Genomic DNA, 72089 nt, shown 5'->3' on the forward strand with positions numbered 1-72089 from the left:
GGGAAATCACCCCCATCTTACCCAGCTAACCCCGCCTCCACCTCATCACTAGCCCAAACTCAGGATAATCCTACCACTGAACTATCCCCGAGTTTCCCCATCTACCAGCATTACCGAGGCACCACCTCTCATACACCGCAGTCTCCACCTCCTAAACTAGTTCCATACCCTCCTCCACCAGTAACTCCTGTCTTCGTGGCACCTCCCACAGCTACATTCCACAAATCTCCTAGTGAGCCTATATTCCAGGCCCAGGACAACCAATACTACCCCCCGGAGCCCACTTTCAAAGCCTCCGAAATCCATTCATTTACTCCCCGTTTTGACCTCCCAACCGAAATTGACAAGCCAGTCAAAAATGCTGAACAAGAAGAGATGTTCAGGAAGGTCAAAAGCTTAGAACAATCGTTGCGAGACATGCAAGGATTAGGAGGGCAGGTCAGTGTGGCCTACAAGGATTTGTGTTTGTTCCCAAATGTACAATTACCAGTTGGTTTCACGATGCCCAAGTTTGACCTATACAACGGGCACGGCGATCCAGTAGCCCACTTGAGGGGTTTCTGCAGCAAGATGCGAGGAGCTAGGGGAAGAGATGAATTATTAATGGCTTACTTCAGCCAAAGTTTGAGCGGATCAGCTCTAGAGTGGTATACCCGCCAGGACCATGGGAGATGGTATACCTGGGATGACCTGGCACAAGCATTTGCTTGTCACTTCCAATATAATCTGGAAATCATCCCAGATCGACTATCCCTGACAAAATTTGAGAAAAAGCACAATGAAAGCTTTAGAGAGTATGGTTTACGGTGGAGGGAACAGGCAGCAAGGGTAGATCCTCCTATGAAGGAAAGTGAAATGGTAGACTACTTCCTACAAGCCTTGGATCCAACTTACTATGCCCATTTGGTTTCAGCGATAGGAAAATCATTCAACGAAGTAGTGAAGATGGGAGGTATGGTGGAAGAAGGCTTCAATACGAATAAAATCATGAGTTATTCGGCTATTAAGGCAACTACTCAAGCTATTCAAGGCGGAGTAGGAGGGATTGGAAAGAAGAAAAGGGAGGAGGCGGCACTGGTTGATTCAGGAACTTGGTCGGGATCCAGAGGTTCCCCTCATTACTACAATCAACATTGATCCCACCAATCAACTTACCACCACAATTCACCCCAACACTACTATCACCCGTCGGAACCTCATTTTTCCGTTAACCATGCACAAGCATACAATCAGCCACCTACCCACTCTAATTGGCGTGCTCCTGTCATACCAAGTACCTATCTTTATCCGCGAACCTACCCCGGACCAGGTTTCAGACCTAATCAAGTATTCAGGGGTGAAAGGGGGCAGAAAAAGAAAACTCCATTGGGGAATCCTACACTAGTCTGTTCCATAGGTTGAGACAGCTAGATATGCTAAGGCCAATACAATCCAAGCTACCCAATCCTCCTCCAAAGAATCTGGACTACACCGTTAGCTGTGAGTATTGTTCTGGTACACCAGGCCATGATACAGAAAAGTGCTGGCATTTAAAGAATGCAATACAAGAGCTGATTGATACTGATAAAATTGAAGTTCAAACCCCCGAAGCTCCCAATATCAACAGAAATCCAATGCCAGCCCATCAGGAGTCCAATATGATAGAAATAGTATGGGCTGATAGGGAAACAAAGAAGCCGTCACAAACCGTCATGATGATTAGGTCTCATGAAGCCAATCCAGATGAGCAGTAAACATAGGAGAAGTCGGTACTTAAGTAGAACAAAAATGGTGATGAACCATCTGTGGTAGTTGAGAAGGGATCTTCGAGCAAAGTTGCCACGAAGCAAGAAGGATCAAAAGTGATTGTACCAGGGGTTTCCAGCAAACCCATTGTAGTCATGGAAGGAGCTCGTGTAGATCGGGTTATTATCAAGCCTGTAACCCAGTTACTAGTGATCAATAACAAGGCCATTCCATGGAACTATGAACAGGTGACGGTAATGTATAAAGGAAAAGAAGTCAAGGAAGAAGTCTGTGAGGTGCAAGGCTTAACTCGCTCGGGAAGATGTTTTACTCCTGAGGAATTAAAAAAACTAAAAATAATCCAACACCAATAAAGAAAGCTGTGACAGAAGAAGAAGCGGAAGAATTCTTGAGAAAGATGAAGCTCCATGACTATTCTGTTGTGGAACAATTGAAAAAGACGCCTGCTCAAATTTCATTATTGCCATTACTGATTCATTCGGACGAGCACCGTCAAGCTTTAATGAAGATCATGAATGAGGCACACGTTCCTGATAAGATCTCCGTGAATCACTTGGAAAAAATAGCCAACAAAATCTTTGAGGCAAACAGAATCACATTTTCTGATGATGAATTGCCTGTGCAAGGTACTGAGCACAACAGAGCTCTTTACCTCACCCTGAAATGTGAAAGCTCCGTAGTGACCGGGGTGTTGGTTGACAACGGGTCAAGCGCGAACATCTGCCCTCTCTCCACTCTAAGCAAGTTGAAAATCAAATAGGAGAGGATCCAGAAGAATAGTATTTGCGTACGGGGGTTTGACGGTGGAAGCAGAGTTTCATTTGGCGACATAGTGCTGGAGCTGACAATAGGGCCAGTTGAATTCACGATGGAGTTTCAAGTGTTGGATATAGCTGTTTCCTATAATTTGTTGTTGGGTCGACCATGGATCCATGCTGCTAAAGCAGTCCCGTCAACACTACACCAGGTGGTCAAGTTTGAATGGGATAAACAGGAAATAGTTGTGCATGGGGAAGACAGTTTAAATGCTCACAGCGGAGCCATTGTACCGGTCGAGGGAATAGAAAATGACCAGGGACCATGGGTTTACCAGGTTTCCGACACAATGTTGGTAGAGAAAATTCCAGAGGGGAAATACATTCCGAATCCAAAGATAACCTCTGCATCAGTCATGGTAGCCTATGAAATGTTAAAGAATGGTTTTTTAACCGGCAAAGGTTTGGGCTCATCTTTGCAAGGCATTACATAACCAGTATCTCTCCCCGAGAACTGGGGAACTTTTGGTTTGGGATTCATACCCACTGTCACCGACGTGAGAAAAGCCAAGAAGCCAAAACAGAAGGCATGGGTCCTTCCAAAGCCAGTCCCACATCTATCAAAATCTTTTGTCAAGTCCGGTACCAGAAATCACCCAATAACAACAATTCCTAAATCCATGATTAATCCTGAGGAGGAATTAATTGAAAGATTCGAAAAGCTGTTTGACGATGTAAATATGGTGGAAAGCGGTGAAGGTTCTAGCAACACAAAAGTTCAATTCGTTGGGCCAGAGACAAAGCTTAATAATTGGAAAGCCACTCCTCTCCCCATTCGAAAGGAGTCTTGGTAGTTTATTTTGATTTTTCTTCAGTTTGTTTGGGTTACCTCAGGGTTGTAATCCCAATGTTTATCTTACAGTTTGTTTGAAGTGTGCAAACCTTGTTATCTTTCATCATCCAATGAAATACAGTTTCCTTTTCATTATCATTCCTGATAGTTTTCTTTTCTTTTTCTTATTTTTCTGTACAGTTCTTTTTACGCTAGCTCTAGTGATATGGCATGCATAAGGAATCCTCAGCCCAGTCTTAAAAATCAATCTGGTTCCGAAATAATAATTCAAGAAGTATATTGTGATTATGAATCAGAATATGATGAGGATGAGGCTTTCGAAGAGATTAGTAAAGAGTTAATTCATTTTGAAGAAAAACCCAAACCTAATCTGAGTGATACCGAAGACACCAATCTAGGAGACACAAATAATATCCGAGAAACTAAAATAAGTGTCCACCTCGAACCAAAGATCCGAGAAGAGTTAATTAAAGCACTCATAGAATTCAAAGATGTTTTTGCATGGTCGTATGACGACATGCCAGGCTTGAGCACTGATTTAGTGGTTCACAAATTTCCCACTGATCCAATGGTGCCTCCTGTCAAGCAAAAGCTGAGGAAGTTCAAGACTGATATGAGTGTGAAAATTAAAGAAGAAATCACCAATCAGTTGGACGCAAAAGTCATTCGGGCCACTCGATATCCTGTTTGGTTGGCTAATGTCGTTCCTATGCCAAAGAAAGACGGCAAGATTAGAGTATGCGTCGATTACCGCAATCTCAACAAAGCAAGTCCGAAGGATAACTTCCCATTACCCAATATCCATATTTTGATCGATAATTGTGCCAAGCATGAGATAGGATCTTTTGTGGATTGTTATGTCGGGTATCATCAAATTCTGATGGATGAAGAAGATGCAGAAAAGACGGCACTCATAACCCCATGGGGAACTTATTGCTACCGGGTAATGCCATTTGGTTTGAAGAACGCCGGGGCAACTTACATGAGAGAAATGACCACGGTGTTTCATGATATGATACATAAGGAGATTGAGGTATACGTGGATGATGTGATCATAAAATCAAAGCATCAGGCCGACCACGTTGGGGATTTGAGGAAATTCCTCTTGAGACTTCGCAGGTACAACCTCAAGCTTAACCCTGCCAAGTGCGCATTTGGTGTTCCATCTGGAAAGCTGTTGGGATTCATAGTCAGTCGGCGAGGCATCGAGCTAGATCCATCCAAGAATTGCCACCTCCAAGGAACAAAACTGAAGTAATGAGTTTGTTAGGGAGGTTGAATTACATCAGCAGGTTTATTGCTCAGCTCACGACAACCTGTGAGCCTATTTTCAAATTGTTGAAGAAGGATGTTGCGGTCAAATGGACCGATGAGTGTCAAGAAGCATTTGATAAGGTAAAAGGATACTTGTCAAACCCACCCGTGCTTGTTCTGCAAGAGCCAGGAAGACCTTTGATTCTTTACTTGACAGTCTTGGAAAATTCATTTGGTTGTGTATTGGGGCAACATGACCTCACCGGCAGAAAAGAACATGCCATCTACTACCTTAGCAAGAAGTTCACAGCTTATGAGGTTAAGTACACTCATCTGGAAAGGACATGTTGCGCCCTAACTTGGGTAGCTCAGAAATTGAAACACTATTTGTCATCCTACACTACTTACCTCATTTCGCGGCTGGATCCGTTGAAATATATTTTTCAAAAGCCTATGCCAACGGGAAGACTTGCAAAGTGGCAGATATTTCTCACAGAATTTGACATCATCTATGTGACTCGGACTGCAATGAAAGCCCAAGCATTGGCCGATCATTTAGCCGAAAACCCGGTCGATGAGGAGTACGAGCCATTGAGAACCTATTTTCCCGATGAAGAAATAATGCATATCGGTGAGATGGAGCAAATTGAAAAACCTGGCTGGAAGCTTTTCTTTGATGGGGCTGCTAACATGAAAGGAGTCGGGATAGGAGCTGTAATTATTTCTGAAACCGGGCATCACTATCCTGTTACGGCTCAACTTCAATTTTATTGCACCAATAATATGGCTGAGTATGAAGCCTGTATTTTGGGGTTAAGACTAGCCGCAGACATGGGCATCCAGGAAATCTTGGTCTTGGGAGATTCGGATCTTCTGGTACATCAAATTCAAGGAGAATGGGAAACACGAGACTTGAAGCTCATACCATACCGACAATGTTTACATGATCTTTGTTAGCGATTTTGATCAGTGGAGTTCCGGCATATTCCAAGGATCCATAATGAGGTTGCCGATGCATTGGCTACCCTGGCATCAATGTTGCACATCCGGACAAAGCTTATGTGGATCCACTACATATTCAAATCCACGATCAGCACGCTTACTGCAATATGGTTGAAGAAGAATTTGATGGTGAACCATGGTTCCACGACATCAAGGAGTATATCAGAATGGGGATATATCCAGCACAAGCCACAGGGGATCAAAAGAGAACCATTAGGCGATTGGCAAATGGATTTTTCTTAAGTGGAGGAGTTTTGTATAAAAGAACACCAAACCTTGGATTATTAAGATGCATAGATGCTAGACAAGCTACGGCTGTCATGTCTGAAGTACATTCGGGAGTTTGCAGACCCCACATGAGCGGATATGTGTTGGCAAAGAAAAATCTCCGAGCTGGTTACTATTGTTTTACCATGGAGCGAGATTGTATTAGTTTTGTGCGCAAATGTCATCAATGCCAGATACACGGGGATTTGATTCATTCTCCGCCATCCGAGTTGCACACAATGTCAGCACCATGGCCCTTCGTCGCTTGGGGCATGGATGTTATTGGACCAATTGAGCCGGCAGAATCCAATGGGCACAGGTTCATTCTGGTAGCCATTGATTATTTCACCAAATTGGTTGAGGCCAAAACATTCAAATCAGTGACCAAGAAAGCTGTGGTCGATATTGTTCACTCAAATATCATATGTCGATTGGGAATCCCAAATATGATCATCACAGATAACGGTGCTAATCTTAACAGTAACTTAATGAGGGAAGTATGTCAACAATTTAAGATTATACATCGCAATTCTACCCCATATCGGCCCAAGGCGAATGGAGCAGTCGAAGCAGCCAACAAAAACATAAAGAATATACTTCGGAAAATGGTAGAAGGTTCAAGACAATGGCACAAAAAATTACCATTTGCGTTGTTGGGGTATCGCACTACTATTCGCACTTCGGTAGGAGCAACTCCTTATTTGTTGGTGTACGGCACTGAGGCAGTAATTCCTGCAGAAGTTGAAATTCCTTCCCTTCGGATCGTCGCCGAAGCTAAGATTGATGATGATGAATGGGTCAAAACCCGTTTGGAACAGTTAAACTTGATTGATGAAAAACAATTGGCAGCAGTATGTCATGGCCAATTGTATCAAAGAAGAATAGCAAGAGCATACAACAAAAAGGTGTGTCCCCGAAAGTTTGAAGTGGTTCAACATGTGCTAAACTGTATTCTTCCACATCAGGTTGAAGCAAAGGGCAAGTTTGCCACAAATTGGCAAGGACCGTTCATTGTGACCAGAGTATTGTCCAATGGTGCATTATGTTTAATAGATATTGAAGGAAAATGCATAGACATGGCTATCAATTCTGATGTGGTAAAGAGATATTATGCATGATTTTTCTCTGGTGTAATTATTGAATGTTTGTATTTGGCATTATTTCGAAGATTGGAATGACAAAGGCAATTCATTCTGCTATCTAAACACTGTACCCTTTGTTCCCCCTTTGAGCCACATTCCTACCCTCGTTTGGAATCAATGAAAAAAAAATTTATCATTATTATTGGAGTGAACTACGTTTGACCTGATTCCTCAAAGAGGATACGTAGGCGCCTCACGGCTCGGTCATAGGGTGCATAATATGCATAATGTGCATAAAAGGAAACATCAAGAGACCCCAAATCAAGAAACTGGGGCAGGAATTGTATTGGCAATAAGAAAAATGATTCCAAGAGTTGTAATTTTTAAACCCATATCAAAATTATTTAACTTTTGATACCCTTTCATTCCAACCACATACCAAAAGACCTTTCGATCAATCTTAGAAAAATGCCGAGTCAAGCAAATGGAGATGGTTCACAACACTCTGGTCCAAACAAGAAAAAGCGATGAAAATGAGAGAGTCTTATAGGTGAAAACCCGCACGGGCACCATGAGACGACAGAAAGCTGAGAGAAAGTAAAATGAGAGAGTCTTATTGGTGAAAACCTTCGCAGGCACCATAAGGCGAAAAGGAATTAAGAAATAAATAAATGAGGAAGGTTTGTCGGTGAAAACTCTTTAAGATACTGCAAGTCGGACAAGGTCTGTAAATTGGCAAGAAGTAAAATTGGGTTGTGGAAATTTTGGGAAAGCAAAGTGAAACAATTGAAAAGGAGATTGGTTAAAAAGACTGGGCTGATTAATCCAAAATGCATACCCTGATCATTGGTGCCAGTAACTCCCATCAGATAAGTTCCTTATTCCTTCTTCAACAGTCATCCAAATTTGGATTCTCCTTTTCATTCTTAATTGTCAAAATCGTCATGTTTCGTCACTAATAATCTTACTCTTCTAAAGCTTTTGAGGTAAGTTTCATTCTAAACAAATAAAAAGGAATATAAAGGTATACTACCAAGATTCAAGATTGCATAATGCAAAATACGGCCACGATAGGCGGGAAGTAATATGATGAAAATAAGATATGGATGTGAGAAAAGTTGAATAAGAAAAGTGGTTCAGTAATGTCAGGAGAGACATATGATTACAATTGAAAGGGTTTGAAGTGAAAACAACAGTTGGGGATCCTACGGTTAAGGATCAATTACAAGGATAAAACAGTCTTTTCAGCCACTCCAAGGCAGTAAAACAGGACAAATAAAAACCCCACCCTCAGCAAGAATGCCACAACTAACCACAATGCCTTAAACTAACAAAATTTTATTTAAGTTGAAACAGGGACAAAAACAATATTTGTTTCAGAAAACACCCGGTGAGGGGAGAAGTCAGGCGTCCACCTGGAGAACAAGGAAGAGAAATGGAAGTATTAGCAGTCAGGCGTCCACCTGGAGAACAAGGAAGAGCAACGGAAGTGTTAGAAGTCAGGCGTCCACCTGGAGAACAAGGAAGAGCAATGGAAGTATTAGCAGTCAGGCGTCCACCTGGAGAACAAGGAAGAGCAATGGAAGTATTAGCAGTCAGGCGTCCACCTGGAGAACAAGGAAGAGCAACGGAAGTGTTAGAAGTCAGGCATCCACCTGGAGAACAAGGAAGAGCAATAGAAGTATTAGCAGTCAGGCGTCCACCTGGAGAACAAGGAAGAGCAATGGAAGTATTAGCAGTCAGGCGTCCACCTGGAGAACAAGGAAGAGCAATGGAAGTATTAGCGGTCAGGCGTCCACCTGGAGAACAAGGAAGAGCAATGGAAGTGTTAGAAGTCAGGCGTCCACCTGGAGAACAAGGAAGAGCAATGGAAGTATTAGAAATCAGGCGTCCACCTGGAGAACAAGGAAGAGCAATGGAAGTATTAGCAGTTAGGCGTCCACCTAGAGAACAAGGAAGAACAGTTGAAGTATTAACAGTCAGGCGTCCACCTGGAGAACAAGGAAGAACAATGGAAGTATTAGCAATCAGGCGTCCACCTGGAGAACAAGGAAGAACAGTTGAAATATTGGCAATCAGGCGTCCACCTGGAGAACAAGGAAGAACAGTTGAAGTAATCGAGGTCAGGAGCCCCCCTAAAGAACAGAATGGCAATTTATTTTTGACATTGCTGGTTGAAGTCAAGAGCCCGCCCATATAATAGAGGAGTACACTTAGAGTCAATAAAGCAGAGGAATCCAACCGAATCCCCAGCAGGAAACAACAAGAATCCCAAACAGAGAAAGGAAGTACAAGACACAATGAAAAAACAATGCGAAAAGAAAAAAAAACAGTTCGAGATCGGTGGTCAAAGGAGAATACGAGACAAATCAGAAGCAAAGGATACCAAAGAGTCACCAAGACATCAAAGCAACAAGAAACGCAAGGGCATGATCTAGATAAGATTTTGTAATTCATATATCATGGTCTAGTCTAGCTTTTTGTTTTCTTTAGGCAGGGTGTAATAAGGAGGTCAGCAGGCAGTAGCAACAACAAGCAATAGCAGTAACAGCAAAAAAGCAATCCCATGGTATTCCCAGATACCAAAACTTCCCAAACTACATTGACCTGATTCCCTTTTAGCCAGGGATATGTAGGAAACCTTTGAAGCAAGGTTCGGTCAAATCTTTCAAAAACGCTTCCCACGGAGTATTCAAACAGGCAAAAATCGCTCGTATCCGCTCACTTTATCTTTGCACGAAAACTCTTCGAATTTTCGGACAAAGAGGGGCAGCTGTGAGCACGTGATTTTTGCCTCACAAGAATTACTCCAAAAGAAATCACAAATAATTTTTCTTTGTATGCAATTTTGAATTTTTCGTGGCATTTTATTTGTGCATGATTATTTTATTTTTAATAGGGAAAATATAGAAAAATAGTAATATAGGTACATGTGCAGTTAGGAATTAATGTTGCATTTTTATAATTAATTAATCCTAGGTTTTTATAAAAGGATAGGATAGAATAAAAAATAATATATTTAGGAATTAAATAAACCATAGTTGGTTTTAAAAGAAGGAAAAATCACAAAAAATATGCATATGTGTTTCTTGCCATTGTGTTAATTTTATTTAATTTTTTTAATTTGAGCATTAATTATTATGGGTGTTAAATAATATGTGTTTAATTTTACTTTATTTTATTTATTTTTTAAAAAAAAGAAAAATAGGAAATGAGTCATAAATCAGACCTGGACCGAAATCCAGGCCCAAACCAAATTAACCCCCTCACAGCCCAATCCAAAAGACCCCAGGTCCGGTCCGTCTCAAAGATCCCCCAAACGATGTCGTTTTGGGAAACTTTGATAAGGGCCGTTGATTTCGAATTGATCAACGGACCAAAAACATTACCTTTTACCCGACCCGTTCCCGTCAGAGACCGATCCGGTCATAAAGAAAATGAAACGATGTCGTTTCACTTAAGTAAGCGATCCCAGCCGTAAATCTCATTTGATCTAACGGCCAGGATCCATTGGTTACCCCAGTATATAAGCCTAAAAGTTTCACCCCACACCCCCAGGCCAGACCCCCCCTCTCCTCTATTCTTCCCCGAGTTTTCAGAGACCAGACCTCAAGCCACCTCCCTCACGGCGGCGAACGGTGGCCATACTTCTCCATTTTCACACCTTAAACTCACTTCGACTTCCCGATCCTAAATCCATGAACCTTATCCTCCAAATATCAGCCAACGTCTTCGAATCTTCGATCGAAGATGCAGTCCGAAACCCTAGTTCATCTGACGACCACCAAACTCACACCTTTTAACCTATGGACCTCTCTCACCACTAGAGCCTCATGGGTTTCCTTCGAATCGACCTGGAACCCCTCGAATATCGAATCAAAGCCAAGAACCCTAGCACCGCCATGAGATTCCCTGGTGGCTGCGCCATTCCAATCAGTTCCAAACTAACACCATTTGACCACCTGAACCACCCCATTCCCACTATCCTAACAGTTTGCCTCGAATCAGTACCAAAGGGTTGGACTTTCGATCAGAAAAATCGACTAAGAAACCCTAATTCGGGGGTTATGGAAAAATTAGAAGAAATTAAGGTCGTAATCGACCTTAGTCGAAAGTTCTCAGATGAGAACATTCGATTAAGGTTCATTTCGATCTTAAAAGCGAAAATGGGAGTTTGAATACAAGTTAAGGACACCAGGTTTTGAGTTTTCGTTCATCCGGTGAGTTTTGTTTTATTATTTTTTGTCTATTTAAGTTTGCGTATTCAGTGTTGTTTCGATTATTGCTTTCCTTTGTTATTGTCTTTTATTTTGTTCAAAATGATCATTTTTTTATATATCAAGGTTGCTCTACATTATGTGTTAGTTTTACATCTGCAAATTCAATACCACACCTCTTTCATTTTCAATTTATTGAAGTTTAAGGCGTTCCCTGTGTAGTTATCTTTTCATTTCAAGCTAGTTCCCCGTGTACTATCTCACTTCAGCCATTTTTCTTGGTTTCAATGACTGTTCGATTTAGTTTAGGATGTGAGTATGCACTGTCATTGAAGTTTGATGTGCAGTATTAATGTGATTGTTGGTTCAACTTTAGCTTCACTATTTTGTCAAGTTCTGTGTGGTGTTAATGTGATGTTTTGGTTTAAATTCAGTTTGGTTTCGTTTAGTGTATTGAAATTGTTCCTTTATTTTGCTTTAGTCAGTCTGTTCCCTGAATTCTTCATCTATATTGTAATACTGTTTGATCCAATGTAAGGTCAGAGTTATCTGATAGGATTAATGGTTTGAATCATAATGTTTCTTGTTGAATACTAGGGCCTGATGTGGATATGACATTGGTTTAAATTCAGTTTTACAAGTGTTAATTGATATTATTGGGTTAGAAGGTTGCATTTTAGTTAAAATTCAGTCCAGAACTTAAGAGAATTGGTTATAGCTGCAGTTTAAGGGTTTTTCAGGGGCAATTTGGGAATGAAACAGTTGGGATAATACTTTAGTGTTAGTGCTTTGTTAAATAGGGTATTAATTAATGCAATAATGGGAAACCAAAGGAAGTGGAGGGGATGAAATTAAACGAAAGTGCTGATTAACTGGAAAAAGCAGTTTTAGTGGCAGATTTTAAGGGAAAAATCTGTCTTAGATAACAAAGGGGGTCCGGGCAGCATTAGAAGAGGGTAACTTGTATAAAGAGGGGGTGTTGGGACTGATTTTACGGGAGAGAGATACACAGAGGGAAACAGAGAGAGAGATATACATACAAAAAGGATCTAAAAAGAGCTGAAATCAGTAGAGAGGGCAGAACATATAGAGAACAGATAGAGAGCTGAAAGAACAGAGAAAAAAAAAGAGAGGGAAGGGAAGAGATCTGAAAAAGAACAGATAGAGAGAGAGAGAGAGAGCTGAAAAATCAGTAGAGAAAACAAGAAAAGATAGACAGAGAAAAGAAACAGAAAAAAAAAACAGAAAAGGAGAGCACACACACACACACAAAATCTGAAACAGATAGAGAAGAAAGAAAGAAAATCAGAAACATAGTTTTCCTTGAATCTGTCCGGGTTTGTTTGTTGATATTGTTTGGCTTAAGTCTGAAATTTCCTAAGATTCCTGCTACTGTGCGTCTGGTCTTCACGGGTCTTGCTGTTTGTTGCTCAAATCTGTTGAATCATTGGTATATTCTGCTGGTTTTGTTGTTGCTGCTACTGCTGAACTTTACCTCTTTTACCCTCATTTCCAGGTACATATCTGTAGACTCATATCATGAAAAGCTTCAACATTGCAAGTAAATGAAGTTTGAAATTACAATTATGTCTTCTACTCACTTAAATCTATTAGTTTAAGTTTCAGTTTTGTTTTAGTTGGTTAATATAGTATTATACTTGACATGATAAACTATTAGCCAATTGACCTTTTGAAGTAGTAAATTCTACGATAATCTTATTTATTTTGAAGTTTAGTGATGACATTTATTGTTTGAATTGTCGAGATAGGGAACATGGCAGAAAGCTGGCCATTAATTAAATCTTGTGATATTGTTGGCTAAGTATAGAATAGTATGGAAATATCAAGAAACTACATTACTAGCCTATCTTGTCAAATATCCAATTTTTGTTTAAAGCTAGATGATGTTAGTTGTATTTTGTTCGTATATGGCGTAATAACGGTTATGTGTATAACCATAGGTGAAAGGTGAATTGATATAATCCGTTACGTTTACGATGATGGAATATTACGAATGGTTCAGATGTACAACTACGTTACATATAATGTCATTTTATTAAATCGATTTGTAGATTAGTTTTTTTTAATAACAAATGGCCCATTTACTTTAGGAATGCGATCAATTCATTTCTTAAAAATAGTATATAAAATAATGTCAAAAATTTTATAAAGTGTAGATTTAGTATTAGTAAATAGCTTGTATAAGACGAGATAAAGAAAACGGGTTTAATTTTATCTATCCCAAATTCAATCATTGTAAGCAAATTAACCAAATAATTTGACCTTTGAACTAAAAACTAGTTGTGTAAAAGGTCGGATTTATAAATACTAAAATGCAACATTTAAGTCAAAGATATACAAAAATAGAGTTCTCTCTAAATATAACAATGAAAATTCTTCGAAAACTGTTAGTTTGTTTATCAAATTAATTCTTTTCCTAGTTTTGCACGCAATTTGCTTTTTGGGTATACGAATATTGTATTCACGATAAAAATGGTAGTTTTAGTTATACGTTGTTTGTTTTTTTCATATCATTAATTCTTTAAATTTGAGTAATTTTGAGGTATATAATTCATACGTGTAAAATATAACTTGCGGTCAACACCTAATAAATTTTGAATTCTTTTCAAGAAATTTGGAGGCGTCCAAATCAGTGATTTCCCATGACTTTCATATTTAAAAATAGAGGGATATAATAAACATTTGTAAAAAATTTATATTACCATCAAGAATATTTTGTGAAATTAGGGATACGTTCGCGTGACCTAATTACATTTTCTAAAGGCAGTTCGGATTATGCGTTCGCGCAACTTTGAGCCAAATTTTTAATAAAAGGAGATTCGTCGGAGGATATTAAATTAATTTTGTATAACCCGAGATGTGCAGTTCACTATTTAATCATACAAGAGTGACGAATGTTCTTAATTTTATTTTAAGCACAATTTCGAACATCAAATTTTTATAATAAAAAATATAAAAATATTATCAATCTTATTGTGTACACGTATGCGTGACACGATTCTTTACATTTGTAAAAAATATATAATACGAATATACGTACGCGTGATTCGTTTCAAGAAAGATCTTTAATTATAAATAATCTAAACAAAAGTGGTAACAAAATCATGCAATAAGAAAAAAAATGAATTTAGTAAGTCAAGATAATCAAGCCAAGTATAAAAATGGTTAAGCGACCGTGCTAGAACCACGGAATTCGAGAATGCCTAACACCTTCTCCCGAATTAATAGAATTCCTTACTCAGATTTCTGGTTCGCAGAATGACAAACAGAGTCATATTCTCCTCGATTCAGGATTAAAACTGGTGACTTGGGACGCCATAAAATTCCCAGGTGGCGACTCTGAAATAAATAAACAAATCCCGTTTCGACTGTCCTTTAATTGGAGAAAACTCCTTTCACCCTCGCGGGGGCGGAAGAAGGAGGTGTGACAATAACGATAGTGTCATTTCTCTTATTGTAGACTAAGAAGTGATGAAATTTGCATAGATTGAGGTTGGGAAGTATATACAAGGTATGTGATGCTATCCCAATTTATTGGGAATTACGTGGTGATATACCCACCAAATTGAAGATCTATCAGTCTAGTTTCAAACTCATTAAACCGTTCCTCCATACAATCTCGGAGTAGAGAGATATTCGTGTTTTCGCGAGACTACACCAAGCACCTGTCTATGGGGCCCACATAGGCGGTTTAAGACATGGATATATATAAAAGAGGCCTCAACCCCGTTTTAATTCATTGTTTTTAGTGTATTCAGACCTTAGAACCCTAAAAATATCGTCTCAAGTTTCTCTCATGATCAAAGACCCAAACAAAGGGCAAACAACACAAATCAAGTGTCGGGAATCCCGTGGCGCTAGTAAGTTTCTTGTTCTTCTTGTTGTTGATCATTTTTGTGTTTTTCCAGCTGGTGTGGGAGGTTGTTTTAAGTGTTTTATGTTCTTTAAATACTCCCTCAAGTTTTAATATCAACCCTAGGTGATTTCAAGTCTTCTAAAGTGATTCTAGTACCAAAAACCCCTAATTGATTGCTAGTTTCACTTCCTTGTTCTTGTGGCAGCATTGGAGGGATATTTCGAGGAAAATTAAGGTAAAATTGGAGTTGTTATTTCTTTTAGAGGTAAGTAACCTCTTACTCTATATGTATTTAGGATTATCCAAGTTGTGGCTAAGTCGTTGAAGCTAGAACTTGTGAAATATATATCGAAAGGCTTTGTAGTAGTGTTGTTGGTTGGTGGACTATTTTGGGAGGCTCAATATGATTATTATTGATCTTGTTTGGGATGTTTGGTGATTGTTTTGACTTGTGGAAATTCATATAAATAGGGGAGGTGCTGTCAATTTCCTCGTAAAATAGGTTGTGGTCGATACATAATAGTTACGATGCCTAATTGATAACAATAATGTAATTTCTCTTATTGTAGACTAAGGAGTCATGAAATTTGCATAGCTTGAGGTTGGGCAGTTTATACAAGGTATGTGAGGCTATCCCTTTCCCTCTTTTGCACGACACTAATTGTACATAATGTAATGAAATGAGCTTCCAAGTATACTCTACTCTTAGAAGCTAGCAGTACTTATATTGTTTCCCTTATTATGGAGCGATTGATGTTGATGTTGCTTCTCTTATTCTTATGTATCAATGTTGTTGGTACTTCCTGATTCTTATAAGATTCATGATGAAGAGTTATTCCTAATAACGTGTATAGAGGATATCGACCTTACGTCACTCTGAAAGGTTTATAATGTGATTCCATGAGTCGAGCATGCATTATATATATGTATCTATTTTACTCTACTGAGTTGTGCTATATTCGGCCGGGTACGGCACATATTGTGCAACCACTGATCAGTTGGGTTTTACCGAGCTTCACGTGGCCGGGTACGATTCTACCGAGCCTTGTGATGGCCGGGTACATTTTTACTGAGCCTATTATGGTCGGGTACGATATGATGATAATGATGCCCACAGAGGTGTATGTTTTAAAAGTTTATGTATATATATTTTTGTATCATGCATTTCATGTCAGTAGCCCTCAGAGGTACCAAGATGTTATAGGTTGTACATTCTCTATCCCTTCTTACATTATTGTTCGTACTTATGGTTCCCAGCCTTACATACTCAGTACTTTATTCGTACTACATCCTTTTTATTTGTGGATGCTGCATGTCGTGCAGCAGGTCCTGATGGATGGGTAGATGCATCCCCCTACCATAGTAGGCTTCCCAGTTCAGCGGTTATTGGCGAAATCCCTTCCCCGCACTTGCCGTGGTCTTGGTATGCATTTTTGTTATAGACATCATGGGTATGTCGGGGCCCTATTTCGGCAATGTTGTAGCACTTATGTTCCTTTAGAGGCTCATAGATAGATGTCAACTCATGTATAGTTTGGTATGCCTTGTCGGCTGATTTTTGTTGTATAGTCTTTCACGGCATCGTGGTAGCTTGTACCTTATATATAGTTTCTTAACTTCCTGGTCATCCCATGTTATGTATGTTCATGTCATTATCTTTCATTGTTGGTTGTTTATGATCCATGTCTACCATTTATATTGATCTTGTCGGCCCTTAAATATAATAAGGAAGGTTAGATAAAATGTACGTTGGTGCTCGGCAAATATGGCCCGGGTGCTAGTCATGACCCTCCACTTTGGGTCATGAAAAACTTGGTATTAGAGCAAGTCTGTCCTGGGGGTTTTTTATGAGCCGTGTCTAGTAGAGTCTTGATTATGGATGTGTAGCGCGCCACATTTATAATCATGAGGCTACATGATATCTAGGGTTGTTACCTTATTCTTGAATCTAGATCGTGTGTAGAGTTGAGTCGTAAGTGTTGGTCTCTAATATTCAACTTGTTTTCTTTCAGTGATGCCTTCGACTTTGAAGCAAATGATTAGTAGACAGCTTGATACAACTGCGGGAGAGGGTACCAGTCAGGTGCCCCAAGCCAGAGCAAGCCAAAGTGAGGCTCAGAGTGGGATGCTATCCCATACCTCATCTACTCCGTCTCCTCTAGAGGATATTAGGAGACACCCAGCACTACCAGTTCCTCAATCTGGAACTACAAACCAGGATATGTGGAGTGCGGTGCAGTTGTTGACTAGCTTGGTAGCTTCTCATGCTCAGAGGCAGAATACCTGTGTTGTTGATAAACCGGTTAGTATGAGAGTTCGTGATTTTATTAATCTATTCCCTTTAGTATTTACCGGATCAGACCCCAGGAGGACCCGCAGACTTCTATTGATTAGGTTCATTGTACATTGCGTGTTATGCATGCTAGTGATACAGAGGAAGTAGAGTTGGCTTCTTATTGGTTACGAGATTTAGCAGTTTTCTGGTACGATAGTTAGGAGAGATCTAGGGGTCTGAATGCTCCTCCAATTGTGTGGAAGGAATTTTTTGAGGCCTTTCTTCGTCACTACTTTCCAGTTGAGATACGACGAGCTAGAGCTGATAAGTTCTTAAACCTTTGATAGGGGACTATGAGTGTGCGAGAGTATAGTATGCAGTTTGATTATTTAGCAAGGTATGATCTGTATATGTTGGCCGAGATGAGCAATAGAGTGCATCTGTTCGTGAACAGGTTGGGACAACATCTGATAAATGAGTGAACGACAACCTTCTTGGTGGAGGGCATGAATATTTCCCGTATTCAGGCTTATGCCCAGACCCTAGAGGATCGTAAGCACCTGTAAAGGGTAGATAGGGAGAAGGATAGGGGCTAGCATAAGAGGGATATATTTGCAGGGTATTTTAATGACTTTAGAGGCAGTGTTAGGCCCCAGTCTTCGAGGAGTTCGGCGCTACCTATAGCTAGCGCTTCTCCATAGTTTTAGAGTCCTCGATATGATCGATTTACCTATTCTGGTCCATGTAAGAGTTCGAGAGCATCGTGCTTGCAATATCACAGGGAAACTAGTCAGACGAGACCCCCAACACCACATTGTGATCAGTGCAGCAAGGCCCATTTTGGACTATGTCGTTGAGGTTTTGATGCGTGCTATTCTTGCAGATAAACTAGACATATGATGCTGGATTGTCCTAGTAGAGGAGGTGGTGGTCTGGATTAGCCGACTGGATCTATGTCTAGTTCTTCCTCATAATTTCAATCTCCAACACAAGGTTTTCAGCAGTCGGCAGGTCGTGGTAGAGGTAGAGGTGCAGTGCCGAGTTCAAATGGTGCTCAAAATTGAACCTATGCTCTAGTAGGCTGACAGGATCTCGAGTCGTCTCCGAATGTTGTTATAGGTATATTGTTTGTGTTTTATTACGATGTATATACGTTGATTTATCCATTATCTACATTATCATATATTACACCCTTTATGGCTAATAAGTTTGGCATTGAACCTGAATTGATAATTAAACCACTTGCGGTATCTACTCCGATAGGAGATTCTGTAATTGCTAGAAGGGTATATAGAGGTTGCACAGTGATGATTTGTAGTCGTCAAACCTCGGCAAATTTATTTGAGTTAGAAATGGTTGATTTCGATGTGATAATAGGAATGGACTGGTTGGCCTCATGCTATGCAAATATTGACTATCGTACGAAGATGGTTAGGTTTCAATTTCTTGGTGAACCCATCATTGAATGGAAGGGGAACATTACTACACCGAAAGGTAGGTTTATTTCCTATATTAAGGCAAGGAAGATAATTCAAAAGGTTATAATTATCATCTCGTTCGCCTTAGGGGTGCGGAGGCGAAGCAGCCTACTCTACAATCAATCCTTGTGGTCAATGAATTTCTAGATGAACTCTCAGGCCTTCCTTCTGAAAGGGAGATTGACTTTAGCATTGATGTGTTGCCTGACACTCAACCCATATCTATTTCTCCACACAGAATGGCCTCGTCAGAGTTGCGAGAGTTGAAGGCGTAGTTGAAAGACTTGCTGGATAAGGGCTTTATTAGGCCTAGCATTTCACCTTGGGGTGCGCCAGTTCTGTTCGTGCGGAAGAAAAACGGGTAGTTAAGGATGTGTATCGATTATCGACAGTTGAATATGTTTACTATAAAGAACAAGTATCCACTTCCAAGGATTGACGACCTGTTTGACCAACTCCAGGGTGCCAAGTATTTCTCCAAGATTGACTTACGTTCAGGGTATCATCAGGTGAGGGTTAAGGAGAAGGATATTCCAAAGATGACCTTTCAGACAAGATATGGGCACTTTGAGTTCTTGGTGATGTCGTTCGAGCTAACAAATGCCCCATCAACTTTTATGTATCTTATGAATACTGTATTCAGGCCCTATCTTGATGTGTTCATGATCGTATTCATTGATGACATTCTGGTGTATTCTCGTTCAGAGGTAGAACATGCGAGCCACTTGCGGATAGTATTATAGATGCTTTAGAATCGTAAGATATATGCTAATCTCTCCAAATGTGAATTTTGGCTGAACTCAGTAGCATTCCTTGGCCATGTGATATCTAAAGAGGGTATTAGTGTCAACACTCAGAAGATCGATGTAGTAAACAATTGGCCAAGACCTACAATACTATCAGAAGTCAGCAGCTTCCTGGGGCTAGCAGGATATTATAGGCAATTTGTAGAAGGGTTTTCCTCTATATCAGCACCATTGACTAAGTTAACATAGAAAGCTACTAAGTTCTAGTGGTATGACACTTGTGAACGAAGTTTTCAGGAGCTAAAGAATCGATTGACATCCGTGCCAGTGCTCACTCTCCTGAAAGGAACAGAAGGTTATGTGGTATATTGTGATGTCTCAGGTATAGGTTTAGGGTGCGTATTGATGCAATGTCGGAAGGTGATTGCTTATGCATCAAGACAATTGAAAAAGCATGAAAAGAATTACCCGACCCATGATTTGGAATTGGCTCTAGTAATATATGCTTTGATGATATGGTGGCACTACTTATACGGCATCTATGTTTACATCTACACAGATCACAAGAGTTTACAATACATCTTCAAGCAGAAGGAGTTGAATTTGAGGCAACTTAGATGACTTCAATTACTGAAAGATTACAATGTCAAGATATTGTACCATCCCAGTAAAGCCAATGTTGTGGCAGACGCTCTCAGTCATAAGTCAATGGGAAGCTTAGTACGGATTAAGGCAGGTAGACAGGGGTTGACTAAACAACTTCATCAGCTAGCCAATATGAGAATCAGATTGTTAGACTCTGATGACGGAGGTGTTACTGTACAAAATACATCTGAATCATCTTTGGTAACCGAGGTAAAATCACGGGAATATGAAGATCCTATCTTAGTATGATTGAGAGAGAGCATTCAATAGTGTAAAATTATGACTTTTGAGATCGGTGGAGATGGGGCCCTGAGATACCAGGACCGATTATGTGTGCCTAATGTGGTAGGGTTGCGAGAGAAGATTATGAATGAGATTCATCAATCCTGATATTCCATCCATCCCGGCTCGACAAAGATATATCATCATTTCAAGGAGCAGTATTGGTGGGATAACATGAGGAAGTCTATTGCAGAATTTGTAGTCCAGGGTCCTAATTGTCAACAAGTAAAGATCGAATATCAAAAACCCAAGGGATTGCTTCAAAATATAGAGATTCCGACTTGGAAATGGGAGGTGATTAATATGAACTTCATTATTGGATTAACTCGCTCTTATCATAAGTTTGACTCCATCTGGGTGATAGTTGATAGACTTACAAAAATGTGCCCATTTTATGACAGTTAAGACAACTTACACGGCTGAAGGTTATGTGATGTTGTATATCAAGGAGATTTTTAGGCTCCATGGTGTGCCGGTATCTATTATACCAGACAGAGGAGCTCAATTTGTGGCTAACCTTTAGAGGTCTTTTCAGAAGGGTTTAGGCACACAAGTGAATCTCAGCACTGCATTCCATTTGTAAATTGAAAAATGGGCTGAACGTACCATTCAGACACTTGAAGATATGCTACGAGCATGTGTTCTAGATTTCAAGGGGAGTTGGGATGATCATCCACCTCTCATAGAATTTTCCTACAATAATAGCTACCATTCTAGTATTAAAATGGCTCTGTACGAGGCACTGTACACAAGAAGATGCAGATCACTAGTTGGATGGTTTGAAGTTGGTGAAACAGAATTATATAGCCCAGATTTGATTCACCAAGCCATTGAGAAGGTGAAAGTGATACACAAATGACTGAGGACGCCGCAAAGCAGGCAAAAGTTTTATTCTGGTATACGACGTTGTGATATGGAGTTTGAGGTTGGTGATTGGGTTTTCCTGAGGATCTTGCTGATGAAGGGTGTTATGCGTTTTTGGAAGAAGGGTAAGCTGAGTCTGCGGTATATCGGTCCATATAAAATTCTTCAACGAATTGGACAGGTTGCGTATGAGTTAGAATTGCTATCCGAATTGGAACTTGTCCACCCAGTATCCCATGTATCTATGTTTAGGAAATGTATAGGAGACCCTTCTCGATTTGTCCCTATCAAAGATGTACAAGTTACAGAGGATCTATCATATGAATAAGTGACAGTGGCTATATTAGATCGACAAGTTCGCAAGTTAAGAATAATAGATGTAGCTTTCGTCAAAGTATTGTGGAGGAAAAAAAATATGGAAGAAATGACATGGGAAGCAGAAGAGGAGATACTGTCTGAATACCCTTACCTATTCCAGAATGAAGATAACGAGGATTCTATTGAATGAAGGACGCATTAGAAGGTGAAACAACTCTATGAGGTAAGCAATAGCTTGAGAATACTCTTATTTAATACAAAATTGTGATATGAAGATAATGTACATATCCATAATGCTTTGTGTAGACTTGTGAGAAAATACGTTGGGTTTAACTGCTTGCGAGTTTGGCTAGTGTCCATTTCATAGGAGAAACTTGGCCAGAAATTTCCGTTGAAATCCACGATGAGTTAGACTCCCCATAAACCCTTACATTTAAGGACGAATGTTCCTAAGGGGGGGACGGTGTTACAACCCATATTCACGAATGTTAGTTCATATCATAAGTTAGTCAACATAAATCCGAGAAGAGATTATCTTTAAAGTGATAAGAAGTTAATCCTATTGGTCTTAAAAGATACAAAGGTGTACAACGGGGGTTAACAAGTATTAGAAGTTAAACCAATCAAGGATGTTGTAACCCGTATTTTTGGGTAAACCAACAAGTGCTTAATATACTCAAGAGGTCATGTTTTAAGGTATTTGAATCATATAATATCCGTATCATAAGTCTTGAAGTCAAACGAGCTATGAAACAAAAGTCGACAAAAGTTGTCGCAACTTACGTTCATAATTTTACTTAAACTTTAGGTCAAATGTTACTACTCTTTTATCCCAATTTACTGGGAATTACATGGTGATATACCCACCAAATTGAAGATCTATGAGTCTAGTTTCAAAATCATTAAACCATTCCTCCATACAATCTCGTAGTAGGGAGTTATTCGCGTTTTCGCGACACTACGCCAAGCACCTGTCTATGGGGCCCACATAGGCGGTTTAAGACATATGGATATATATAAAAGAGGCCTCAACCCCGTTTTAATTCATTGTTTTTAGTGTATTCAGACCTTATAACCCTAAAAATATCCTCTCAAGTTTCTCTCATGATCAAAGACCCAAACAAAGGGCAAACAACACAAATCAAGTGTCGGGAATCCCGTGGCGCTAGTAAGTTTCTTGTTCTTCTTGTTGTTGATCATTTTTGTGTTTTTCCAGCTAGTGTGGGAGGTTGTTTTAAGTGTTTTATGTTCTTTAAATACTCCCTCAAGTTTTAATATCAACCCTAGGTGATTTCAAGTCTTCTAAAGTGATTCCAGTACCGAAAACCCCTAATTGATTGCTAGTTTCACTTCCTTGTTCTTGTGGCAGCATTGGAGGGATATTTCGAGGAAAATTAAGGTATAATTGGAGTTGTTATTTATTTTTAGAGGTAAGTAACCTCTTACTCTATATGTATTTAGGATTATACAAGTTGTGGCTAAGTCGTTGAAGCTAGAACTTGTGAAATATATATATCGAAAGGCTTTGTAGTAGTGTTGTTGGTTGGTGGACTATTTTGGGAGGCTCAATATGATTATTATTGATCTTGTTTGGGATGTTTGGTGATTGTTTTGACTTGAGGGAATTCATATAAATAGGGGAGGTGCTGTCAATTTCCTCGTAAAATAGGTTGTGGTCGATACATAATAGTTACGATGCCTAAATGATAACAATAATGTAATTTCTCTTATTGTAGACTAAGGAGTCATGAAATTTGCATAGCTTGAGGTTGGGCAGTATATACAAGGTATGTGAGGCTATCCCTTTCCCTCTTTTGCACGACACTAATTGTACATAATGTAATGAAATGAGCTTCCAAGATACTCTACTCTTAGAAGCTAGTAGTACTTACATTGTTTTCCCTCTTATGGAACGATTGATGTTAATGTTGCTTCTCTTATTCTTATGTTATCAATGTTGTTGGTACTTCCTGATTCTTATAAGGTTCATAGTGAAGAGTTAGTCCTAATAACGTGTACAGAGGATACCGACCTTACGTCACTCCAAAAGGTTTAGAATGTGATTCCATGAGTCGAGCATGCATTATATATATGTATCTATTTTACTCTACCGAGCCACGCTATAGTTGGCCGGGTACGACACCTATTGTGCAACCACTGATTAGTTGGGTTTTACTGAGCTCCACGTGGCCGGGTACGATTCTACCGAGCCTTATGATGGTCGGGTAGAATTTTATGATGATGATGATGCCTACAGAGGTGTATGTTTTAAAAGTCTATGTATACTTATTTCTGTATCATGCATTGCATGTCAGTAGCCCTCAGAGGTACCTAGACGTTACAGGTTGTACATTCTCTATCCCTGCTTACATTACTATTCGTACTTATGGTTCCCTGCCTTACATACTCGATACTTTATTCATACTGACATCTCTTTTATTTTTGGACACTGCATGTCGTGCTGTAGGTCTTGATAGATGGGTAGACGCAGCTCCCCCGCCACAGTAGGCTGCCTAGTTCAGCGGTTATTAGCGAGATCCTTCTCTGGACTTACCGTGGTCTTGGTATGCATTTTTGTTATAGACATCATGGGTATGTCGGGGCCCTATTTCGGCAATGTTGCAGCACTTATGTTCCTTTAGAGGTTCATAGACAGATGTCGACTGGAGGTGGACTCACACTTGATAAACCTTGGTTGTGGACCAGTCTAGCATAATCACTAATGCTCTCCGTTGGACGAGAGCTACGTTTCCGAACTGGTCTGCACCAAAGGGCTGATTCTGAGCCATTTTTCGAGCCATCTCCTCCTCGTAAGCAATTTGTTCATCTCTAAGTGTTGCTTCTTCAACATCTCTTGCAGCTTTCTCTCCGAGTTGGGCTGCCTCTATCGCATCCAAATCAACATTATCATCATCTCCCTCCATCTTTTCTTTGGTTGAGGATTGCCCAACCGTTTATGTATTCTCGGGAAGATTTTTTTCCTTCCTCTCCTTAGCTTCCTTAGGTCTAACTTTAGTCGATACTTCTAAGGTTCAAGTGAATCTATTCACTCTATTATTAGTTCAAACATTCACTAGAAACTTTTCTCTCAATTATGATTCAACCTCACAATATAAACTAAGTTAATGCTTAGTGAAGATATGTAAGAATTCGTAGTGTATTATTCTTTAGGTGAACCTCTTTCGATTATCCTCCTAACTAGGTCTAAACAATAATTCAACTAACCTCTTTCGATTACTCGGAAGAATCAATGAATTCAACCAACAAAATAATGCAACAACATCACAAGTTATGCCTCTTTGATTACATAAATATGTGAATATCTATGCAACAATTAAAACACACAAAACGATTCAATACATAAAAATTAAAGTTAATATTCACAAACAATTCTCAAAATACCAAATCCATCATCCCTAATGACGAATTACTCAATGTATATAGAGAAATTCATCACAATTAAGTTTAAGTCAAAGGAAAACATAAAACATCCAAACCCTTGTCTTTATTGAGGATGAATGATGAAATCCTTGTGCTCTTGCTTCTCCCAACTCTCCTTAGCTTACTTAGGTCTAAACTATGTCAAAAATCCTCAAAATACTGTTTTTCTATGTACATATACCATGTAGGGTTGGGCCCAAACATATACACCTTCTCCTACGTAAAAATGGACGCTTTTTCCAGACAGGACATGCGTGTCCGCGCATCTGGAAGTGTGCTCCCGCACTTGGCCACACACGTTTCACATTGTTCTGCCCTATATGCACGGCTAGTGCACGAACGCTCACTTGCCAAGCACTTTTAACTATTTTTTATTGGGAATTTGAAAAACATTAAAACATCAAAATTGTATCCCTTTGAAAAATCATTCCAACAATGTATTGTAGAGGCCAAACGGAGTTCTTAGGTAACTGTTATGTGCATTTTACTGGACACAGTGTAGTATGCCTGCTCGATTCTTCATTCGTTCTTAACTATCATCCGTTGATCCTCGAACATGATCCCGGCTTAATTCCCTGGGATTTTGCTCAAACTTAAAAGATTTAAATCACTTGAATTTATTTCATAACATCTACATAGCTCGAAATCACTTATACAAGGCATAAAACACACAATTAGTGAAAAACACTAGCGTTTAAAGCTCAAACTCAACTAAAGTGCAGTAAATTGGAATGTAATAATCGACTAAAACATGAGATTATAGCCTACCATCAGCTACAAATGAATGGAGCCGTAGAATCCACTAACAAGAACATCAAGATGATATTGAGGGAAATGGTAGACAATTACAAACAATGACACGAGAAGCTACCATTTGCTTTACTCGGGTATCGTACCATAGTTCGTACATCAACTGCGGAAACTCCCTATATACTGGTCTACGGTACTAAAGTTATTATCCCCGTAGAAGTGGAAATCACTTCCTTAAGAATCGTATAGGAAGCCGAGCTTAGGGACGCATAATGGCTACGGAGCCGGTATGAACAACTAGCTCTCATTGATGGAAAAAGAATGAATGCAGTATGTCACGGTCAACTCTACTGGAATAGAATGGCATGAGATTTCAATAAAAAGGTCAGGTCGAGGCAATGCACACCGGGGAAATTGGTGCTGAAGCGGATCTTCCCATATCAGGATGAAGCAAAGAGGAAATTCTCATCCAACTAGCAAGGCCCTTACATGGTTCACCGGGTATTAATTTGAGGAGCTTATACTTGCAGAGATGGATGGAGAGATTTGGACAAAACCCATCAATTCGGACGCACTCAAGAGATACTATGTTTAAGATTATGTTTACACTTTTTATTTGATGCAACTGAACTATTCTTTCCCTGATTCCCATTTAAGAGGGGATACGTAGGCAGCCTTGTGGGTTTGGTCACATCATAATAAAATCTTCATTTTTCCTATGGTCAGAAATTGGGGAAAGGTCTCGAGTTTGCCCGATCTCATCACGTTTGGAATTGCCAAGGAATGTGTTTCCAGATGTATGCATTTGAACTAGAGCAGAATTTTGAGGAGGATCCTCAATATTCCGAGGCAAGGAGGTTGCAATGTCTTGAAATGTGTCACAGTTACAAGTTCTTCAAAATTATTTGATCTCATGCACTGTCACATATTTCAAATAACTACATTTCTACAAATTTTATATCAAATGCATGCATGTTTTTTGAAAATTTTGTTTCTATGGCAGCCAGATGTTACCTAGGGTGACTCAAGTAGGGCCTTAAGACAAGAGTAAAGGCAAATCAAGGAATCGAGAGAACGAACCCACCTTTCCCCCACAAGACTCACGATTTTTCTTTGGATGCAGGTACAATGAACATAATAGGAACATCCACAAATACATACACACAACAGGATCACTATCTGCATAATGACAAAAGTCGCCAAACCCAAGCACATCAAGCTAAGAAATGCTTTATCCTCTTGCATTTAGTCATTGCTTTTCCTACATAGGGCTAAGCACTACCCTCATCATTGCATAAGGCTAAGCATTTCCTTCCTTCGCAAGAGACTATACATTGTCTCTATTCCTTGCATAAGGCTAAGCATTGTCTTCCTTTGCATGAGACTAAGCATTGTCTCTATTCCTTGCATAGGGATAAACACTGCCCTCACCTTGCATAGGGCTAAGCAATGCCTCTATTATTGCATAAGGCTAACAGTGCCTTTCCTTGCATGTGGCTAAGCACTACCTCCATTATTACATAAGGCTAAGCATTGCCTTTCCTGCATGAGACAAAACAATGTCTTCACTCCTTGCATAGGGCTAAACACTACCCTCACCATTGCATAAGGCTAAGCATTGTCTTTCCTCGCATAAGGATAAGAACTAACTCCATTATTGCACTACCTCCATTATTGCATGAGGCTAAGTATTACCTTCCCTTGCATGAGACTAAACACTGTCTCTGCTACAATGCATAAGACTAAGCACTGTCTCCCTTCTTCGCATAGCTCTAAACACGCCTTCATTTCATACAAGACTAATCTTTGTCTTGTCTCATCCTCGCATATGACTAAGCACCACAAGTTTCCTTCATCAAATGATCGATATCGCAACATCTTTGCATTTCATGGGCTGAAACATCACCACATTTTTGAAGGCGTCATAGTCTGAAGGCACAATCCTCATAGCCTGAAAACACCATTCCATGGCCTGAGGATCTCTTGAAACTGCACATCATTATTCAAAGGCGTCATGGTCTAGAGGCGTCATCCCCATATCCCAAGGAAACCATTTCATGGCCTGCGAATCCCTTATCATGCGCTTCATGGCCTAGGACGTCATGATCTAAGGACATCATCCCCATCATCTGAAGACAACCTTCATGGTCCGAATGGAATTTACCTCATGTTTAAATTTTCACAATAACCCATGTATATTCATGTGCATCGTGTTTTAAGTTTTGCAGGTAAATCGGTAGGTAACCGTTTTACAAGCAGAAGCAATTTTTGCTCCGATTTCCGTTCACAACGTTCTCATCCCTGACTATCTCAAACGTAATTGATCGCCCTTTTGTCCCATAAATATTCCTTATATATCCATAACACTCAAAAAATGCATCTGTAGCTCCACTTATAATTATCCGTTACCCACGACAATATCGCATCCAGAAGATCCTTTTTGAAACATACGACCACTCTTTTAACAACTCCATCGATTTCATTCGCTGTTGGATCTAGAACTAGACACGGCCTGATTTCCGTAACACCAGGGATATGTAGCCAACTCAAGAACTAGGGTTCGGCCCCCATTTTTTCAAACCACATCATTCCTCACTCAATTCGGAAAAATTTTGTCATCATTTTCTTTACCCAACAACTCTTTCATCATTCCCAAGTATAAAGGGGCAGTTGTTGATACCTAATTTTGCCTTCAGATTTTTCAAGTTAGTATATATACTTTTAAAATATCATTTTTGCATCATTACTTAATTCACAAGAATTATACAAGTATTTTCTATAATTTTTCATAATCTTTAGAGGTTTAAAATTAATTTCTCTGCATTTAAATTACTTGATTATTTATTAATTACCCTTTCAAATTATGTTTTGATGACTTACTCATTTGTTATTTAAACCTACATACATGTTCTACTTCATTTCACATAATTATATTTGTATTTTTAAGCTATTTACCTAATTTTGTAATAATAGCCTATATTCTACAAATAATTGTATTTAGTATATTATTGATGCCAAAGTGGCATTTTATATTTTTATAAAGTTGAGTTATTATTTTCAAATATTTTGTACAGCATAAATATTCTTTTTACCATTTATTAGATGTTTTAATAAGTTATTTTTAATTAATTTTAAAGAGTTTCAAGAACTGGCTCAAAACAGGCAATTTTTTCGGACAAATTCAAGGCACAAAACATTAAGCCCACCTCATCTAACCTCTCAGCATCACAAACCAAACTCCCCTTCACATTGCCCGGTCACGACCCATCAAATAACTCGCCCCGTTTCCCCTTCGATTTTGGCAGTTGATTTTCAATGATCAACAGCCCATAATAAACCCTTCCTTTCTCCTTATATCCCCATAACCCAAACCTTAACCCTATTTTCAATTATTTGTCGCCTCAAAACATCTCAACCCCTTTACTCTTGTGAGAAACCCTAATGGTCGCCTCTTGATTTCTCTCCGATTGCAAACCAAAAATGGAATCAATCCATGATTCACTTATGAACAATCGTCCTCAATCTTCGAGACATAGACGATATTTCGTCTATGTACAGTCGCCACTGGGTTATATGGGTCCGATTTACCAAGATCATCAGCCAATCTATGTTTTTTCGTCGAACTAAGGTTTGAAATTCAATTTTTTTCTTTACAGGTTCTATTATCGATTGCATATGATTTTCTTTCCTTATTTTTTGTTGATGAATTGTTTTCCATGTTTCCTTGCCTAATTCTACCACTTTATAAACCCCTCCCCAATTTACCCTTTAGGAAGGACTCTAATCACTGAACAACTGCTGTTAATATCTCACTTTCACCTTCTATATTATTTTTGCTCTCTCTTGATTGTGGCCGGTTGAAAGCCAAAGCCAGTGGAATTTTCTCTATTAACCTCCCTAGTACGAGCACTGCTCGAGGCTCACTGAAGCTCCTGTGAACTTTGATGCACTAGGATTTAGGGTTCTCACTGTTGTCTTTCTTTTGCCATCACTACTGAGATTCTGTGTTACTCACTCTTTTGCTTGTTTATCTTCGCAATTGGTTAGCATTCTTGACTCTTACAACCTTAATTATTACTCCTCTACTTGTTCAAGTAAGTGTATTCTGTGTAAAAACACTTTTTGAACTTTTCGACAAGCGCGCCTTAAGCTTCTTTATTATTGGCAAACTCCCAATATTGTATTTTTATATACTTTCTGTAATTTTATTGTCTCAATGATGTTCTACAGTTTTATGTTCTCTAGTATCGAAATTGATAGGTTTAAACATGTGTAGTATATCTTCACTCTATGTAATTGATTCAAATGGTTTCTTTCCTTCTTAAGTTCTATCTCATTGGGCATGCTCATGTTAGCCCTGATGTCGTGTCTTTTGCCTATTCATATTTATGCCTTGGATTTCTGGGACTCTTTGTAGAAATTGCTTGCCCATACTTTGATTTAATCCTTTATGTGTAACATGTTGTTTCATGCAGACTGATCCTTGACTGTCCCATGTTATAGCATTGTCTTTTGCGATTTGTAACTGTAATAATTGTGTTCCTTGACTTTTCAATCCTGCACTCTAAGCATTTGCTTCTAGGATAAACACCATTTTGTAGATTTTATCTCATGTTGGGTTGGCTGACATGAATCCTAATCTCTGCTTGTCCTGCTAGCCTGTAATTTAAATGTGAATTCTTTTGAATCTTTGTGCTATAATTCACATCCATCAGGTTAAGTTTCGTGATCAACTAAGTCATAGGTTTGCCAAATTGTTCCTACTAGCATGTTGTTATGCTGTTTGCAACCAAATTCTCCCAAGGTTCTCATGTTAAAATCTTCTTATAGAGAGTGCACTCTACCTTCTTCTTGTTTATGATTCCGTTAAACTATCATCTAAAGGTCTTTGGGTTGTTTTTAGTTCCTGCTTTTACTTTGAAACTCTTTGAAATGGTTTATTGTCCTATGATGGTCAATCTTATCACTATCAAACTCTGTTCCCGAAATTACAATATAGGCTTGCCTTATATGTGTCTTGTGTGCCTTTTTATTTAGCATGATCTTATTTATATGTCTTGGCTAGAACTGTTGATGGTTACAGCTATAAAAACCAAGTGTTTAACTTGTTCTATGAGTATTGTGCCACCTGCCTAGCTAGGTTTAGCATCCATTTGGGTAAAAATGTGTTGTTGGACCTTGGCATCGGATTCAGGCGCACTCTATTTGCCCTGTGAGCCTGTGGTTTAGGCTTGGTGTTTGCTTGGAGAGTAAGACTTTTTGAAAGCCTGGAATATACCTGGGTTACTTTTGTTTTGGGCCTGTAATTGCTTTAGTGGGCTTGTTTCAGCCCGTATTTTATCATTTTTCAAGTTTGTATTATTTTATTCTTGGGCTTGTAATAAACAAACAGTTGGGGTAATAGTGAAATTAGGGGAAACGAGTACATATAGGGTCTACGTTGTCTATTTGATATATTGTCCAACATACATTATATGTTATTTAGTTTCATGTGTAGAAAGCATGCCTATAGGAATCATGCACACACTTCACTTCATTTGTCAAATATGTTACACTTGTTTCCATGTCTACCATTCAATACTCTTAGATAACATATTTATAGGGTGCAACAATGCAATACTTTTACTTATCTAAATACCATACTACAGGATCTTAACTTATTACTCAACTACTTCATGTTGTTTTTGTACTGATTCATTTAGACATCATGCCTATAGGATGTATTATATATGCTTTGTTAACCTATATACTGTCACGACCAAACCGATGAGCTGCGACGGGCACCCGGTACCTTACTCAACCGAGTACCAACATAACATATATTTTCGTGTCATACTATCATAGATATCTGAGTCGGAAGGCTGTCGTGATATAAGTAGGGTACAACATATAATACCAACTTATACGTAAGACATAAGGGCCTATAAGACCAAAATAACCACTCGTATACTGAACATAGGCCGACAAGGCCATATAATCTTTTACGTACACGTCATCTGTCTACAAGCCTCTAAGAATATGTAATTTTCATAAAGGCCGGGATAGAGGCCCGCTATACCAAACAATACACGTCTAAATCATACTAACCAAACAAGCAACTCCGAAGCAAATGGAGGGCACCAACATCTTCCACCGAGCTAATAGCCTACTTGGAGGGCTCTCGACCTGTGTATCCGGACCTGCGGGCATGAAACACAGCGTCCCCAGGGAAAAAAGACGTCAGTACGAATAATGTACCGAGTATGTAAAGAACATAAATAAGTACATAAAAGACATGGAAGAAATATAGAGTACATGACTCAACCTGTAAGTTTGGACAACTCTGTAAATCATGAAATATTTATAGTGTCTGCTATCATGTCGTGCATGTGTTATAATATCATCATGCATCTGAGGTCATCCCATCATATCATCTAAGCTACTGTGGGCAAAATCATCAACATATACCAGCTGATCAGGTGGTGGTGCGTATATAACGCCGTAACCTTTTCCCATATCCCATATAAATATAATATACATATATATGCCTATATAACGCCATCTGGTCATGGGTCAATGTACATGTATAAATGCATGAAATGTAAGAAATACGTTAATAAGATTTTCTCAGAATGCCATAAAAATCCATATGCCTTTCGGATAAACTTTATCAAATACGTATTTTTCTGAGACCCATAAACAGAAGATGTAATACCAATCCACATGGGGGAATCAAGAATATAGACACCCCTAGTATTTCTATGAATAGTGTCATTTATGAAAATTGCATATTTTGCTCGTTTCATTTGTATCATTTGGATCATGCTAAAAAGAAATAAGGATAGCCTTAACATATCTTAATTGCTCACAAGAACTCGAGAAGGTCGTAGATGAATATTCAAACTTGGATCATATTGAAATAATTATCCTCAAAGTGTTGGCATGAATTCCTAAAGAATTATCCTCAACGAAGCTTGAACGTTGGTTAATTCTTTCTCCGTGCCAAATGAAGGGTGTTGTATGTTATAATAGATTTTCCAAGAATGAGAGCACACCGAAATGAAGCAAAAATGGTCAAAAAGGTACTGTCCAAAAGACAAACGGTTCATTGAAATATTAAACATATCTGTTCACGTTACTGTATCTCTTCTTTCCTTTATCCCTTTTTTCTCCATCCCACAACTACTTCTTATCTTTAAAATTAACTTATTAAAGAGATATTGACAATTTATGATTGGTAAAGCTGAAGCTTGTCACGTATCTATAATGCATATATTTGAATGGGTGTGGCTTACTTTGGTGGTGACTTAGCCACATAATGTTAGTTGCCACCTTTCAATTTTATTAATGAGTCACTTTGTTTGGTTTATGTTGCTGCCGCGTTGATTTTTACCTATTCCCAACCAATTAACTAGTAACACCTTAATTAACTGTTAATCTCCCATTAAAATTAATAATTACTCGATTATCCACATAATTAAAAATTATCTCATATTACTTAAAAGACTACTCACCTTTAACACACCTTTTGTACATCTTACTATCATGGTTATGTGGTATCTTGTATAGTAATAGTCCATAAATACTAGATATTTTAGCTCGGGACGTATTTTATCCCAAAATGTCAAACTTCGTTAAAATTCATTTTCTTCGATTTGCATACCCTCTCACCTTCACGAATTTACTCATCACTTATTTGAAATAGCACAATACTTATAATCTCACAATAATCTCATTACCGAATTTACGTCGATTAACTTACAATGAAACTTTATCGTACAAAAATGCAGGATGTAATATCCTATTTCCGAGCTTCCATTAATTTATTTATGGCGTACTTTCACGTATGAAAACATGAGGTGTAACAGATACCATGCCTATAGGACTTCAAATAATCAATTGGTCAATTGCTTATATTACTTTTAGTATACTCCCATCAAGATATCATGATTATAGGATTCCAATAATCTAATTGACTATTCTTATTGTTTTCATTATACTGTTACCTGCCAAAGACGCATGTCTATTAAAACCAGCATTAGAGGTTTAGAACTATGATTGTTTTCACTACCTATTTACACAAACGATTAGATATCATGTCTAAAGAGTTTGCAACACTCTAATTTGCCTATATGTTAGTCGAGAAATAATAGCATTGCCTACATAATACTGGAATCCAGAATCACATAAAAATCATGCCTATAGGACTCAATGATTCCAACATGTCTTAATGTCATATACTGTCTAACAAGAAATCTGTCTGCGTGTTTTTCCTACTTATATGTGGAGGTTACTTGAGTCGTTTTATTGCAATTATGTGCAGTCCTATCTGTTTTGATTGTCACCTAATTGTTGTCATTTTGTGCAACTTAGTTTAGTCTAGAACTACCAAATAGTAGGTCCAAAGCCTCCTGGACCCTAGGCATGGGATGGGTAGCACACACATAGGGCATGACTTAGAATTGAATTAGAGCGCTTTTAAGTAAATAACATCAACATAGTAATCGGGTAGCAGGAGATGATATCCCGTGCTCGCTGAATAATTTAAGCAACTCCTACCTAAAAGAAGTTGTAAAGTATTATTTATGTTGCACGGGTTATCCTTTAGGCTAAAAAACTTAGGACCCCCTTTTTCCCTTTATGCTTGCTAATGGATTTAGTCATTAAATATAGACCGACGCAGTTGTAACCCTTGTGATCTTTAAAACTTGTATCAATTATTCATATAGTTTAATGATATTTTCCTTACACTGGTTAATGTTATAATAGGACTTTTACTTTTATATCATTATTTATACGCTCGCCTAGTTTAATCATATAATCCATATAGTATAAAATTCGGCTGGGAACCACAGTTGTGGACCTCGAAAAGTCCCTAACACCTTCTCTTTGAGGTAATCTAAGCCTTTACCCGATCTTTGGTGGCGTTGACTAGTTTAACAGAGTTATTTGCAGATAGGTGTCCTAACGCACCTTAAAAATCATTAGGTGGTGACTCATCTCCTTTAATACCCATTTAAAATAGTTGTCACACGTCGAAAACCGCTTTGGAGAGAAAAAGGGGTGCAACAATACATATTGGACAGATAGGTCATAGCTGGATTCGATCTCTAGACCTCACACTCTTTGCGAACCCGCTTGAGCCAATGCAACATACATCACTATTTGTCAGATGGGTTTAATATTTATTACTTTATGGCATTTTTCTGCAAGCTAAATAATTTGTACATAAAAATAGTATAATTTTTTGACAAAGCGGGTTCAGCTAAACCCGCTTGAACCAATGTAGGCCCGCCCCTATTTCTTAACGTACAATTGCTACCGTCTTCACTGGAATAAAAACACTATTATATTGTTATGTAACTTAAAGTAAATTATGATTCTAACAGATCTTGTTGGTTTCAAAGTGCATTCAACTATACATTATTCACAAGTAGTAAAGTGACTAGAAGTCAGATGTCGAACCCACCAGGACTAATCCTTAATTATTTCCGAAGCAAACTAGAATCAGTTATCTGTCCATGGTTATCAAAGAGTGATGGGTATTACTATACTAGTGGGCTTTAAACTAGTAATTTAACTAAAGAGACAAGGACACTGATATTTATGATTATGATTTAACCAATTGAGAAGATGATTCCAGGGTTGTGGTCAGTTTATCAATCCTGCTGAGTCCGAAATTACACATGTTAATTCGAATAACTATGATTGCCAGTTGATAGAATCTTTTATATGAATAGAATGCTCCTCCAGTACTACCCGCCTATTCAAAATATATCAACCTAATATCTCTATGGCATTGAATCTATCAAGAATGAATATAATACAAGATGCAACTGAGCGAGATAGATAAGTATATCTCATCCTAACCGTGAAATCATTCTCCGAGATACAGGTTCAGAAATAAGATTTTTTTAGTTTCACACTAACCTAAACACAATTTTCCAAGCACAAAATAAATAATAGGTAAATTGGTGGCCACACATTCACATATTTAGCCTGGAATTAAAGAAGCAACCAAAGACGACAATTCATACTAACAAGTTAGTAATCAACAAACATTAATATTCATGTTCAATCATAATCTCATAAATAAAATTAACCATTCATAGTATGGTTTTCAAAATAGCAATTAACAATCATAAACAAACAAGAAAGAATGGAAGAAAAAATAAACTTGTAACCGAATTTCATTATCTTCTACTCCTCGTGCATTTCTTGCCTCCAAAGATTCATAACCCCGTCAAAAGAGGTTTTATGGGTTATTTATATGACCTAGGTGTGCATATGGTCGCTCAATACAACCCTAACATGGGATGGGACAACTGAGGAGCTCGTCTACGTCGCTCGCCATACAAGGACCAGCGGACAAGCGTCATTCAAGATCTTTTTCTACATGGCTCACAATGGCTGTCACCTTCCCTTCAATTCACTAGTTTGCATGAGTGATGGGACTCTTAGCTCGTCTAAATGGGATGCAATGCAAGCCTTTAAGAACATCCAATCCAGCTTCAAATTTCTTGAGTTATTTAGCTCCAATTTGCCTTAAATTATCTCATTTAGATTCGCTTTAATCCAATAAGCCCCTACACATAAAAAACACATAATGATCAAAAATTACTCCAATAACTATGCAATCCATATAAAATCGCATAAGATAAGAGGCATAAATATATTAAAAAGCATGTACCTTTAGCCGATTATCATCACCCCACACTTAGTGTAATGATCCGGCTTGTCATTTTGTGTATTTGGGCTACGTTTTCCTATTTCATATTTTCCCTATGTATGTTTTTTGCTTGATGATTTACGGGGTTGGTCAGCTTGATTTCGAGAAGTTTTGTGGGTGATTGGAGGCACTTGTCTTATTTTGGAATCTTAAATTGTAAGAGTTGATCAAGGATTAAATTTTACATAGAACGGATTGGTGAGTTGATTAGGTTTGTATGGTGATTTTGGACATAGATGTATGTTTGGAGGTTCCTAGGATGTTTTCACTATATTTGTCGAAAGTTGACAATTTGAATGTTTGAAGAGTTTATAGGTTTGATCGGGGGTTGACTTTGATAATATCCCATTTGGGTTGTTGTCCCGGAACATGGAATAGGTTTGTTTTGTCATTTGGAAGTTGTGTCCAAAATTTGGATGTAATCCAGATTGGTTAGGCTTGAATCGGACTCTTAGTTTACAGTTACGAAGTTCTTGAACTTAGACTTATGTAACTTGAGTTTTGATCTATGATTCCCGATTTTGAATGTTATTGTGATATTTTGAGCATTTGAATAAGTTTACTTTAGGTATTCAGACTTGTTGGTATTATTAGATGGGGTTCCGGAGGGCTCGAGTGTGTTTCAGATTAGTTTCGGACCAATTTAAAAATTGTTAGCAGTTCTGGTTCTGGTGCATTGCTCCTGCGGAGGTTTAATTGTAGGTGCGAAAGTGTAGGTGAGAGGGATTGGTCGTTTTTGTGAAGTTGGGTGGTCCTATGGAGGGGCGCTTCTGCGGATAAGGGTTGCAGAAGCAAAGTCGAACATGTAGAGCTTCTATAAGCGCATGCGAGGATGGGCAGGCTAAGGAGTTGCGCTGATGAAGATTTTTGTGTTGCACCTGTGATTCCGCAGATGCGGAAGATGTGGTCGCAGGTGCGAAGGCAGACTACTTAAGTGACTTTCGCAAATACAATAATGGCTCGCAGAAGAGGCATCACAAATGCGATGGATTTGTCCCAAGATGTGGTAATCTATGGACATACTTATTTTTGAGGTTTGGTCCATTTTTCATTATTTGGAGTTTTGAAGCTCGGCTTGAGACGAATTTTGGAGTGTTTTTCATCACCACTTTGAGGATAAATATTTTCTGTTTGGATTTGATTATGTATCTCAATTCCCCATATATTTGTGCACTTGGAACATGGGTTTGAAAGAGAAAAAATTGGGGTTTTTGCCTACAACTTAAGAGGATAATTTTTTTAGATTTGAGGTCTTTTAAGACTTGGTTATGGAATTTAATTACATATATGGACTTGTGGGGTTAAGAGTAGTCGGGATCTACCCCTAAACTCAGGTTTAACCCTGTGGGCACGGGTTGACTTTTGTTTACTTTTTGGGAATTGAATACAGATTGAAGCGTTATTATTTGGAATTGAATCCTATAGCTTCATTTGATGTTATTGAGTTATTTTTGGCAAGATTTGAGTTGTTTGGAGGTCGATTCACAAGGGAAGGTATTTTTAAAGTATTGATTTTGCTTGTTTGAGCTAAGTGTCATGCCTACGCTTGGTTTGAGGCACTAGTTGCTTGAATTATTAATGATGACTACGTGCCAAGGGTGACACACATGGAGTGAATGAGCATGTGCATGTATCGAGTTTTTATCCATGCTCGAGTTAGTGCTTAGGATTTTTTCTATCATGCTTCATATATTTGTACTTCCTTGTGAGCTACTTGAAGCATGCTAGAGATTATGTGTAGGTTTACCACCTGTTCAAAAATGATAATTATTATTTTGGGATGTATTCACCTAATTGGAACTATGGTACTATACTTAGCATAGGCATACACCTTAACATGTCACTTATATCTGTCCAGGAGTATGTAATTTGATATTCATTATTCGTATACATGTATTCTTATATATGCTTTCTATGTGATATGGATTGGTAAACAACACGTGAGTGTTCTGTGCGATTTGTGTTATGATAGCATGTGAGTGGTCCGCGAGATTGTTATATTATGGCACATAAGTTGTCCGTGCAGCATATGGATAATGATCTATCCTCCTAGGGTCTGTCTCTTATGTTTTTGTTTTGATGACGTACATGCGATATGAAATATACTGATCAATGTATGGTTTTCGCATCTCTTATCTATTTGCAAATACCTTTGGTGTACATATTTCTATCGCATATCTTCTCTATATGCTAGCTTTAAAATGTATAAATTCCTGTTTATTCATATCTTCTCTTTATGTTGTTTTTACTAGAAATTGTATGCATAGGACAAATCTTCTCTATATGTTAACCAGTGCACATTGGCGTAATTCCTAATGCTTATCTTCTCTATATGATATTGTTGATGATATTTTGGTGTTAAATGCATATCTTTACTATATATTAAGATGTTAAATTGTTATAAGACTGCGGCACATCTCCTCTATGTGTATTGATTTAGTTATATCGGCATTTCATGCTTAGTTTGGTACCATTACTGTGTAGTTTATATTTTCGGACTGAGCAGGTTGTCAAGTGAGTATCACTGGTAATTCTTGCTACTACTCCTTGGCCAATGTTAGTCACGATACTTACCGACTACATTATATTTGTTGTACTCATACTACATTCTCTGCTTAAATATGCAGATCCAGGAGTTGGATCAAGTTGAGCTTTGTGAGCGATGCTGTTTACTGTGATTTGGAGACTGAGGTAGAGTTGCTTCTTAAACACAATCCCTAGTGTCTCTTTCTGTGTTAATTTACTATTGTTGTTGTTCAGTCTGTATTTTTATATTTCAGACTTGTATTCGTATTGCAGACCTCATGACTCAATTTTACCAGTTCTTGGGAGTTGTATTATGATTTGGCATTACATGTGATTACTTGTCTTTCATATTTATCTATTCTATAATATGTTACCATGTTTTGTTATTATTTTATGGCTGACCTTCCTAGCAAAGAGGTTAGGCGCCATCACGATCGGTGGCGATTTTGAGCCGTGGCAAGTTGGTATCAAAGTCCTAGGTTGCATAGGTATCACGACTGATGAGAAAGTCTGGTAGAGTCTTGCGAATCGATACAGAGACATCTGTATTTATCTTCGAGAGACTACAGGACTATTAAGAAAATCTCTCTTCTTGCATTATGTATCGTGGGAATTTTTTATCCGAAAGTTTGAACATTTTCTCTTCTATTCTCTCACAAATGGTGACGAAACGATCTTCTGGTATGGCGGAGTAGGCACCAGTACCACAGGTTAGGGCCACGAGAGTACGGGGTCGAGGCAGAGGTAGGGGTGGAGACGCACCGTAGTTAGAGCCCTTGCTAGAGCCATCACTGTGGAGGCACCTATAGCTCATCGAGGAGCAGAACTTGGTTATTATTGAGCCGGTGAGACCAGATCAAGCTTAGGAGGGATCTATTGGTATACCCAAACTTCATGAGACTTTGGGTCAGATTTTAAGTGTATGTATGAGTTAGGCTCAGGCTCAAGCGAGCATCATCCTTGTTGACCCTCCCCAAGATATTTTATATTTTAGCATGTAAATATTTAATTTAGGCCTAATATAGCTATTTTAATTAATTTGACTCTTTTACTTTATTTTATTACAAGAATATAAAAATTACAAAAATATTTGATTTTATGTACCTTTCATAAAGTAAAAAAAATAATACAAAAATAGTACCTTATTTTTATCTTTATATAATCTTGAAAAATACAAAAAATATATAATAGTTTCATATTTTAATATAGTTTAGTTTAATTAATTAGAATTTGTTTTTGCATCATATAGTATAGTTATCTTATATTAAAAGAATTTAGCTATGGTTTTGAATAATAATTTTTGGAGTCTTTTTAGCCCAAAATTGAGATACAAAAAGACATGGTCCAATCCAATTACCCTTAGCCCATTCTTCCCAACCCATTAGCTCATTTAAGTGCAAGATTTAATCCTAGCCATTTATTTCCTTCTAATCCAATGGCTATCATCGTTTCACTTCCATATAAAATACTCAATTATAGAAACTCTATCCTTAAGTTTTCAATTCCTAGACCAAGACCTAAACCTAGCTAAAAAAACACATGCACCTCTAAGAGCCCGCCGCATCTCCAACATATCGACTACAATACTACGATACAGAAGCATTTTCTTAAAGATTCTGAACAAATGAACTTAGAAAAGAATTTGAACACAAAGCACAAAGAAGAGAACTTTGATAGAAAATCACGCCACTTTATCAAAGTCATTATTAATTCCTAGGATATTTATGGGATTCAAGTCCTCTTATGGTTGATTTGTCACTATCCAGACCCATTGATATCTCCAATACCAATTACAAAAACCAGACCTTTTTGAATCCAACAACTTCCACTCGAATTCCCACTAAACGCGTCGATTATTAGATCGGGAAAAGCAGTTGTTCATTTATCAGCTTTTTTTGGTGCGTTCTTTTCCAACAATTTCTAAATTTCGAATTTTGAGGTGCTGTCCGAGGTTTGTCGAGTTCCGGCAAGCTTCGAAGTCTGAGGTTCCGATTTGTAATTTTTGTGTTTCGATCCAAGGATTGTTGCTTCGTTTAATCCAATTGATTTGCGATTTCAACTTTGTTCATCAATAAAAGGTTCATTTCTCAATTTTATTTCTTATTTCATTGTGTTATGATAACTTGGTGCGGGTGTTGGTTGATTGGTGATTTTATGTTTGTTTGAGTAGTATGTCTTAGTTTTCATTTAAATTATTTTAATTAATTTTATTTCGATTGTGATATATGTAGTCTTGGTTCTTGAATAAATGCTTTTAATTGGGCAGATGGAAATTTGGAGTTGTTTCTTTCTTGGCAAAGAATAATAATGGGCCATAAGGTGGGTCTTGAACCATAAGGAATCTGACCAAGTAATAGATCATGTTAGCTAGCCTATTTGCTCTCCAATAATATCCCGTCTATAAATCTGGCATCACAACAATCTTAAGGATTAGGAAAATAATTCAAATGCGTAGCTTGCTTTAGGCGCGCTAGTTAATAATTTACCTTCCGAAACTCGGGTGTGCATTTCATGTGACCCAAATCTAACTCTCAACAACGTTAAATAAAATGTGTCGTGGACCACGGGTACATTTCATGTGGCGTGGTTCAAGATGTGTTTTAGATAACGTTGAATGTTCCTAAAATTAATTAAAAGCGGCTAATAAGTTAAAAATGTACCATAGGCTAAAACATGTATTAAAATCAGATAATAGGCCAATTATAACAGTTGAGCGACCGTGCTAGAACCACGGAACTCCGGAATGCCTAACACCTTCTCCCGGGTTAACAGAATTCCTTACCCGGATTTCTGTGTTCGCGAACTGTAAAACAGAGTCAATCTTTTCCTCGATTCGGGATTCTATACCGGTGACTTGGGACACGATAAATTATCCCACGTGGCGACTCTGAATTTTTAATAAAATGATCCCGTTTCGATGGTCACTTTAAGTTGGAAAAAACTCCCTTATATACTCCCTTCCAGGGTGTAGTGAAAAAGGAGGTGTGACAGCTCTAGCGACTCTGCTGGGGATCCGAACCCAAAACTCCGGTTCAGGGTTCAAGAATTGGAGCTTAGGATAGCTGTTATGATTGGCTTTATTTAATTTTTGTACATGTTTGTGCCTAATATGCTAGATGCCGCTTTTACCGCTTTGATATTCTGTGAAATGTATATAAACTGCTATGAAACCTTTCTTCTCTCTGAGTCTTCTAAATCATCTGGGGAATGTGCACTTCGTGTGACTTCTCTTCTGTCTAGAGTCTTATCCAATTTTAGAACGAGGTTCGGACAAGTTGCAAAGCCGGTGAAGCTTCTGTATTCCCGGGACGATGCCCCTCTTCGGCCCCAGTTGTCCGCTCGAGTACCCAAGTCTAGACCAAAATCCCAGGATTTAAACCTAGAAAAATAGAGCTTCATGCCGGATCCCTAGTAGGAACGTTTGTTTGCATCATGTGCATTTGACTTAGGGGACTCAACACATGGGTTGGGTCCGTCTAGGACAAGTGTGCCCAAAATAACAGACCATCCTGATGCATTCTATGTGCTATGTGAACATTTATTTGTTTCGTCTTACATGCTGACCGGCTAAGGAAAGAAAAACAACAGAAAAAAATCAAGAGTGAGGTAGGATAGAGAATTCACCTGGTTCTGAAAATTCTGTATTCGGAAATGCCTCGAAACTCTGCCCAAATTATTTGAAAAAAAAAGAAAAGGAAAATGTATTTCAATATCATGTTTTTCCAATTATGTCAAAACGGGCAGAACTACGCGGGTCTGATTCTCACCGGAAGTGAGATACGTAGGCAAACCTTATCGGTTCCGGACCCCAATTTTCAAAAATCCAAAAAAAAAATTCTTTTACTTCTTTCTTTAGAAATTTTTTTCTTTGAGACCCCAACTTTTAAAAATACAAAAAATATTTTCTTTTAGTTCCTTCTCAAAATTAAAAAATACAAAAATATTTTCATTCTTCTTTCGAAAATTGAAAAGAAAAATCTAGATTCAAAAATACTTTCTCTTTCTTTAGAAGTACTTCTTTCCTAACTTCAGAATAAAAATCCATAAATGCAAAAATATTTTTCTTTCTTCTTTAGAAGTTTTTCTATCGATATTCCAAAAAACAAAAACAAGAAAGTCCAAATTCAAAAAAAAAAGGAAAAAAAATCTTTCTTCTTTAGAAGTCTTTCTTTGCAAAAATACTGAAGAAAAATCAAAATCCAAAAAATATTTTCTTTCTTCTTTATATGTCTTTCTTTCGAAAAGTTAAAAATCCAAAAAAAAGTTGGTTTATTTACTTTGCTCCTGATCTTCCCGAACTACGCAAGATCTGATTCATGTTCCCACATGATACGTAGGCAACCCACATCAGGTTCGATCAACCATTGAAAAGAAAGATGAGAAAAAAAATGAAAAAAATAAAAATGAAAAAATATTGCTAATAATAAGGACTGACTGAGTTCATTCTAACATGTTTTGTTTTGAATTGTGAAGAAAGTTGAGGTGGTCGGTTTGTGGTAAGCTGGAAACACAAGATCCAAGGAAAAATGATAACTGACATCGAAGCTATTACAAGTGCTCAAGAGACTCAGGGTTAGAGGGTTCAACAAGAGGCTACTGTGTTTGAGAAAAATAGAATACTGAAATAGCAAATGACCGAAATGTGTCAAGCATGGGCCAGTGGTCAAGGACAGCCTCGCCATGAGTCACAATTTGCTACACAGCAAGAGCAGTACCACTCGTACTCGTTTGATCTTCCTGCAAACATTGAGAAGCCTGCCCGAAAGAGGTACATGAATAAATGACCCAAAGAGTGAAAAGCTTAGAACGACAGTTGAAAAACATGCAAGGGTTAGCAGATCAAAAGAGTGTTGCCTTCAAAGATCTATGTATGTTCCCCGATGTCCACTTGCCGCCTGGTTTCAAGACTCCCGAATTTGAAAAGTATGATGGACATGGAGATCTCATAGCCCACCTGAAATGGTATTGCAATCAACTGAGAGGTGCGGGAAGAAATGAAGAATTGTTGATGGCTTATTTTGGGGAAAGCCTTACGGGAGTAGCCTCTGAATGGTTTATGGATCAAGACACATCTCGCTGGTATGTCTGGGATGACATGGCACAGGCCTTTGTCAAACAGTTCCAATACAACATTGACATTGCCCCAGACCGCAATTCCCTTTCAAACTTGAAGAAGAAACCAACTGAAAGTTTCAGGGAATATGCCATTAAATGGAGAGAGCAAGCAGCTAGAGTTAAGCCACCCATAGACGACCACGAGCTAATCACTGTCTTCTTTCACGCTCAAGAGCCAGATTATTTTCAAAACATGATGTCCGCAGTGGGCAAATCCTTCTCGGAAGCAATCAAAATGGGAGAAATGGTAGAGAATGGTCTTAAGACAGGCAAAATTATAAGTCAAGAAGTTTTTAAAGCCGCAACTCAGGCTGTCCGGGTTGAGACTGATAATTTTAGCGACACAAATGAGAAGGTTGAAGAAATCATGATGACATCAGGGTCGAGAAGAAGTCACAGGAGAACATCTCGAAGGCATGAGCAGCCTCCTCAAGTTTTCCATGACTCCCCTGAGCAGTATTATCCACCTCAGAACCCTCAATATTCTATCGCTCCACCTCAGTATATTGTCCAGCCACCAAAACACCCCAGAAGGCGAGCACGAGCATCACGAAATCTCCAACAACCTCCACAAAATTTGCAGGTGCCCTATAACCCACATCCAAGCTAGAGGTATAAAAGGGAACAAATGTTGAAAGATAATTTTATACCAATAGGAGAGTCCTATGCAAGCTTATTTGAGAAGTTAAAGCATTATGACATGATTGCACATATTCCTCCAAATCATGTGGACCCACGTGCAAGAAGCTTTAACCCTTCTAAAAGCTGTGAATACCATTCTAATGCCCAGGGGCACAATGTTGAATGCTGTCGGGATTTGAAAAGAGAAATAGAAATGATGATCCAGGAAAACCTGATTGTAATCCAAGACAGTGACACCCAGAATAACACGCAGAATCCTTTACATGCACATGATGATGCACACTTTGTGGGGATGATGCGTGGTGACAGGGAGTATGAGAATCCTCTGGGGAATTTGCTAACTGAAGTTAATGATTTTGAAATTGGAGAAGGCTATGTTGATTTTGATGAGCAAATTTGTGGCTAAATATCAAGTCTAGCAATTGAAAAGTCATTCCCTCATCACTAGGAATGAATATTGGTAGCTTGTTTTGATATTTTTTCTATTATCTGGGTTATTTCACGGTTGTGATCCAGATTTTATTTGTTTTATTGAGTCAAACCCTTCTATCCCTCCGTTCTGTTTGTGTGAGTCTTGTCTTTCTCTTCTGTTGCTCTTTTCATTAGCCGGGTTATTTAGTGTTGTGACTCGGATTTTAGGTTGTTTGTCTTGTTGTTTACTCAATAAAATATAATTTGTCCTTTTGTGTCATTCCATGCTTAGTTCTTTTCCCGCTAGTTTTAATGACATGGCATGCAAGCTGAATTTTTGCCAGATCTTAGAAAATTCATTTAAGTTTGAATTGGACAACTGAGGGAAAGACATTTTTGAGGATGAATAAAGAGTTAAAATACTTTGGAACTAAGGTCGAGTAAAATTCACCTTCAAATCATTGTGAAGATCGGGCTTGAGGATGTTTCATCAATTGAAGTTTGTTGGAAAGTTTGTCACTAAGAGATGAAAAATGTCTCGTGACCAAGACACACTAAGAAGTCAGACATGTTCGTCAATGCTGTGATCGCGAAAAGATACCATGTTTGACGTTCTTGAGGTTGGGAGGCCCTTTTTCTGCTATCCAAACACTTTATATCCTTTGTCACCCCTTTGAGCCTGTGTTATTTTTCTTTGACTACCCTCTTTTGGAATCAAGTTTAGAGTCAAAAAAAAGGAAGAAGAAAAAGAAAAAAAATCCATGTCCCAAGAGTACAAACTGGGGTAATTCTTAGAAAGTTCAGAAAAAAAAAGAATTGTCAAAGGTCCATGCCCTCAAAAATAGAAGTTGGGGCAAACAAAAAAAAAGAAAAAAAGGAGAATAAAAGAGAATAAAAGAAAAAAGGAAAAGAGAAACAGAAAGAAAGATGAAAAATAGTTTACGCCAGATGTTTGAACTACGTTAGACCTGATTCCTTTAAAATAAGGATACGTAGGCAGCCTCATGGTTCGGTCCAACCAAATAAGAATTTATAAGAAAAAGAAAAAAAATAGAAAAGATAGAAAAATCTAAAAATCCGTAGCATCTGAAACTGGGGCAAAGATTTTATTTCATTTTTGAAAGAGTCGATTCCAAGAGTTGTAAGTCCACAACCCTTCATTTTGAGTTTACTTTGAGTCTTCATGCCGACCTTTCTTTCCAATCCTATCCAAAAACCATTCAAATAAAGACCTCCCAATATGCCTTCAAGAATGCCAAGAGACGCATGCAATGAGCAACAGTTGTCACACGACATAGAACATCGTCAAGTTACTCACAAAAAAGAGGGAAAGAAAATGAAAAAGAAAAATGAGAGAGTCTTATTAGTGAAAACCCTCACGGGCACAGTAAGGCAACGGTAAGCAGAGATGAATAAATGAGAGAGACTTGTTGGTGAAAACTCCTTGAGGCACTACTAGTCGAAAGTGAGTCATGAAGCTGATGCAAAGAATTGGCAGCCCGATTTCAAAAGTCATAAGAACGGTAAAATGGAAGATTGGATTAGTTTGATAGATCAGGCCGTTGAGTCCAAAATGCATGTCATGATCATTAAGGCTAGTTATTTAAAAAAAAAAAGAAGAAAAAAAACCCTTCCTTCTATCCTTCCCGACATGGACATTTCTTGTTAATATTATGTCTTTGCATCATTTGTGTCCTTCTCTCTGAGTCAGTCCTTGTCAAAACAAGCAAGAAAAGATTTTAAAATCTGCTACCAGCTTTTCAATTGCATAAAGCAAATTTGGCCAGCGCTAAGTTGTTTCTGTCAATATACCTTGAAGATTCATACAAAGACTTCCCCAAAAAGACTCCTGTCAGCCTAATTGGTGCAAGCAAAGATAACTGGTGATTTTCTCTAATAGACAAGTTGCTCAAAAGCAGGAAGTCATTCAAGATATCGGAAAAGACCACCTAAGCAAAGATCTCCAATTGGGATAAGGCTGTTTGAGCTGCAAATACAAATGGTACTGGTGTGAAACAATCAGAGTTGATGTAGAACAAAAGTCTTTTGAGACGGATTCAAGCTAATTGAGCAAAAGCCAAGCTGCCCAAGACTCAAGGCCACAAACCGACCACCATTTTCAAAACTGACCAATTTTTCTTTGTGTGAAACAGGAACAAAGCAGTGCAAGGAAAGTGGTTCAAAAGAAAAACAAAAAAAGAAGTAAAAAAAAAAAGAAAAAAAATAAAAAAAGAGAAGGAAAAGAAAAGAAGAGAAGAGCCGACAAAGTGAAGTTTCTCAACTCTTTGTCTTTATTTGTCTTGCTAATTTTGCATAAAATCTTGCCATTGATCTTTGCATTTTTCCTCATAGGATAAAAGTCTTAATCTGATTAACTTTCTCCTAGGATAAACATCTTAGTCTGATGAATCTTTCTCCTAAGATACAAAAAAATCTTAGTTTGATGAATTTTTCTCCTAAGATAGAAGACCTAGTCTGATGAACTTTCTCCTATGATTAAAATCGTAGTCTGATGAATCTTTCTCCTAAGATAGGAAACCTAGTCTGATGAACTTTTTCCTAGGATCAAAATCTTAGTCTGATGAATTTTTCTCCTAAGATAGAAGACCTAGTCTGATGAACTTTCTCCTAGGATAAACGTCTTAGTCTGATGGATCTTTCTCCTAAGATACAAAAAAATCGTAGTCTCATGAATTTTTCTCCTAAGATAGAAGACCTAGTCTGATGAACTTTTTCTTAGGATTAAATCTTAGTCTGATGAATCTTTCTCCTAAGATAGGAAACCTAGTGTGATGAACTTTCTCCTAGGATCAAAATCTTAGTCTGATGAATTTTTCTCCTAAGATAGAAGACCTAGTCTGATGAACTTTCTCCTAGGGTAAACGTCTTAGTCGGATGAATCTTTCTCCTAAGATAACAAAAAAAAAAAAAGAAAACGACCTAGTCTAATGAATTTTCTCCTATAATTAACGTCTTAGTCTGGTGAATCTTTCTCCTAAGATAGAAAACTTAGTCTAACAAATTTTCTCCTAGGATATTTCTTAAAAAAAGGGGAAGTCTGAATTTGAAAAAAAAAGAAGAAGAAGGGAGTTATTTTTTTAGTTTTCTTAAGATTATCAATGTTTAGTTTTCTTGAAATCAGGGGGCCCCGCCTGGAGAATAGGGTCAGTTTTTACTTTGGTCAAGCTTAGTTTATAATTTTTCGCGAGCTCAATCACTTTTAGGAGACATACATCTTAGTCTAGTCTTTAGATTACTCATCATTGCATCAATAGTATAAGTGGTTTACAATATTGCTATCAACTCACAAATCTTCCTAGTGCAAACTGGGGTAGAAAATTTTCGTTTGTTTTGTTGGTTTTGATTGCAGGCACCCACATGGGAAACAAGGGAACACAGAAAGTTTCAGGAATCAGGCGCCCACCTGGAGAACAAGGAAAAATAGGTCAAGTTTCGAGTAAAAACAGTTGTAGGTTTCAAAGGAAGACAGTTCAAGTTTTAGCAATCAGGCGCCCACCTGGAGAATAAGGAAAAACAATTTGAGTTTCACGAGAAAGCAGTTCAAGTCTCAAAGGAAAACAGTTCAAGTTAGAAGTAACAGAAGCTCGCAGCAAGAAGGCGAGTCAACAGACGAGATGATCAATGGAAGTAATCTCAGTCTAGAATTTAAAAAAAATAAGAAAAGAAAAAAAAGGGGAAAAGGGAGTGAATCCAAATGCAGAAGTAGATGAAAAGTTGTGGAATGCTCAAGATGTGATTGAGGTCACAGGCTCTGCATGTCCCGTCTTGATTTGAAAAGCTGAAGAAGATTGAACCAACACCTGCAGCTAACAAGCATCAAGATTCAGATCAGGGTCTCAAGATCAAGATTTAGAAGACTCATAGATAGGAATCTTATAACTCGTAGCTGATTGGCTTAGTTAGTCTTTTTCATTTTTGATTTTGATGTAATAACGGGACTGCGAATCGGAACCTCAACGGCACCTTGGCCGACCCTCCACCTCGGTACTGCATCACCTCATTCACCTCTGAACTACACGTGGCCTGATTCCTTTATAGCCAAGGATGTGTAGGCAGCTCAGATACCAGGGCTCGGTCACATTCCCCTTTTCTCTTAGTTTTGGTCTCCTTAAATAAGAGTCGGGTCAAAAAACCTGTCTAGTTGTTCTTTGTCTGAAAACTCTTCGTGTTTCCAGTCAAAGAGGGGCAGCTGTAGACATGTGATTTTTGACCCTCCCCAAGAGTTTTTATATTTTAGCATGTAAATATTAAATTTAGGCCTAATATAACTATTTTAATTAATTTGACTCTTTTACTTTATTTTATTACAAGAAAATGAAAATTACAAAAATATTTTATTTTATGTACCTTTCATAAAGTAAAAAAAATAATACAAAAATAGTACCTTATTTTTATCTTTATATAATCTTGAAAAATATAAAAAATATATAATAGTTTCATGTTTTAATATAGTTTAGTTTAATTAATTAGAATTTGTTTTTGCATCATGTAGTATAGTTATCTTATATTAAAGAAATTTAGCTATGGTTTTGAATAATAATTTTTGGAATCTTTTTAGCCCAAAATTGAGACACAAAAAGACATGGTCCAACCCAATTACCCTTTGTCCATTCTTCCCAACCCATTAGCCCATTAAGTGCAAGATTTAATCCTTGTCATCTATTTCCTTCTAATCCAATGGCCATCATCTTTTTTCCACTTCCATATAAAATACTCAATTATAAAAAACCTACCCTTAAGTTTTTAATTCCTAAACCAAGATCTAGAGCTCGCTAAAAAAACACCTACACCTCTAAGAACCCGCCGCATCTCCAACATATCGACTACAATACTACGATACAGAAGCATTTTCTTAAAGATTCTGAACAAATGAACTTAGAAAAGAATTTAAACACAAGGCACAAAGAAGAGAACTTTGATAGAAAATTACGCCACTTTATCAAAGTCATTATTAATTCCTAGGAAATTTATGGGATTCAAGTCCTCTTCTGGTTGATTTGTCACTATCCAGACCCATTGATATCTCCAATACCAATTACAGAAACCAGACCTTTTTGAATCCAAAAACTTCCACTCGAATTCCCATTAAACGCGTCGATTATTGGGTCTGGAAAAGCAGTTGTTCATTTATCAGCTTTTTTTGGTGCGTTCTTTTCCAACAATTTCTGAATTTCGAATTTTGAGGTGCTCTCCGAGTTTCATCGAGTTCCGGCAAGCTTCGAAGTCGAGGTTCCGATTTGTAATTTTGGTGTTTTGATCCAAGGATTGTTGCTTCGTTTAGCACGATTGACTTGCGATTTTCAGATTTATTCATCAATAAAAGGTTCATTTCTCAATTTTCATTCTTATTTTATTGTGTTATGATAGCTTGGTGCCGGTGTTTGTTGATTGGTGATTTTACGTTTGTTTGAGTAGTATGCCTTAGTTTTCATTTAAATTATTTTAATTAGTTTTATTTCGACTGTGATGTATGTAGTCTTGGTTCTTGAATAAATGCTTTTAATTGGATAGATGGAAATGTGGAGTTGTTTATTTCTTGGCAAAGAATAATAATGGGCCATAAGGGGTCTTGAACCATAAGGAATCTCACCAAGTAATAGATCATATTAGCTAGCCTATTTGCTCTCCAATAAGATCCCATCTATAAATTTGGCATCACAACAATCTCAAAGATTAGGAAAATAATTCAAATGCGTGGCTTGTTTTAGGCGAGCTAGTTAATAGTTTACCTTCCTAAACTCGGGTGTGCATTTCATGTGACCCAAATCCAAATCTCAACAACGTTAATTAAAATGTGTCATGGACCGCGGGTGCATTTCATGTGGCGTGGTTCAAGATGTGTTTTATATAACGTTGAATCTTCCTAAAATTAATTAAAAGCGGCTAATAAGTTAAAAATGTACCATAGACTAAAACATGTATTAAAATCAGATAATAGGCCAATTATAATAGTTGAGCGACCGTGCTAGAACCACGGAACTCGAAATGCCTAACACCTTCTCTCGGGTTAACAGAATTCCTTACCCGAATTTCTGTGTTCGCGGATTGTAAAACAAAGTCAATCTTTTCCTCGATTCGGGATTCTAAACCGGTGACTTGGGACACCATAAATTATCCCAAGTGACGACTCTAAATTTTTAATAAAATAATCCCGTTTTGATTGTCACTTTAAGTTGGAAAAAACTCCCTTTTATACTCCCTTCCAGGGTGTAGTGAAAAAGGAGGTGTGACATCCATCTATATCTCAAGATGGGGAAGGAACCCAGACTCCCGCCGCACATAGAGTAGAGTAGATGGTTGGTGGTTGTCAGACACTAGGGGTTTTGCCTTTGCAATCAATTGTTGCGGTTTAGCATGATGTTAGACCATCCTTCACTGCTGAGGAGTAGAAGAGACTAGAGAGATTTTAGAAACTTCATCCTCTTCATTTTAGTGGAGACCCTATGGGGATGCACATGGTTTTCTTGATCAGTATTATCAGATTCTTTGCACATTGGGTCTACTGGACTCCAATTGGGTTGATATTACTACTTTCTAGTTGGCAGGACCAGCATACAGGTGGTGGCCGACTTATGAGTTGAGTAGGCAAGCTGGTGTAGCACCACTTACTTGGTCTCAGTTTTCACTTCTCTTCTTGGAGAAGTTCATACCTCAAACTTGCATAGATAGTTGCACAGTGAGTTTGAACATCTGCGCTAGGAGGGCTTGACTGCGACCTAGTACGAGATAAAGTTCATGGAGTTAACTCGTCATGCAGTGTTTTTGGTCCCTACTAAGGGGTAGAGAGTTAGGAGGTTCATTTGGGGCCTCAACTACGGTATCCGATATAACATGGCCCGATTGGCCGAGATTGATACTTGATTTCACCAGGCGGTTGAGATTGCAATGCGCTTAGAGCGTGTTCGCATGCAGGATCGAGAGGAGTGGGAGGACAAGAGGCCCCATGGTTTGGGTTGATTTGGTGTATCATCTAGAGGCCAGGAACGTCATAGTAGAGGCCATCCTTTCAGGCATACTGAGGCAGCTCGTCAGGTTTCTCGTGGTTCTTCAGTCAACCACAGTTCATATAGTGCTTGCCAAGATCAGTCATCTTTCGGTGCATTGCTAGAATAGAGTTGATACCGTTCTCTATCTACTCAAGGTGCTACAGGCGGATATCCAGGTTCTCAAGGTCAGTCATAGATTAATCAGCCTCGTCAGAGGCGGGGATTGCTTTGAGTTTGGGGACTTGGGTTATCTCAAGAACGATTGCCCCAAGCTTTTGAGTAGTGTACCACATCAGGGCACGTAGTCCATGGTTCTAGTGCAAGCAGATACACCACACGCATAGCCAGATATAGGTGGCACTCAGTCTGTTTGAGGCGCCTAGAGGGGGAGGTTTGTTATGTGGATGACATGCCCGTTGCTATACATTCCGACCAGATGATAGCAATATCTTTAGATGCCTTGATCACAGGTATTGTTTCAGTGTGCCAAATGGATGCTTCAATGTTATTTGACCCTAGTTCCACTTATTCTTATGTGTCATCATATTTTGCTCATTATTTAGATATGCTTCGTTGTTCTCTTGATATTCCTGTTGATGTATCTACACCTATTGTTGATTCTACTGTTGTACAATATGTGTATTGATCTTATGTGATTACTATTGGGGGTCATGAGAGGGGTTGATCTACTATTTCTTAATATGCTTGAGTTCGAGGTGATCTTGTGTATGGATTAGTTATCTCCGTACATGCTTTTTTTAATTATCATGCTAAAACTGTGACGTTGGCGATGCTGGGGTTGCCAAGGTTAGAATGGAAGGGTTCAATTGGTCACACTCGTAGTAGGGTGATTTCTTTACAGAAGGCTCAACTGATGGTTAAGAATGGTAGTTTAACATATCTGGCCTTCGTAAGAGTTGTTAGTGCTCATACTCCTACTATCCAATTAGATCCAATAGTGAGAGAGTTTCTAGATATATTTCATGTAGACCTATCGGGCATGCCACTCGACAGGGATATTGACTTTAGCATTGATTTGGTGTCGGGAACTCATTCTATCTCAGTTCCACCATATCGTATGGCACCAATAAAGTTGAAGGAATTGGAGGAACATGTGCTGGAGCAATTGGATAAGGGTTTCATCAGACCTAGTGTTTCACCTTGGGGTGCACCAATATTATTTATGAAGAAGAATGACAGTTATATAAGAGTGTGTATTGACTATAGGCAGTTGAACAAGGTTACCATCAATAACAAGTATCCACTGCCTTAAATTGATGATTTATTTGATCAGCTTTAGGGTGCTCGAGTGTTATCAAAGATTGACTTGAGATCGGGTTATCATCAGCTAAAGATTAGGGCTTCGGACATTCCTAAAACGGCCTTCAAGGCTCGTTATGGGCATTATGAGTTATTGGTGATGTCTTTTGGCTTGGCTAACGCCGTAACAACTTTCATGCATTTGCTGAACATTGTGTTCCATTCTTATTTGTATTCCTTTCCTATTGTGTTCATTGATTATATCTTGGTATATTCCCGTAGTAGGGAGGAGCACAAGGAGAATTTGAGGATTGTGCTTCAGATTTTGAGGGAGAAGAAGTTATATGCTATGTTCTCCAATTGTGAGTTTTGGTTGGATTTGGTGGCATTATTGGGCTTTCTGGTATCTAGTAATAAGATCAAGGTGGATCCAAAGAAGATTGAGGCAGTTCAAAGTTGGGCCAAACCTTCTACTGCTATTGAGATCAGGAGTTTCCTAGGTTTGTCTTGGTACTATCGTTGGTTTATGGAAGGGTTTTCTTTTGTAGGGGATCCATTGACTAAATTGACCTACAAAGGTGCTTTATTCATATGGTCGGATGAGTGTGAGTAGAGATTTCAGAAGCTCAAGATTATTTTGGTTATGACTTTAGTTTTGGTATCGCCCTTAAGACCGAGGATGTATATAGTTTATTGTGATGCTTCACGCATTGGTCTTGGGTGTGTGTTGATGCAGGACGATAGGGTGATTGCCTATGTATCGCACAAGTTGATTCCATATGAGAAGAACTATCCAGTCCATGACTTGGAGTTGGTAGCTAGCATGCACACGCTGAAGATTAGGAGGCATTACTTACCTGTCATGTCTCGTGAGTATATATGGATCATTGGAGTCTCCAACATCTATTTAAATAGAAAGATTTGAATTTGAGGTAGTAGAGATGGTTGGAGCTGTTGAAGGATTACAATATCACCATTCTTTGTCACCTAGGGAAGGCTAATATGGTAGCAAATGCCTTGAGCCTAAAGGCGGAGAGTATGGGGAGCTTGCCATTTATTCCCGTTGTGGAGAGGCCTTTTTCTATGGATGTTTAGGCGTTGGCCAATAGATTTGTGAGATTGGATATATCAGAGCTGAGCAGGGTCATTGCTTGTGTTGTTTAACGCTCATCTTTGTTTAAGAGCATCAATGTGTGTCAATATGATGATCCCTATTTGCTTGTCCTTAAGGACATGGTGCAACGCGATGGTACTAATTAGGTAACTATTGGTGATGATGGTGTATTGCAACTTAAGGTTGAGTTTGTGTTCCTAATGTTGATAGCTTGAGAGAGTTGATTCTTGATGAGGCTCATAGTTCGCAGTATTCTATTTACCCAGGTGCTACGAAAATGTATCGTGATTTGATGCATCATTATTGGTGGAGGAGGATGAAGAATGACACTATTGGTCAGGTTGCACGGTGTTTGAATTGTCAACAGACCAAGTATGAACATCACAAACTGGGTGTTTTGCTTCAGAAGATTGATATACTGGAGTTGAAGTGGGAGCGTATCACTACGGACTTCTTGGTAGGGTTGCCTTGGATCTTGAGGAAGTTTGATACTGTTTTGGTCATTGTGGATTGGCTGACCAAGTCGGTGCATTTCATTCTGGTTATGACTACCTACACTTCGGAGCAGTTGGCTAAGTTATACATTTAAGAGATTATTTGCTTGTATGGTGTATATGTTTTTCTATCATCTAGGATCGCAATACTTAATTTACATCGCACTTCTTGAGTGTTGTTCAGTGTGAAATGGCATGCATGTCAAGTTCAGTACTGTATTTCACCCTTAAACGGATGGGCTGTCTGAGTGGACCATTCAGATCTTGGAGGATATGTTGAGGAACTATACTATTGATGTTAGAGGCTAGTGGGATTAGTTTATACCTTTAGAGTAGTTCGCTTAAAAAAACAACTACGATCTAGTATCGAGATGGCCTTTAGGAGGCCTTATATCAGTGTCATTCTCCCATCAGTTGGTTTGAGTTTTGGTAGGCTATATTGTTGGTCATTGACTTGGTTCGTGATGCATTGGCGAAAGTGAAGTTGATTCAGGAGAGGTTTCACACAGCTCAGTCCTGATAGAAGAGTTATGCTAATAGAAAGGTTCGTGATATGGCTTGGTGCACGAGAAGGTTCTTCTTAGGGTTTCATCTATGAAGGGCGTGATGATATTCGGGAAGAATGACAAGTCGAGTCCTCGGTAGATTGGTCCATTTGAGGTTTTGTAGAGAGTTGGTGAGGTGGCTTACAAGCTTTCTTTTCCACCCAGCTTATCGAGAGTTCATCTGGTTTTTCATGTTTCCATGGTTTAGAAGTATCATGAAGATCAGTCTCGTGTGTTGGATTCAGCTCGGTGCAATAGGACAAGAATTTGGCTTATGAGGAGGAGTGGTTGACTATTTTGGATAGGCATGTACTAAAGATAATGTCAAAAGATATTGCATTAGGGAAGGTTCATTGGAGAGTTCAACTGGTCAAAGAGGTGACTTGGGAGACCAAGCATGATATGCGGAGCAAATATCCTCATTTTTTTGGAACTTCAGGTATGATCCAAAACGCGTTTAAGGAAAAACTATTGTTTAAGAGGAAGAGAGTGTAACGACCCGTCCAGTCGTTTTGTGTATTTGAGCCCCATTCTCCTATTTGATGTTTCCCCTATGTATTATTATTGTTTGATGATTTGCAGGGTCGTTTGGCTTGGTTTCGAGAATGTTTGAGGGTGTCTGGAGACATTTAGTCTCATTTCGGAATCTTAAGTTGTAAGAGTTGGCCAAACTTTGACTTTTTGTAGATGACCTTGGATTGGTTATTTGATGGTTCCAATAGGTTCGTATGGTGATTTCGGATTTAGGTGCATATTGGGATTGGATTTGGAGGTTCCTAGAATGTTTTGGCTCTATTTGTTAAAAGTTGGCAATTTGAAGGTTTGGAGAGCTCATGGTTTGACAGGGATTTGACTTTGATGATATCGGATTCAGATTGCTGCCTCGAAACTTGAAATACGATTGTTTCATCATTTGGAACTTGTCTACAAAGTTTGGATGTAATCCAAATTGGTTAGGCTTGAATCGGACTCTTGATTTAAAGTTAGGATGTTCTTGAATTTTGATGTGTGATTCATGATTTTAGATGTTTTTGTGATGTTTTGGGTATTGGAATAAGTTTATTTGGATACTCGGACTTGTTGGTATGATTGGAAGAGGTTCGAAAGGGCTCGCGTGTGTTTCATATTGATTTCAAACCATTTTAAGTTGGTTGGCAGTTCTTTTTTGGTGCATCGCAAATGCAGAGGATTGATCGTAGATGCGAAGGCACATATGCGAGCGGTTGGTTGCTTTTGTGAAGCTGGCTGGTTCTGTGGAGGGGCGCTACTGCGGAGAAGGGTTGCAGGTGCGAATTCGCAATTGCATAGTTTCTGTGCACGCTTACGAGGATGGGCAGGCTGAGGAGCTGCACAAATGCAAATTTTTGTGTCGCACCAACGTCCACATATGTGGAAGATATGGTCGAAGATGAGAAGGCTGGCTACTTAAGTGACTTTTGCAGATGCGAGAATGTGCTTGCAAAAGCGGCATCACGATGCGATGGACTTGTTCGTAGATAAGGTAATACATATATTTCGAGGGTTTGATCCATTTTTCATTATTTGGAGTTTCAAAGCTCAGCTAGAGGTGATTTTTGGAGATTTTTTCATAACCACTTTGAGGGTAAGTATTTTGTACTTGGAGATTCTCCATAGATTTGTGCACATGGAATATGTTTTTGAAAGAGGAAAAATTAAGGTTTTTGCCTACAACTTAAAAGGATGAATTTTTAGGATTTGAGGGTCGATTTGGACTTAGTTTTGGAATCTAATAATATATTTGGACTCGTATGTTATGAGTAGCCAGGATCTACCCCTTTACTCGGGTATTGACTTTCTTGGGGTGACATTTATTGACTTTTTCAAAATTGAATAAAGTATGAAGCTGTATTATTATGAATTGAATCCTATAACTTTATTTGACGTTATTGAGTTGTTTTTGGCTATATTTGAGCCGTTCTATTGTCGATTTGCGGGGGAAAGTATTTTTGAAGTATTGATTTGGATTGTTTGATTTAAGTATCTTGCCTAGCCTTGGTTTGAGGCACTAGTTTCTTGAGTTGTTAATGATGTCTATGTGTCGAGGGTGAAGCACATGCGAGGGGTGAGCATGTGTGCGTGCATCTGGTTTTTATCCATGCTCTAAGTAGTGCTGAAGTTGTGTTATGAATTCTATTTCATACTATGCTTCTTGGTATCATGCTCATATATTTGTACTACTTGAATCATGCAAGAGATCATGTGGTGGTTAATCTTCTATTTAAATACGATAATTATTATTTTGTGACGTATTCACCTAATCTACACTATAGTAGTACATTTCACACATGCATACACATTAAATGTCACTTTTTTCAGTCCATGAGTATGTGATTTGATATCCATTGTTCTTATATATGTATTCTTTTATATTCTTTCTCTGTGATATGGAATGGGCTGAAAACACATGAGCGGTCCGTGCGGTTTCAGTTATGATAGCATGTGAGTGGTCAATGCAGTTGTTATATTATTGCAAGTGAGTTATCTATGCGGCGTGTGGATAAAGGATCCATCCCCTAGGGTCGTCCTCTCATGTTTCTCTCTTGATAACATACCCACATGTTGTGAGAAATAGATCAGTGTTTGATTTTTGCATCTCTTCTCTATTTTCGAATACCTTGGGTGTATATATATTTTTATAGCATATCTTCTCTATATGCTAGCTTTGAAATGTATACATGCCTCTTTATTCATATCTTCTCTATATGCCATTTTGACTGAAAAGTGTAAGCATGGTACATATCTTCTCTATATGTTAACCACTTCACATTGACATGATTCTTCATTCATCTCTTCTCTATATGCTATATTGATGATCCTTTGATGTTAAATACATATCTTCTCTATATGCTGAGCTGTTAAACTGTTATAAGACAAACACATATCTTCTTTATATGCACTGATTTGGTTATACCGATACTTCATGCTTAGTCTGGTACCATTGATGTGTACTTGTATATTTATAAGCTGAGCAAGTTATTAAGTGACTATCATTGGTTATTCTTGCCTAGTCACGATACTTACAGAGTACATGAGTTAGTTTTAATCATACTATACTCTACACTTAATTGTGTATATTCAGGAGTTGGATCTAGTCGAGCTTTGTGAGTTGAGTTGTTCGCTGTGTTTTGGAGATAGAGGTAGAGCTAATTCTTGATCGTAGTCTCTAGTGTCTTTTCTTATATTTATTTACTGTTATTGTTGTTTAGATAATATTTTTGTGTTTCCGACTTGTATTCATATTGTAGAGCTCATGACTTGGTGTTACCAGTCTTGGGGAGTTGTATTATGATTTTGCATTATCTATGGTTATTTGTCATTCAAATTTATCTATTCAGTAATTCATTACCATGTGTCATTATTATTTTATGACTGGCTTGCCTAGCAAGTAGGTTAGGCCCCATCACGAGTGGTGGCAGTCTTAGGTCGTGACACTTTGACTCTTGCTTGTCCTCAGGCAACTTTAAAATTTAGCGCATAGCGAGAAACACTTTTGAAGCATATTCATGCATCAAACTAATGACAATGGCTTATATTAGATATTAGAACTAAACATATGCACTATTGACCATTTTCCTCAAGTTTTAACATATCAAAACTGTTTAAAATATTTAAGTGATCTCTTCTAACTTCCTAGTCTCAACAATTGACAACAATATGTTTCTTTCTTTGACTTGCTTCCTTTTTCAAACCCAAGAACCAAAGACCTCACAAATCCTCGCATTCTATGAGTACTCACCAACAATCCAAGAAGGAGATGACTCCACACATTCAAATATGAATTCAAATGTAATTTAATAACTTAAGTATAGAAAGAATTTATTCTCTCTCTGTCCCACAAAGAAATCATAGGCCACCTGGAGTCGTACCATAGACTTGTCCGTAGTGTAAGACTCGACTAATCTAAGCTCACAGAATTTAGAATCAAATAGGTATTTAAAGGTTGTAATGTAGCCTATTGGACAAGTATGATGTATCTCATAAAATAGTGATTAATAACCCCAAGCAATTTGAATACAATACTAGGTGCATGTAAGCGTAGACTTATCATAACCAACTCCAATTCCTTTCCAAAAACCATGACACAAGTAGGCCCTTTTTCTTTAAACATTTCATACATTGACAACTCACTAGCACAGACAAGGTGGGGGAGTTGTATTGTTGTTTTTGTATTTTATATCTTTCTTTTTCTTTGTTTTCTTTCACACTATGTATTTTATATTTGTGGCTAGTAGTTCTTTTACAATACAAGTGCACTTTCTGCCTTTTTACAATTTCATTCAAAAACTAGCCAATTTCTTTCCTTATCCTTTTCAACAACTTATATTATTTTGGAGGTAAAAGTTCAACAAGCTTTGATTAAGAACAAAAGGGGCATCCGCATATACTGTGTGTGCCGATGAAAAAGTTTACATGCTCAAATAGAATGACTAGAGAAATATAAGTAGTGGTGGTCAAAAAGGCTCAATGTTTAATAAAAAATTCATATATCATCTCTTAGACTCACAAGACTTAATAATTTAGCTTCGACTCACACATGAGGTAAATTCTAGACTAGAAAGGGATGACACAAAAGGTAATCTAAACCTCACCTCACTTAATGCACAAGATCTTTCAAGACGGTTCACACTTAAAAATCAAGTTAACGAAAACAAGCACAATCAATTCAAAAGATTTAAGAACATAGGAAGTACTAACATGATTCAAGAGATGAGACCACGTGTTAAAAGAAAGTCACAAATATTCTCCAGGCATATAGTCACAAATTTCATGAAGAATGCAGTTAGTATACATGCTCCACATCTAAGCTCCAATATAAAACAAGTCAAGTATCATAGATCCTGAAGTACTTCCATTTCTAAAAGATTATTTTTGTGTATTTTTCTTTAGACCTTAATCCTAAAGAAAGAAGACCTCAAACTTGAGAGCTCTTGAATAGGAGATAGGGAGGAGATTCTCTTATGCCTCACTCCATGGCTTCTCTGGCCACTAGCCAGCCACCTTGGGTGATTGGTTAGTCGTCTAACCCTCCAACAACAACACAAACCCTCACCCCAAACCCAAATCTAATCCCAAACTATTTGCATTTATTGAAGCCAGCTTCATTAAATGCCGCCATGCAGAATTGCATCCAAAAATGATTGACAAAGGGAAGAGAAATCAATTGGCTAACTTTTAGAACAATGGTAAGGGAAGACAAAGAAATATGGGAAATAGGCAGAAAAATAGGAACTTCCTAGCTAGAATTATATCTGGTCAAAATGTTGTAATATAACAAAGTGAAATTAAGTGAAGGATTATAGAGTGAAGGCTAAAGGCAATGGTGATAAACAAGAAAAGGTAACTGGGAAAGAAATTGTTATGGATTAAAATGCCAAAGCTATGGGTGTGCAGATTGCTAATAAGTTTACGTCCCTTGAAAAAGGTGAAAAGGTCGAAGATGTTGGTAATGTGGTGAAGAAGCAGCTGGCTTTGGTCGAAGACGGAAATTAAAACCGAGTTTCCAACCCAAATCCTCCATATAATAGGATTACCAGAATAAATGAGGATTTCAGAAAGGTATATCCCAATCCAGCTGGGATTGCAAGTAGGGAGCTAGAGGAGATCACAAACTCTATTAGGAATGGGAAAGAAATAGAAGTTATTAGTGATTGCACTGTTGATTTAGTTAAGAAGTCGTTCATCCAACCAACTAAAAGAATTTTGTTAGAACTACCCAATCATGCCATGTAGTACCAACCCAATCTCTAGCCACTAGTCTTATAATGGGTAAATCCATGTTGTGCAGTAAGGAAATAGAGGAAGAGAGGTGTTAATTACCGTCTGTTAATCCTCAAGAAATCGAGGTAACAAAAGGTGATGATCTAGTGTTGAATGAGCTGGCAGATTGATCATAATCTTCTCCTTGAATATGCTGGCAAATTTGATTATAAATTGCATCTGTAAATATGGCACAATAGATATTTGGAAAAATTTGTTAGAATTTATTCTAGGAAACTAGTTTAGATGTAATCCCTTGATTGAAGGATCTCCTAAGAATTATGGATTGATTAGCCGCTTTGATTGTACATGTTGTACTATAAATATTGTACAATTCTTGAATAACTATGCCTAAAGTTTCATGATATGCGATCAGGACTTTCCTCCTAATACCTTATGGCCAAAATAGCCTTTCATGGAGAGTGCAACTCTGCAACATCAACAAAAGCCGAAAGTTTTTCTCTTGAAGCTCCGGTAGAAAAAATGGTGACACAAGGAGGCAATTACTCTCACATGTCCTTCCAGCTAACTTCTCATCGATTAAACGGGAAGAACTATCTGGAATGGGCGCATTTCGTAAAGATTGCAATCGATGGTCGTGAAAAATTGGGACATCTGACTGGAGAGACGAAAAAGCCGAAAGTCGGAGACCCAAACATAAATGCTGGAGATTTGAGAACTCACTCGTGATTGTCTGGCTAATAAATTTCATGTATACGGGTTAAATCGGGAGGCCAGATTTCACGATCACTGCGTCTCTCCCTTAGCCTCAAAAAGTCCCTGAGGATCCTAGGACGCAGTTCGAGTCTTCGACCTCGAAGTCTCTTCACACTCGACCTCAACACAGCATGAGTCGGTGGTTATCGTGTGTAAGCGAGAAGTTCCCTACGCATATGGTCTGAACTGGAGTGACCTGCAAGAATAGTACCGATCTACACTATATTACTAGGTAGTTGTGCCAGCTATCTTACTTCCATTGGTTAAGAAAAAACAGAGGTTTCGAGGTAAGAATCAACTAAATTGATGGGTAAAAAATTACCTTATATATATCCATATTAAATCTTGAACACCATTGTTAAAATTATTGGTTAAAGCACTGGTTGGATATTGTTTGTGTCAGCATGTATGCTAAACAATTATGATCAGTTTGAACTATGAAATGTTTCCCAATGACATCGAGCGCGCATTGTTGAATTGCAAATACAATAACCAAGAGCTCCCTCATGTGAACCGAGAGTGATTATAGCATGCAAATATTTGCGGAGTAAATCAAGGGCCTCGTATTTGAAAATGTGCTTCTTGAACTTAGCTTGTGAGGCATAGCAGGAGTAAGCACTTGCAACTCGATTACTTGGTTGTTTCTTGCTATCTTTATCTCGTTCAACCTTCCAGGCAGTTTTTTTATCGATACTCACTGATTCGACTAATTTATTATTCTCTTCGAATAGATCCTAAAAACGCTCTTTATAAAAAAAATTCTTATTTTATCAAGCTCGAATCCTAGTTCTTTAGTCCCAACCATTCTAACACACCCTATGATGGTGCAACCTACCGCATAATTCATTTATGTATAGATTAAATAACTGGTGTCATTTTAGATTTTATACAGTATATTGCTTGTTGTTAGCCCAAGTGAAGTTTGTTTTGATGATTGACAAAGGAACTCAAGTATAAATCAGGTCCATACACAGTGTACACAGACACGGGCAGATTCAAGCACAAGGCATGCACATGAAGGAGATAAGTTTAAGTGGTTATATCTGATATCTCCTGAACGAAAATATTGCATAATTGATAAGGAGAAGGGCTCCTTGCTCAAGAGAACTCTATCCTAAATAAGGGAGGAGTTAGACGTTGAAGATAACTAGAACTCTTCCACCATGGAAGAGTATAGCATTAGAACTCTAGTTATTTCCTATTCTACTAACGCTATATATTGCAAGATGTTCTTATTTTACAGGTACACACAAACACTGAAGTTAAATGCAAGCAATTCTTGTGTGATTCAAGTGTGCGAACTTGAAGCTACTTGAACCATATAGAAGATCCAGTTCCAAGTGTGTTTCTTTTACACTAGTTTCATTGTAGTAGGTGTTTCAAATTGTACCTTTCAGCTTTATCTTGAAGCAATTGTACTAGGTACTCTAAGTGTTGTATTCAAGTTAGAGTTAACTTGAAATTATCGCAACAACTAGAGGCTGGTTGCCATAAAGGGATTAGAGGTAATCCTTAGGTTTACAAAGAGTTTTATAAATGTTATTCTGGCTCAGTTATTTAGTAAAGTGCATGGGGAAAATCCTACTCAGTAGTAGGTCGTGATTTTTGAGCCAGGTGTTTTTTACGTAAAAATACTTGTGTTCTTTACTTTCCACATTTATTATTCCGCAACAGTAGTATAAGGAACACATAGAAGAATCAGGTCCTTCTACAATCTGTGCACACGAAAAATTGGATACCACACAAACCCTCCCCCCCTCCCGCATCGTATGGTATTGAAGTATAAAACATCAATTGGTATCAGAGTAGGTTATCCTTGAAGAGGCTAACACCTTAGGAGATGATCAAGATGAGTGCACTACCTAGAAACTGGGAAGGGCAATCCACTACTAGGCCACCACTCTTTAATGACTAGTACTGCTCTTGACGAAAAAACAGGATGAGAGATCACATTATATGAGATGACTATTAGCTGTGGGTCATTGTCACCGATGGTCCACTGGCTACCTTGAAGAAAAATGGTGAAGGAGTAGATATGACAAAGACAAGAGCGGATTGCACTGCTTAGGACTTGAAGAAGTGGGAGAAGAATGCTAAATCCAAGAAATGGCTTGTTTGTCGACTTGGTCTAGATGAGTACAACAGAATCCAAGGTTGTGCTACTGCTAAGTAAATTTGGGACACATTACAAGTGGCTCACAAAGGAACACCTCGGGTGAAGAGATCCAGAGGAACTTTACTGTACTCCTAGTATGAGAGCTTTACTCTGAAGGAAGGAGAAACCATCAAGAAATGTACACAAGGTTCACTACACTGACAAATGAGCTAAAATCTCTTGGAAGGATTATTCCTGGAGAAGAAAGAGTCGAGAACTAACTAGAGTTTTGCCTATCACTTGGGAGAGTAAAATCACTGTCATCCAGGGATCAAAGACAAGATTAATTTTTTTTCTAAAGAAAGGTTATCTGAGTTGCTACGAGAGCTAATTGATGAATCTGATGATGTAAATAATGAAAAGAAACAATTGTCAAAAGAAAGTGTGGTTTTAAAAGATAAGTTAAAAAACATGGAACTTAGGGCTAGTGAAACTGAAAGTGCAAATGTTGTGTTAAAGTAACAGGTTCATTAACTTGACACAACTGTCCTAGAATTTAGATCAAAAAATATAAAATTGAAATTAGGAATAGGTAAAAGATAGTTTATCACACATAACTCACTCTAGATGAAAATGTAGGAAAAATAAAGGATGAGTTGTAAAAAAGAGATGAATAGGTAAGAATCCTAAAGGATGATCTAAGCAAGGTCAAGCATGAACTAGACAGAACATGTAAATGGAACATATCCTCCGATGAACTTTCATGGCTACAGGAACACCATAATAGCAACAGAAGAGAACTTGGCCTTGGGCAGCCTGCACCTAAGTGGGATCCCAAAAGTAAGTACCTCACACTTCCTAAGAATATGATATGCACAAACTGTGGTAAAACTAGTCACTATAAAAGTGAATGTACTGCAAAAGAAAAGGCAAGTCAAAAGAACAAAGAATTTGTTTAAGGGAAGAATAGGCTACAAAGTTGGGCTAAAAAGAATTTGATTCATTCTTTTACCTATAGAAAGGGACCCAGAATAGTTTGGGTTCCTAAGACTAACCCCTGATTTCCTTTTGCAGGTCCAAGTGAAGGGGAGCAGCCAAATATGGTACATGGATAGTGGCTGCTCAAAGAATATGACAGGAAGCACGAACCAGTTCCTTTCACTTGAGGAACTTAAAGGAGGTAATGTCTCCTTTGGAAATGGGAAGAAAGATGAGATCATTGGGGTTGGAAAGGTAGGTAAGATTGATTCTCACTCTGTTGAGAATGTCTACTTGATAGATGGACTGAAGTACAGTCTAATAAGTGTATCACAACTGCGTGATAGAGGTAACATGGTAGCATTCACCTCTACAAAATGCTTTGTGATTAATTTTACCACTGACAAGATAGTTTGCAGGGAAAAAAAGTGAACAACATATATGTTATGGATCTGTCAACACTTTCAGATAATGAACTCACTTGCTTAAATGTGTTGGATAATGATCCCCTTCTTTGGCACAAAAGACTTGGACATGCTAGTCTAAGTCAACTCAACAAACTAGTCTCCAAGGACTTGGTGATAGGGCTATCTAACGTTAAGTTCAACGAAGATAAAGTTTGTGAGGCTTGCGCAAGGGGGAAGCTGGTAAGATCCTCTTTCAAAAGCAAGAAAGTGGTAAGCACCACTAGGACGATGGAACTGGTCCATATGGATCTTTATGGACCAATGAGAACATTGAGCAGAAGTGGTAAGAGATATGTTATGGTGCTTGTTGATGACTACTCTAGGTTTACTTAGACATTGTTTTTAATATCTAAAGATGAAGCATTTGACATGTTCACTTCTTTTATTAGAAAAACTCAGAAACAACTAGGTAATCAACTTGCATCAATTAGGTCTGATCATGGTACTGAATTTGAGAATGCTAAATTTGCTGAATTTTGTGATGAGCATGGCATAAATCATAATTTTTCTGCTCCAAGGATTCCACAATTAAATAGAGTAATTAAAAGAAAGAATAGGACATTGTAAGAAATCGCTAGGACTATGTTTCTTTCTAGTAGACTGCCCCATAGTTTCTGGGCAGAAGTTGTGAACACTGCATGCTACATCATAAATAGGTGCATGACTAGACCTCTTGTTGAGAAGACTCCCTATGAGTTACTTAAAGGGAGAAAGCCAAATATATCACATCTTAGGGCATTTGGATGCAAGTGCTTTGTGCACAATAATGGTAAAGACTCCTTAGGTAAGTTTGATCCCAGAAGTGATGAGGGAGTATTCTTGGGATATTCTTTACATAGTAAAGCTTATAAGATTTATAACAAAAGAACTATGTGTGTAGAAGAAAGTGTACATGTGGTTTTTGACGAAGCTAACATTCTTTCTGAGAGGCAGGAATAGGATGATGAAGCATTTAGGCTGGTAAGAAACTCAAGTGAAACCACATCCCAGACTGCAGCTGCACCAGAGGAAGGAACAGGTGATGGAACAGGTCCTTCCACCCAGGGCTACATAACAGGGGGAACTGAACAAAGAGGAACTGATCCTCAAACCTCAAGGGAGCTTGTCCATGAACTTGTTCCTCAGCAACAAAACTTTGAAGGAATATCTAGGGGAAACCAGTCTATTGTGAAACCTTACAAGTACCAAAGTTCTTATCCTATTGAGAACATAATTACTAATCCAACTTTAGAATCAAAACTAGATCTTCTTTGAAGAATCTTTGTGCTTTTGATGCCTTTTTATCTCTTATTAAACCTAAAAATGTTGCTGAGGCCTTGTAGGATGCAGACTGGGCGAATGCAATGCAAGATGAACTCAACCAATTTGAAAGAAGTCAAGTTTGGCGTCTAGTACCAAGACCCAAGGACATATTAGTAATTGGCACAAAATGGGTCTTCAGAAATAAACTTGACGAAGATAGAACAGTTACAAGGAACAAGGCAAGATTGGTGGTTCAAGGATATAGTCAAGAGGATGGCATAGACTATGATGAGACCTTTGCTCAAGTTGCAAGATTGGAAGCAATAAGACTCTTTATAGCCTTTGCTACCTACATGGAATTCACTTTCTATCAGATGGATGTCAAGAGTATCTTCCTCAATGACTATCTAAAAGAAGAAGTATTTGTCAAGCAACCTCCGGGCTTTGAAAGCAAGGAATGTCTTGACCATGTGTACAAGCTTGAAAAGGCACTTTATAGGCTCAAGCATGCTCCAAAAGCCATGGTATGAAATATTATCTAAATTTTTTCTTGAGCATGGCTACAAGATATGACAATACTTTATTCATGAAAGAAAAAAGGTAAAGATCTCTTGGTAGTTCATATATATGTTGATAATTAAGTAAAGAATTTGCTAAACTAATGGGGAGTGAATTTAAAATGAGTATGATGGGTGAGCTTAATTTATTTTTAGGATTACAAATTAAACAAAATTCAAATGGAACTATGATCCATCAGCAGAAGTATGTGAAAGAGTTGCTTAAAAGGTTTAAAATAGAAGATTCCAAAGAAATTGATACACCTATAACAACAGACACAAAATTGGATATAGATGAACCAGGTTCATCTGCTGATTAGAAGTTGTATAGGGGAATGATTGGCTATTTGTTATATCTCACTGCTAGTAGACCTTACATTATTTTCATTGTAGGTCTTTCTGTTAGATTTCAAGAAAATCCAAAGGAATCTCACTTGACTGTTGTAAAGAGGATTTTGAGATACCTAAAAGGCACCACTAACCTTTGTTTATGGTATCCAAAAGGTAGCAATTTCAACTTAATATGATATGTTGATGCTAATTATGTAGATTTTCTTATGGATAGAAAGAGCACCTGGGGTATGACACACTTTCTTGGCTCATGTCTTGTGTCTTGGGCCACCAAAAAGCAAAATTTTGTGGCCTTATCTACTGTTGAAGCTGATTATGTGGATGCTGCCTCATGTTGTGCTCAATTGTCGTGGATCAAACATCAATTAATGGACTTTGGAATTGATGTAGGTTGTATCCCCATCTTTTGTGATAACACTAGTGCAATTAGTATGACCAAGAACTCGGTTCATCACAAAAGAAATAAGCACATTAATGTTAGGCATCACTTTTTGAGGGACAACTATGAAAAGGGGTTGATCACTATAGAATTTTATGCTACTGACAAGCAAATAGCTGACATCTTCACAAAAGCTCTAAGTAGAGATCACTTTGAAAGGAACAGGTTAGAATTAGGGATGATTAAGATATCTTAAAAAGAACTAGTTCAACCTCAAAAAAATTGGTTAGAAAATTTGTGAATTTTGTACATAATTAGATTAGATATTGCTCAGTCTCATACTTTCACCAGTATACTCTTGTGCCATGTGCTAAAATATCTCGTTAATCTCTAATGATATTATTTTTATTTTCTTGTAAAATTAGAACTTGGACAAGAGATCTCTCAGTGAAGAACCTGGTTCAACAAGATTTCAAGGTACGTACTCTCCACTCTACATATTTTGAAATAATTATATTTGGATTATGATTAAAAGGAGAGTCCCGTTTAATCCTAACCTTCTTGAGTTTATCCATTATGAAATGAACCAGTTTCACCTAAAGAGACTCCCAAAACGCAAAAAGTGCCTAGAATTTAGGGAGAGTCATCAACGTTTTTTCAAACTGATTCCCAGTTTGATTAAACTTTTAGCTTCTGAAAAAGCTATCGTTACCCAATCAAATTCTTCCTCTTTAAATTGATTTGGCCTTAGTCATTTCTTCACTTTTAGTTTACAACCGGCAAACACCTCTCTCAATCTTCTCCCATCCTCTAAACTCACAAACATTCCTTCTAACATCATCAATGGCTAACCTCTCTGAAAAACCCTCTTCACCACTTAAAGAATCCACACCTACACCTTCAATCACCACCACACCCAGAAAAGGACGAGTAAAGGTTACTGCTTGTAATATAGTGGTAGGGAGTGAATTATCCAAGAAATTAGATGAACAATTAAAAGCAAGCTAGACACAAGGACCCCAAAAATCTAACGACTCATTTAAGTCTGCTACTGAGGGGGAAGAAATTGTTTCTTCGTAAACAGAACAAGTAACATCTGGTCCTAAAATTACTGCTGAATTAATTTCTGAGGTTGCTGCAAATCTTGAAAATAGGTTTGTTCTAGTAGGAACTGTGGTTGGGTTGAGACCACTGATTCTGGAAAAATTAGTGGTAAAAAAAAAAGAAAAAAAAAGAAAGTGAGGGTGTTCAAGGTGATATGAGCGGAATAGGAAAAGGAGTGGTTGAATCTTCACCTACTCTTGTTGGTTTGACTGAAGAAACAAGAGCTATGGCAGTGTGGAGTGAAGAATCTACTGGAGAAGAAGAAAGTTTGATAGAAAAAGGGGGAAGTGGGTCTGGAGAAGCTACTGAGGGATTTGTGAGGTTGAGGAAGAGGTTCCAAGAACATGTTCCATCTGTACCGGAACCCCTCGAAGACCTATTGAAATGAGTGTCTAACAGTTACAATCCAAAAAGGAAAAAGAGTTCAGTTCCTGGTACTGCTAGGGCAAACAAGAAGAGAAATACTACCTCTTCTCTCCATGTGGTGACTCCTCCTACAAGAGGGAGAGCTAAAAGGAGTCAGAAGAAACTGTCACGGCCCTAAACCCATACCCGGTCGTGATGGCACCTCTCGTGAAGACAAGGCCAGCCGACACAATATCCAATTCATTTTAAGCAATTGAGGTAACATAGTTTAAGTCATTAACATAATTAAATCCCAAAGAAACAGTAAAACAGTACAATTTGCGGAATAAACACAGCCCGACATCGGGGTATCACCAGTCATGAGCATCTACCATAAGTTTACAAGTCTAAGAAAGTTTATACAGTCTATTATTGAACTAAGAATAGAAAGTAAGATAGGAGGGAGAAACACTAGGCTGCGAACGCCGAGCAGCTACCTAGTGGACTCCGAATAGCCTTCTGGGAGCAATCAACCCTCATTGTCGGGACCTGAAGCTCCTGAATCTGCACACAAGGGGCAGAGAGTAAAGTGAATACTCCAACTCAGTGAGGAATAATAATAAATAAAGACTGAGCGACAAGAAATCACATAAAAATACAACAACATGCTATATAGAGGCAGTGTAAAACAAATAAAATGCAATAAAACAGTGAAATCTTATAAAACATCTTGGTTCAGAATAAGCTTCTTTTAAAAACTTTTCCAATAGTTAAGCAAGTAAATGAAAAGCAGCTAGAAAAGATAAACACATAAAATCCGCCCCTGGGCACAATGTCAACAAAATCAGCCCATCGGGCAATAACCTGGAACAATACCAGCCCCTCGGGCTATATCTCATATCACAACTGGTACGTGTGCTCACTTGGAATGTACAAACTCAAGGATGGGCCCCTTACGGCCCAAACGCAATATCAATCCATCTCGTGGCATAATCACTAGGCTCTCAGCCTCATATCAAGCCACCTTGTGGCGTACAACTCAGGCCCTTGGCCTAATAATCATAATCAGTACAACACTGCTGCGACGTACAGCCCGTTCCCATATTAACCTCACAACACAGGCCCTCGGCCCTACTCAGTCAGAAATCTCTAAAAGCCACTCGGGCACAGTAAAATATGATGCTCAGCTCAAAATATCATTTAAAAGTGTTTAAAATAGAGTAAACATAGTTGATTTATGAAAACAGTAGAATATAGCATGACTGAGTACAGATATAAAATCAAAACAGTGAGGAAATAGCAGCAAAAATCCCCTAAGGGTCTAAATAGTTGGCACGAGGGCCAAATATGGCATTCAGCCCAAAACATGATGATAGCAAACAATTTTCAATCAAATACACAGTAGAACAGTCATTCGGGGTGGACTATGTCACAATCCCCAATGGTGCCCGACCACACGCTCGTCATCTAGCGTGTGCGTCACCACAATATAGCACAATGATATGAAATCCGGGGTTTCATACCCTCATGACAACATTTACAATCATTACTCACCTCAATCCGGTCCAAATTCTTGCCCGCGATGCCTTTGCCAGTCGAATCGGCCTCAACTCGTATCGAATCTATCCAAAATCAGAATCACGACGTCAAAATATGCTAAGGGAACGAAGCCCATGCAAAAATAACTAATTTACAACATAGATCCCGAAATTAACCAAAACCCGACCACCGGGTTCACGTGTCAAAATTTGATAAAATTTACATCAATAGATTCCTTATCTCCCCACGAGTTCATACAAATCAAAAGTCCCAAAATCCGACCACAAATGGCCCCTCGAATCCTCAAGTCAAGGTCTCCAATACCAAGCCCTAATCCCCAATTTTTAACCCTTAATTTCCATTAATTTCAAGCCAAGTTAGTGAAATAATGCCATAGGATCTATTATTAGGTCTAAAAATCTTACGTCCAGACATTATCCCTTGAATCCCTCTACAAAATGGCTTCCCCAAGCTCAAACACGAATAAAAATGGTGAAGAACAACTCAAAATTCGCAAAGGGGAGTTTATATACTTTCTAGCCCAGCAAAATTGCACCTGCGGCCAAAATCCTGCTCCTGCGGTACCGCTTCTGCAGTTTTTACATAAGTCCCTCAGGGCCGCATCTGCGCCAAGGAACCGCACCTACGGTCCCGCAGATGCCCCCTCTTCACCGCATCTGCGGCTAAGCTCCAAATGGCCAAGCTTCGCTTCTACGGCCTCCTCTTTGCATCTGCAGCGTCGCACTTGTGGTCCCTAATCCGCAGGTGCGGAAATATCAGAAGCAGAAAATTTCTGCAACTCCTCCAAATCTCCAAACTCTCCGTCAACCATCCGAATCCATTCCGAGGCCCCCTGGACCTCA

The sequence above is a fragment of the Nicotiana tabacum genome, chromosome 5 (assembly GCF_000715075.1).
Source record: "Nicotiana tabacum cultivar K326 chromosome 5, ASM71507v2, whole genome shotgun sequence".
NCBI classification, from domain to species: domain Eukaryota; kingdom Viridiplantae; phylum Streptophyta; class Magnoliopsida; order Solanales; family Solanaceae; genus Nicotiana; species Nicotiana tabacum.